Consider the following 72,089-nt stretch of genomic DNA (forward strand, 5'->3'; position numbering starts at 1 on the left):
GTGTTGTATGATGACAGATGGTAGCTACACTTGTGAACACAACATTACATACAAACTTGTCATCTCACTATGTTGCACACCTGAAACTAATGTAACATTGTGTGTCACCTACTTAAAAGAGCACTGTGGAATCAGATCACGTTGGTTTGAATTCACACTACACTTCTTAGATCTGTGATCTTGTGTTCTAACTCGTGTAAACTTCAGTGTCCCCATCTTTAAAATGACGAACATAATGATCTAATGCCAAGACCGTCAGTAGGTTTAAATATGTGCAAAGCTTACATATATATAGTAAATTCTCAACAAATGCTCCGTGTTCTTAGGCCTGCCTCACTTTTCTAATCTCTGTTCTTCATTTGGTTTAAAATGATTGAATTTAGTACAAGAAAATAAGTCCTCCAAATGGTACTGGTAAGCAGTACACAGAAGCTTTCATATTTTGGACTTCTTAGAAAGGGAGGTGTGAGGTGCTAGAGGAAAAGAACACAGTCTCGTCTTCTGGTTTATCTCATGTCTGGCACACACTGTGTACTACATGTGGAATTTTGTCACCAAATAGACAATAAATATGAAAATATCCATCTTTTTATTTTTTTTAACTTCTGGCCTCTTTTTTTCATAAGTGTGCTTTCATTCCATTTTTTTCAGAAAAATCAAACCAGAATGCAAGAGTGCAGTTCCTGATGAAAAATTGAGATTAGTATGAAATTAAAAGTTTGAAGGACTTAAATCTGAAGTACTGAAATAAGCCAGCTACGAGGTGGTTGTTAGGTCTGCACTTTCGACATTGCTTGTCAGCTCTAGTTCTGATCTGTTACATAACCATGGTGCAATTACCCTATCTACCACCTAACCCTCACGGTCTCGCTTGATTATTAGAGAGCTCAGGTGTCATTTTTAAAAAATTGAAAAACAAATTGGTTTTGCATCTCGGCCCTGCCACCACCAAAAGGCAGTCTGCATGCCTTTCGTTAGTAGAACTGTGTGTATAATTTACACATAAAGCTCTCATAGAGTTATCATCCTAGACAGTATGCCTGGGGATAATGTGGAAATTATGTTCTTTTGTGTAACTGGGAAGGTCTCCAAGATGAGTGCCATTTCTTGGAACTGCAGAATTCTTTTCTCACATGAGCTACATGACAGAGGAGTGTTACACAGCTCACCCATGGATGCTGGCAGCCAAGTGACACCCAAACAGAGTTCCGAGTCTGCATTATGTAATTGGAAATCCCTGCAGTGCAATAACTTTTCAATGTGCACAATGATCTAAATTAATGTCTCACTTCTACTCAGGGAGAACTAGGCTGCCAACGATTTCATTTTTTTTTTCTCCCTCTCAGTTGAGAGATACAATTTGTCTTAGAGGCAATTGTAATGGATGCTTCTGTGTGTCTGGTTTGCAAAATGAAGGTATGTTTTGTGCTATCCTTTTTGCTTTTCTGCTTAATCCTTTGATATGTGTGGGCTTCATTTCAGTGCTGTGTGTGTGTACGTGTGTGTATTTCTGCATTCAGTTGGTGTGTGGTACTATAAGGTGTCTTGACTATTGTGTGTCACTTTTATGTATTAGGTATGGTTGATTAGTGGCCAAAATATGGGGGGTACTTTTGCTAAGGCAGCAGCTAGTCTTTGGGGGAGATTCTAAAGATGATGCCATTGGTTATTTTAGAATTACTACTGTTAGTAGAGTCTGTTTCCTCTGACTCTTTTCCTTTCCGGGATGTGTTTGTCTGTCTTTCGGCTTCATTTCAAAGATATTACTGCTCTTTGATCTAACTTTTCCTAAGTGATTGCTAATCAGTGGCATTTTCACACTAAAAAGAGTATTTCAATGGACCTTATTTCTTTTGGTTCATTCTCAGTCCATGTTTTACCGAAATACAGGACAAGACTTTCACCAAAGGGAGGTGGTTCTGATTATTTGGAAATTGGCATTTCTAAATGGCATACCCACCATTAGCCTTTCAAGAGAACGTTTCAAGAGAAAAATGTCTTTACATGAAAGACAGGCCTGTGCAATCAAAGAGAAGAATACATGCATTATGGAAAGCAAAGCTCTTGCTCTATCACTTATAAGCACATCCAACCCAACTGCCCTAATCTAAGCTTTCACATTCTCTTTCTTGAACGCCAGCAGCAGTCACCTAACCGGTTTCTCCACAACCACTCTGACCCCCGCTAAACTGATTATACACATAATTCATATTGGATCCTGTCAACCTCTTCCTCTTCTCAAAACCACTCACGTACCCAGGCTTAACATTCTTCAGTGGTTTTCCTTTGCGGGTAGGATAAGAAAACAGTCTTACCCACGTTTTCAGGGTGTGGCTCAGTCCACCAGCCTCATCGATGCCCTGCCGGCTGCTGCTTCTCTGAGGTCCAGTCTCACTGGCCTTCCCTTAGGCCCGAAAGGGGCCAAGTTCCTTCCTACTGGTACCCAGATCGTAAATCTTGTAACACAGTAGCTTACACTTCTACACTTCTTATCCTTTTAAGTCCACTCTTTCTTCAGATATTAACTCAATTCTCACTTCCTCAGGGAAGCTTTCCCCATTGACATAATTTGTTCATTTCCTTTTAATGACCTACTCCCATTAGGGCTAGATTTTCCTCCCGTATAGTACATTTTACAGTTGTAATTTTATATTCATTTTGTGGAGTGATTGTGATTAATATCCACCTTTTTAAAAAAAAATGTTTATTTTGAGAGCGTGAGAGCACGAGCAAGGGAGGGGCAGAGAGATTAGGAGAGAGAGAGAATCCCAAGGAGAGTCTACACTGGCCAGGGCACAGGGCCTTTTGTGGGGTTCAGACTCATGGAACTGTGAGATCACGACCTGAGCTAAAATCAAAAGTCAGACGCACAACTGACTGAGCCATCCAGGGGCACCATGTCAATCTTAAAATAGGAAAGCAGAGGTATTTTTGCTTGACTTTGTATCCCACCACCAAATGCAATACCTAGAATGTCATAGGGGGCTCCATAAATACCTTTTTTTTTTTTTTTTTAAATAAGTGAAGAGGGGGCACCTGGGTGGCTCAGTCAGTTGAGTGTTTGACTTCGGCTCAGGTCATGATCTCGTGGGTTTGAGCCCTATGTCGGGCTCTGTGCTGACAGCTCAGAGCCTGGAGCCTGCTTCAGATTCTGTGTCTCCCTCTCTCTCTCACCCTCCCCCGCTCATGCTCTGTCTCTCTTGCTCTCAAAAATAAACATTAAAAAAAAAAAAATAGGGGCGCCTGGGTGGCGCAGTCGGTTAAGCGTCCGACTTCAGCCAGGTCACGATCTCGCGGTCCGTGAGTTCGAGCCCCGCGTCAGGCTCTGGGCTGATGGCTCGGAGCCTGGAGCCTGTTTCCGATTCTGTGTCTCCCTCTCTCTCTGCCCCTCCCCCGTTCATGCTCTGTCTCTCTCTGTCCCAAAAATAAATAAAAAACGTTGAAAAAAAAAAATTAAAAAAAAAAATAAAAAATAAATGAAGAAATAAAAACTACAAGGCAAGAATTTGAAAAAAAAAAAAAAACTTTACTAAGTCTATTGTAATCATTTAAGATTAGAAAATACAGGGGCGCCTGGGTGGCTCGGTCAGTTAAGCGTCCGACTTCGGCTCAGGTCATGATCTCACACTCCGTGAGTTCGAGCCCCGCGTCGGGCTCTGTGCTGACAGCTCAGAGCCTGGAGCCTGTTTCAGATTCTGTGTCTCCCTCTCTCTCTGCCCCTCCCCTGTTCATGCTCTGTCTCTCTCTGTCTCAAAAATAAATAAACGTTAAAAAAAAATTAAAGATTAGAAAATACAGTTGTTAAACTATTAGAGTGTGTTAGAACTTTTTTTGGTGAATTGATCTTGGTTATCAAGTTCACTAGCTACACCTGAAAGCAAGATTGCTTAGATTTCATCTGAATGGACTTTATAGGGCAAGTGCCCCAACTCATGAAAGAAAGTGAATCTGGGTTGCATTCCTATCTCCTTGGTGTTTATAAATAGAATTTGGAAAGTGGTCGGCATGTCTGAAATGCCCATATGAGGAAATATATAATCATATTGAAACAGCAGACATGTTTTAGTTCTTACTAGGTGGCAGACAGTGTGCTAAGCTCTAAACCTTTGATCACTCATTTATATCCCTAAGTCTTCTGAGGCCTTGGTAAGACTGTTAACTGCTTTTCATAACTGAAGAAACAGAAACACATTATGTACCCACGCTCACAAAATTAGCGGACTTCGGGAGGTTTGTAGGATTCAAGACCCCAGCTCCCATACTGCCTTATTAAATGTAACATTATTGCGGCATCTGGGTGGCTCAGTCGGTTAAGCCTATGACTGTGGCTCAGGTCATGATCTCATGGTTTGTGAGTTCGAGCCCCACTTTGGGCTCTGTGCTGACACCTGAGAGCCTGTAGCCTGTTTCAGATTCTGTGTCTCCCTCTCTCCCTCCCTCCTTCTCTCTCTCTCCCTCCCTCTCTCTCTGCCCTTCCCCTGCTTGTGCTCTCTCTCTTGCTCTCTCAAAAATAAATAAACATTAAAAAAAATAACGCTATTAACATCTATGTGTTCTGTCTAGCAAGTAGGAGATGAACATTTTGTGTTTTGCCTGAGAAGCAGGAGTAGGAGATGTAAATGAATCTTTAAGAATAGGTACAGATGTTTTGCTGCTTCCCCAGTATAAATAGCATCTGTATTATATTTTTTAAAACATATGAAATAAAAATTAAAATGATAGCCTATTTATTCTTGCTACTCACTTTTACAACGTTTTGTATTGTTTGAATTTGTACGCTACAATCTTAGCATGGTCTTTCGCATTAAAATTCAGGTGTTATTAGTCATAGTGCTATCTTACATTTATGTGGCATTTTACAGTATATTAGGTATTTTCATTTAGATGCTGAATTTAATTTTCCCCAAATACCACCTAAAACAGGAATGGTGATCTCCATTGTAAAGATGTGAAGGTGAGAATTCGGCTCTCAAGCGTAGAGTGGATGGCTAGGTCAGGAGAGGGCAGGGCTGGCCTCCACATCTTCTGACCCCAAGAGCACCCACCGGCAGCGTTATCATAGAGCCTTTCACGTACCTGCCCCCAAATCCCAGGATTATCTGCTCCTGTGATAGGTGTCTTTATCAACAGGACCTGAGTGCTGTTCAACATACACTGAAATTCTTTGCTGCGTTGTGTTCTCTTTTGTTTCATCTATCTGTAAAATTTAAGTGAAATTCATTAGACGTGATTTGTTTTATGGAAAAGAGAAAAACTAAAGTGTTTTATTTTTTATTTAAAAAGTTTACCTGTCAAGTTATACACATACGCATATTTACGTTATATATACTTTATATGTAAGCGTTAGTAATTATTTTATGACTGCAACAGAAGTGTGATGGATAGCGTTTTCCTTAGAGCTCAGTAGTATCATGATTTCTAGTAAAAAAATGGTCTCGGGGTATCTGGGTGGCTCAGTCAGTTGAGCGTCCAACTTCGGCTCAGGTCATGATCTCACAGTTAGTGAGTTTGAGTCCTGTGTTGAGCTCTGTGCTGACAGCTCAGAGCCTCGAGTCTGCTTCGGATTTTGTGTCTCCCTCTCTCTCTGACCCTCTTCCACTGGTGCTTTCTCTCTCTCAAAATTAATAAACATTAAAAAAAATTTTAAAAACGGTCTTAAACTAAGCTTGGCCCTACTGGGAAAAACAACACAAAATGTTTAAATATATGGTAAAACAATTAAAATGGCATTTTTGTGATAGGTCATATTATCAAGGCACAAATGGTGACATTTTTTAATGTCATAATTATTGTCTTTAATTTTCTGGAAGTCTAGTTTTGAAAAGCTTTCTTTTTTATCTTGCTCTGTTTATACCAAAAGATTAAAAATTTCTTCAGTATAACATTAGCACAAGAAATTAGTGACAACAGCGTTGCCTGCCTGAACTCAACACCTCTAAAGGTCTACATTGAAGACCTTAGAGGGTGCAATGAAATTCTACCAGCATATACCAAAGGGCAGTGCAAATAAACTCAGAACAGACTTCTTCAAGGTTGTTTTTTTTCTTATTTGAATAGCCCAAAGTATAATGTGATTTAGATTTCCCATCAAGTTTTGATTCATTTCTGTAGTGTATTATATTGCTATGCTACCACATTGTCTCCCATTGTGGCTAGGAAGATGGGATTTTTACGAGCAGGCAGAAATAGAATAAAGAAACAATTCAATATTTTTTCCATTCATGCATCCCTAGATGTAAACTGACAAGGTCAGCCAGGAGTTGTATCAGTAGTTACAATTGGTTATCTAAAATCAAAATTACAGGACACGATGTTCTTAAGTCCCAGTTGAAAGCTCAAATGTTGCAATCGATGTTTGTTTCATTTTGCAAAATACTGCAGTTCCTTTTTAACAGTTTTGATCTTTATAAAGAAATTTCACTAGAGACCTAGACAACAGCATGTTGTTGGCCTCCTTCCTCAATGGAGCCGTAAACTTTATTATGTATCAAACTGTCCACAACTGTGGAAAGCCTTTGCTCTTTGGGGAAGGAGAAAACCCAGATGCTGAGAAGACACACAGCATATAATGGCAGTGAACATGAGCTCAGAAGACCTGGGATGGGTCCTAGGCCTGCCACTTGCTAGCCTTGAAACAGGCTCTTCCCTCCCCCGCCCTCCCCCCCCCCCCCAAGTACAGTTAATGATGCCAAGCCTACCTAATTCCCAGAGATGATGGGGCCATGAGGTTCTGTAAGCGATAGTTCTGTGAAGCTTTATGCCAATGTCAGATGGTATCTCCATCATTATTATTCTTTACACAGGACTGACAAATTAACAATTCTTTTTTTCTTGTTTCCTAATATCAGAGGGGATGGTTACTCAGTTGTAAAGCGAATGTTTCAGGAAGTGTAGATCTGGAAAAAACAGATAACAGCACATAAGTTTGGTCAGATCAGCGATGTTGTGATGGTATTTATGTACTTCCTCGCTGTCTTTGTTTTTATCTCCAGCCCTTTGTAGTGCTTTAGATAGCAGAGGCTTTGAGAATGGATATCCCGATTACATTACTGAGGGCCAAGGTAAGCTTTATATACGATGGTGGCAATTAGTTGTTGGCCATGGCTGATTTCCTCATCATATCTCTCAGAAACTGTCAAGGGTATTTACGATTTTGCTGATCATCAGATATGGATACCCAAATGCCTTGTGGTGGTCTGATTCTATTGCTATCATTATTAACACAAAATGTTAACATAACTCTTTTTGAGTTAGAAAACATAAAAGCCAACCTCACTGAGGGCTGGTAGTGGTGGTGGAATAAACTAGTAACAAGAGGCATCTAATTTTGCTGTTTTTTGCTCTTAAAACTCACTTGGTATCATAGTTAAGAACACACTTGGTCTATATTTCTTATCTCCACACATGGATCAAGACCTCTTGCATTCTTTTCCTTTTTCTTTTCTTTTTTTTTTTTTAAGATTGACATATTTTTCGAGTACATAATGCATTCAAATGATTCGAAAATCATAAAGTATACAATACACAGGAAAAATCATGCTTGGTTTCCTGCCTACATGCTTAATTCACACACATCCTTCCCCGCCATGGACATGAACAAGGTAACCCAGGTATAAGTTTCTTGTGTACATTCACAGAAATAATTTTTTATGCTTATAACCCCATGCAAATATATAAATATACATTGTTTTTCTTAAACACACAGTGTCTTAATACACAGAGTTTGGCACCCTTATTTTTACTTAATAACACATGCTTACTTTTTGAGGTAGTTCTCACTGCTGTGATTATGTGTATGAAATTATCCCTTTGAAGGGCTATACCTCAGGATATACTTCTATAATTTTTTATAGTTTTCCTCAGTGAATTTGGTAAAAGCAAAGTAACTGGTTCTTCCAGAAGCTGAGCAAAAAACTGAAAAGAGACATTATCTTGATGTTTTAAGGATGGTGTTTATATCCTTTGGTTATGGTATATGGTGTTTGAATCTCTTGGACATCCATTAAGTGTCTTTCCTATTTTCTAAAGAAAATGATATGTATGAATATGTTTATATCTCCTCCAACTCAACACAATGTAGGTGTAGTAATCTGATGTTCAAAAAAAAAAAAAAATCACAAAGATCTAATCAAATTTGCCTATAAGCTATATCTAAGAAAAGTCCGGGGCAAAGTTGATGTTCATCATAGAGCTTGAATACCTAGGCATAGCCTGCTTAGAACAGAACCTTCTCTGTTCTAAGTATGTGTTCTGTGAAGAGAAATCATAAGGTTTCTCTATGCTGGTCCTAATGTACCCAGCACATTAGCACATGTTTTCAGCAGAGTTTCGCATAGTTTCCTTTCACTAAGTACACAGTTTATAAAATTCAGAATTTTTAATCCTAACATTAAAAGTATATTATAATTAAATTATTTAATATTTTTGAAATACTTAATCTGCTAGAAAAATCACATATTGGTCCTGAATACTGTTTCAGATGGTTTTTAGTTATGTAAATTATTTCTCTCCTGACTGTGTAATTACATGATGGACTGGTTTCTAGGGTATCATATACTTAATGTGAGTTTCTAAAAATGCTTTAATCATATAATTGCTAGTTTATCAAGTAGAAAATATAGGTCTGAGAACACTATCATTATGTCATTATTCTCTACAAAAGACTGTGAAACACACTGAAGAGGCCATTATGAGGCAAATAACAGTTTTCTGTCGTGTCTAAATTTGCAAGGATTAAAAAAAAAACCAAAACTGCAAGGAAATGTCTAAAGGTAAAGAGTTTAAAATCTACCAGGCAATTTATCTTGGGTCTCTCTCTGTGGAAAATCAGTGCAGACAAAGGAAGTGAATTGGTAATACTTAGGTCAGGAAAGCTAGTAGATTATCTAATGCCAGGAGTGACGCTAATATTTAATAATTGATTCATTAAATTCCATGTAGAAAGTCTAAAGGAAATTAAACCTGAGATTTAGCGTTTGCGTTAGAATCTAGCTGCACTCTTCTTGTGCTTGTTTTATGAAGTGTACCATGTTCAAGTGGGATTGCAATAGATAATGATTTATATTCATTGGGTTTATACCCAGGAGGAAACCAGACTTGTAATCTGGAATGGCTAAATGGTTAAATTCAAATCTAATTTTATAGAACTCAAAGATTAAAAAAAAAATTCTTTTTTGACTCAGGAGGCGTCATGGGTCAGAAAATGTATTTTCAGCAAAGTCTAGTAAAGTCCAAAGTAAAATACTCCATTGGTGGGTTTAGTATGAGAAGGCAAGACCCTTAAAAATTCTCTCTCTTTCTGTCGATGTATATTTGTTACATACACACGCAAATATACACACAGACACATACATATACACATTTCCTTGCTCTCCCACTTAAAATGGTGACAGCTAGGGTTCTGAACAAGAGGAAAACCAAAGCCAGGATGTTAGCTTTATAAGTAAACGGGGAAGGTTGAAGTGATGCTGTAACCTGAAAATCAGATGGTTATTCTGTTAGTGTCGATTCTGCTGTTGAATCTGCTTCATGATTAATACAACCAGTTGATTTGTATTTTCATGCAATAAAAGCATTTTTTCTCCCACAATCATGTTTGTGTGTGTGTGTGTGTGTGTGTGAGGGGTGGGGCACAAGTGAGCGAGGGGCAGAAAGAGAGAGAGAGAGAGAGAGAGGCGGGGCTCATGTTTTATCCCAAGCGGAGCTCCAGATCAGGAACCATGAGATCATGATCTTGGCCACAGGCGGATGCTTAACTGACTGAGCCATTCAGGTGCCCTACAGTCATGGTTTTAAAAAGATTATTAAATCACGGTTACATTTTGCTGTTTAATCTTTTGCTTTCCCTTCATCTGTTAAACAGCAACAAAAACTAATATTTTTTTAAATGATGAGTTTTAAAAGATCATAGATTGCTGAACTGATTGAAAACTGATTCATAGCTAATCATTCTGGTCTTTCAAGGAAACCTGAAACTTGACTAGGTCTTTTGGTGATTTTATGCTTATGCCACTAGCTAGCATGGAGCAGCCCTGGAGTCAGAATGTGTTGACCCAGAATGAGTCAGAATGTGTGGGTTTGAATCCTGGCCCTGCCACTTACATCTCCGTGACTGACCAACTTTCGTGGCCTCTCTGTACTTCTGTTTCCCTTTTTGTAGAACTGAGATGGTAATAATAAGTACTTCATAGAAGATTAAAGGCCATTCTCTGTGCTGCCCTTTTAACTCAGTGTGGGGCATGTGGTCCACAATGAGTGAATGTTAGCTCTTGGTTTTCCTCCTGATAACCCCTCCTGTTCTCCAGGTTTGTGGCTCTCTCCCCCCTGTACCTTCTTCACATGTCTATGATTACCTTTTTCAACAAAATAGTCAATACTCAAGATAGAATCAGAATTTGTTTAAAAAGTGTCTCTGCCACTTAATAGCTAGCTGGGCAATCTTAAGAAAGTTTCCTTAAGTTTTGAGCCTAATTTTTCTCATTTGTAGGACTCTCTTTTCTTGAGTGGATCAAATGACATTTTAAATGTGAAAATACATTAAAACTTGCAAATTAGTAGAGATTATGGTTAGAAATGTGAGCTATAGAAAGACAGAGATACTGTCTTTGTTTATTTCTTTTTTGGAACAGAAGTAATTTTCCTATTTGAACAGATCTTTATTTTGGAAAACTGGAAAATCCAGAAAATCGAGAAGAAGAAAAAAAGCCTATATTTCGTCCACTTAAAGAGAGATACTATTAACATCTTGATGTAATCATTTAAGTTTTACTGGAAATACATTTTGATATCCATTATGTCTTACTTTAATGTTTGCGTATTGCTAGTGTACCAACAAGCCATGTTTCTTTAAGTCACTGTTGTCAATTTCTTTGTAGAGTAAATAGACTTACTCTATATGTAGAAGGCAAAGTTTTTCCTGGTTTATTTGTATGTTTTGTGTGTCTTGTAGCATAACATATGCACAGTCTTTACTTTGCACTTTGGGAGGTGAAAAGTTTTAGACGCTAAAAACTGTCACAAGAAGTCATTTTTAGCTTTACTTTAATCATAAAATCAAGTACCTTTTTACTCTGCTGCATTATAAACGATCAAAATGTTCTGCCCATAGGTATATTTGTTGGTATGTCCTAATTGCAGCAAAATTTGTTATGAAAATTTGAGGTGGAGGAAAGGAAGTTGACGAAACCCTCAGCTTCAAGAATGCAGAAATTTGAAACACCCATGGACTAGCATAATCTGAAACCAATAATCAGTAAAGCTACTGTATAGACCGATATTAATTTTGAATCTACAGATGGTCAAAATGGGTGCAGATGCACATACTTTGAAATAATTTAATTTGGTTAAATCATAGTTTGTTATCAAAATGTCATAGCATGTACAACTAGTTAAGGATAATTAAAAAAAACACATAAGTTGTAGTATAATTTTTGCCAACCACTTCACTCCATTACCAAGTAACCAAAATACTGTATGAGAACATAGAGAGAAAAAAATAAGAAAAAACCCAGACAATGTTTGATAAGGTACCAAAAAAAAAAAAAAAAAACCTTCAAAGAAGCAGGAATATAGACATGAAAAAAAACAACAACAACAAAAAAAAAAACAACGCAAAAAACCCTATACAGTTAAAAGAGGTCCTCAGTTAAAAAGAAGGCTGGAAGACCAGATTTGAGGCAGCAACGTCCATAGACATGCATATCAGTGAAGTTTGTCAGAACTTAATTTGGGTGGTCACATGAGCTTACTGTGAATACACTTAATGTTTTCATTTGCGAAATATCAGTTGCTATGTGCTGGAACATCCGCTAGGACCTTGAGATGTAAAAACAAAAGACAAAGTTTTTGCCCTCCAGCTAACAGTGTAATGATGAAGACAGGTACATAGATAATTAAAACGTAACGGGGCAAAAGCAGTGATGGTGTTGGGCGCAGGTTATTATGACATCCAAGGGAAAGTCAGTGTAGCCAACCCGAGGTAGGGGAGGGGATGACAGTTTCAGGGAAGGATTCCTGGGGAGGTGACATGGAATTGTGCGACTGTGGGGGCAATAGGCAGAGTGGAGGGTGAGAGAGGTATAAACCAAGCCCTGGAAGTGACAGACTGCAGACTGCTTGCTTGTGTTAGTGCTGTGCTGGGGATGCAAAATCTCTGAGATGGGAAGACAGGACAGGTCGGCCGGGAGTAGACACTGTGCAGGAGCACGGTGGCTATGTGAAGATGCTGGGACTTTTTTCTGGAGGGGGAGGGGAAAGTCATTTTAGAGTTTTAAACCTGCAACTTACATTTTTAAATTTGTATTTATTTATTTATTTATTTTGAGAGAGAATGAGTGAGTGGGAGAGGGGCAGAGAGAGAATCCCAAGCAGGCTCCACACTGTCCACGTAGAGCCTGGGGTGGGGGTGGGGGGGCTTGAACCCACCAACTGTGAAATCATGACCTGAGCTGAAGTCAAGAGTTGGATGTTCAATGGACTGAGCCACCCAGGCGCCCCCAAACCTGCACCTTATGTCTTAGGTTATCCTGCTATCTCTATAGAGGGTGGAATTGAGGGACATGATACATGAAACGGAGAGAATGCTTATTTTCTAGGGCAATCTAGAATCTCCTCATGGAAAATCTTCAGAAAATTAAGAGCAGAGTCTAAAACTAGTCCTTTTTGTATGATAATTTTTTCCTTCCCTGTAGATAGAGAAACTTATGGGGGGCAGGGCAGGGAGAGGGGAAAAGAGTAGTAGGGAAGTAATGAGGCTTTGCTCCCAGCCTTCACCTGCAATCAAGGAAAAATGGACACTGTGCTCCTTGGGGGCCATAGAGGTGAAAACAATTACAGCTGGAGCTTTTTTAGAGGCAAAATTTGGTTTGGGTAACTTATTTAGAGGTCACTAATTTAATTGATATGGTAATCCAGTCTTTACTTTTTATCATTTATGTTTCCAGTATCTATAGTGAAGAGCTAGAAAGGATAAATGTACAGAGTGGTAAGATTAAGGTAGAAGAGTGTAAGATAATGAACACTTTTTTTTTTCACTGCCCAAAAAGAATCGTAAACTATCCAATGCAAAAAAAAAAAAAAAAAAAAAAAAAAAGTTGTTGCATAAGAGCAAGTATGAATCCTGTTCCTAACAGTTCTCTTCATTATAAACAAACCAATTTATGCAGAGCCCTCACTTACATGAGATAAACATATAAAATTCTATATCTTTCTCATTACCCATTTCAATGGTCATGACAAAGTCTCCTCCTCCTCTCTCCTCCCTTCTCCCCATCATTCCTCTGGTTTTGTGCGGGCACAGACAGCCTCCACATACATCAGTGGTTGGGAACTGGCTTTAAAAAAACCAAGAACTGACTAATGATGAACAGTTATTTTACCACATAGATAAAGCACTGCCACTAGTGTCCATTGCAGATTAGTGGCGGTGATGTTGTTTTATTGAGTATTGGAGTAAAGAAGGCAGAGGGAAATGTTCAAGTTTATATATGATACAGTCTCTTCTGGCCAGTAAAATCTGAGAGGAGAAAAAACCGCAGGCTCTGAGAGTGAGCAGAAAATGGCCACTAACTTTGATACAGACAAGGGTAAGTCTGTCTTGACGGAGAATAATTAGAACTTTATTTCAGATCTAATGGACAACTTATAGATGATTTTTTTTTCAAAAAAATTGGCTCAACGTTCTTTCATGACCAAAAAGGAAATCCTGGAAGTTAGTAGAAAACCTCTTTGAGGTCAACCAAAATACTTTTATGAAGTTATTTTAAAAATGGAGTTTCAAAAACTACATGATAAGCTATATTTTGGAGGTTTTGCATCAGGAAAGCCAGTGAATTGCAGAGAATGAGGGGTCACCTCTTACAGCTCCAAGCAAGAAGCTGGAAGACATATAAAGAAATTAGTAAAGATTGGAAAGGTCTAAATATTGGTGTTTCAAATTGAAACTATACATACATTGCTTAAATGTTTAGGTAAATTTATAATGATACATTGTGGTTAGATTATTTAAGGAATCCAGGACAACAAAACCTTCCTGTATAATGGATACAGACTTATAGTTTAGGAGTCAGAATGAATTGTATTAGAGTTTGAGCAAGTGACTTAAACTGAATTAGAATCTTCTTTTTTTTTTTTTTTTTTTGTAAAGTGAAAATAATGAATAGTGCCCTTCTCATAGGGTGAAGATTTAATAAAATATGTAAAGCTGAGGTCAGTGGCTTGTACTTAACATTTAAGTATAAGCTTAGCACATAGTAGGTACTTTATAGAATTGTAGCGGCCGTTGTTACTTCATTATTCTTATGCAATGTACCCCTGTGCAAAGGTGAGACAGGCACCTGAGCTAAATGGGCCACAGGTCAGGTTCAATAAACCATTTCTTAGGTATGCTCTTAAATGAGTCAGGGCAGGCTAACGAATGTAATGAATTACTCCCAAATCTGAGTGGTTTAAGACAGCAAAGGTGGATTACTCAAGTTAGAGCAGAGTGTGGATGGCATGGTCTGGGAGTAGAAGCAGCTCTATTTTATGTAGTTATTTAAGGACATAATTCCTTTTGTCTAATGGCTCTACCATCCCCAAGGGCTTTGGAGTCCCCTTCTGGGACCTTGGCGTTGAAACAGCTGGTAAGGGAAGAAAGAAAAATGGAAAGTGTTGTGGGCCAGCCCCAGAGGCTCTGTACATTACTTCTGCCCATGGTTCATCACCTGGAACTTTAAATACATTGCCTACTGTAACTGAATTGGAGGCTGGGAAAGGTGGTCTGGCTGTGGGCCCAGAAGGGAGAGAAAATATCTGTCACAGGTTTCTTCCTGAGCTTTTGTTTACATGTCAACCAGGATAGAAAGTGGAAAGAAGAAATTGCTACAGTGTATTATGACATGCTCAAAATATGAAGCAAAGGGTTAACTGATTATATTAAGTGATAAAAATCCTAATCACTAACCTTGCATTCAATTAGAATAACATTGAATAAACTTCTCAGTTTATAAAATACAGTCATATCCTTTAGGGGGGTAAGGTGCCATAATGAAAAGAACACGGTCTTTGAGATAACACAGGCTTGGATTTAATTTGTGGCTCCCACACCTACCACCTGTGTGAGCTGAGGCTGATTAGTTACCTCTTTATGCTTTTAGTTCTCATCAGAAAAATGAAACGAATAATCCTTTCCTTGAGAATTATGAGGGTTAAATGAATTATAATTTTAAAGCATCTACCTTAGTACCTACTCTGTTTTTTAAAAAAATAGTGATTATCATTCAACTGACTTACTCAATGCTTTTAAGATTTTAATAGCCCAAGAAACTTAGACTCAGGCAAAATAAATGATTTCTTCGAGTTTAGTCAGAACTAAACTGACTTTTTCTGATTCCAAATCCCATGATCTTTATTTCACAAAGAACACATATCATAAATATTTTAATTAACATGGAATAAAAGAATGTCAAGGCAAACACCTAAAATCTATATGGAAATGTGTCTAACTGTGGCTTACTTTAAAAATTAAGGCAAATCTAAACTGAAGAAAAGAAAGCATTAAAAAATTTCAGGTATTTACCCATCTTTTAAAATTCTATGTCCCACACTCCTTCCAGATGACAAGTTAATTTGTGTCTTCCCACTCAGACACACTTTCCACCTCTTGGGAATGAAATGCATAGTGAGATTCTTTGTGGTTCAACTGTAAGTCAAAGAGAGCCGATTTCTAGGAGTATCAAAACTGCCCAGCTGGAAACTCCAAGCTATCCTTAGTCAGTAACCCAGCGTAGATGTCTTTATAGATGTCTTATAGCCTTTCAAAGACAACTATTAGTATCATTATGGAAATTACATTATTTCTGACCAGGCATTATCTTTAAGGCCCCATGATTCTTAGTCTGGTTGGTGAGAGTTTTTTTTTTGTTTTGTTTTTTGTTTTTTTTTTTTAGGCATCACAGCTGTAAACATGCACTTAATTTATTCTACACCCTGTTTTACACTTTTTTTTTCGTGCAAGCATTTTAAGTTATATTCACACCTATTCGTAAACTAATGCCTGCATAACTTCTCAGGCTTGCCCTTGTAGTTACTTTGTATACATTTTTCTCACCCACTTCTAACATGGCTTCACACTTTTTTTTTTCTTAAATACTAGAGCTCATTAGTTTTAGCTCCTTTATATGCTGCCCATATCACTTCTTTTATGTGCAGTGAAATAGCCTGCTCTACCAAAAAGCAAAGTAGAAAATATTTCTGTTTGAAATCATTGCTGTATATACCATACTATTAAGAAATGGTAAAGATAAGATAAAGAGCTTATTTTTGGCAAGTTAAGATCTCAGCGCAAAAAAAAAAAACCAAAAAAACAAAAAAACAAAAAACAAAAAAAAACAAAAGCAAAAACAAAACCAAGCACCAGCTTATCCAATAAAAGTTTCAAATTGTCAGTTTTACATTTTAAATCTGCTTTGCTGTCACAGAAAATGGAGACATATATGTGGATATCCACGCTGGTGCATGCGTATAAAAAAACCAAATGATCATTTAAAGCTGATCTTGGTCCTTTGAAATTTTGTTCTTGAGTAAAAAATAGCCTTCAGTCTCCTTTATTTGAATATTATGTTTCATTAGACTATGTACTTTTATCTGGCAGAAACAAGTTTATCCAGCCCAAAAATACTGATGTAGATTGAAAATGAGTTAAAGGGACCACAAAGGAAATGTATGCTGTTATTTCTAAACCAAATGCCTAAAATATGAGTGTTAGGGCCATTTATTAAATCTTTATCTTTACCACACAAGCACAGGAAAATTCAAGCTGTGTTTATTATGCATCTAGGGTTACTTTAAAAGTACTTAACCAATATAGCACAGGAAACAACTAATCATGGCAGACACATGTTCATTTGCCATATACTCTTCTGGTGGATACTGTTAGATCTTTGACAACATAAAGAAAAACAGCAACACGTTTGCCAGCAGGTTATTTTCTTTCTACGTCACCAAACCATAGCTTCACATGATCTTCAGTAGAATGACTAGTTTTACAAATAAAGTCTTGTTCATTGTAATGAATACAAGCTGCTTTAACAAAAACTATTGCCACATCCACTCCTGGCTGAAATAGTCATAATTCTTTTAGAGTGGCATATTTTATGGGGCTATTATTAGACTGGCTTGTGTGAAGAGGCAATCATAATTTGAGAGCTATAAAGGTCTGGAACAGGGATGTTTTCAAAGTATGAGATAGGACTAAAATGTACTGACTCCTGTTCAGTTATATCTGCAGAACACCTTGGTTCTCATGACTTTATACTTATAGATTACAAATTTTTTGGAACCCTGATGCTATAATCACATATGTATTGCATATATAATGTATGTATTGAATTACATATATTATTTTTTAAATGATTTTTTAAAGTTTATTTTGAGAGAGAGAGAGAGAGAGAGTGAGTGAGCACGAGTAGGGTGGGGGCAGAGAGAGAGAGAGAATCCCAAACAGGCTCCAAGCATCTGATGCAGGGCTCGAACCCACGAACCGTGAGATCATGACCTGAGCTGAAACAAAGAGTCAGATGCTTAACCAACTGAGCCACCCAGGTGCCCCATGAATTAGATATATATACGTATTTTTTAAATTTTTAAAAAATCTTTATTTATCTTTGAGAGACAGAGCACAAGCAGGGGCAAACAGAGAGAGAGGGAGACATAGAATCTGAAGCAGGCTCCAGGCTCTGAGCTGTCAGCGCAGAGCCTGATGTGGGGCTTGAACTCACGAACAGTGAGATCATGATCTGAGCCGAAGTCAGATGCCCAACCGACTGAGCCACCCAGGCGCCCCGAATTAGGTATATTTTATATGATTTTCTAATACATATTCATATTATTTACACTATAACATACATAATTATACATTATATGTTATTTAAGTATAATATATAAAATAACCATATACTTACAATGTATGATTATAATGTGTAATTATGTAAACATATAGAGTTATGTAGTTTTGTGACATATATACACGTAATTCAAATATATTCTATTAAAAGAGAGATGATAGGAGAACAGTGTAGCATAAGTAATAGAATCTACTCCACTTGATGTTTCAGATCTTAGGTCTGCCCCTTACTCACTAACACAAGTTAAATATGCTTCGTTTTTTTCAACTTCAAATGGGAAAAATAATACCATCTTACAATTGTGAGTATGAGGTCAGGGAATGCATACAAAAACTTATTGGCATAGCTGGTATTGGGTAAGCATAGAATACATTGTCAGTGGAATAGAAAAGGAGAGAGGGGCATTCAGAGCAGCAAGACACAGCTTTACGAGTATTCATATATTCACTTGCGTTGTCACAATTCCAGTAACCATGCTGAATTACTTTATAACGTATAACTTGACTTTCAAACACAGAGCGTGGATTTAAAAATTCTAAAATGAGAAAAAAAATAATTTGGTGTTCTCACACAAGGAGAGAGTGGTTATTTCTTGAATAACTCAGGGCAAGTGAGACTTTGAAGAATGAAAATGACCAATGTGAGGGAAGATTTGCAAACACATCAATTGGAGTGTGTGGTTTGTGATGGCAGAATTCTTACAGAATACTTTGTGTGGTGGGAAAATGCTTATTTAAAATGACTCTTCAGTTTTCAAGAGTTCATATCAGGGTTAAGGCTAGTGAATGTAACATGAGAAGGTTGATGTTTAAAACCAAGCCACAAAGTCAAAGCTCCCTGAACAGTATTTGGCTGAGAACTTTGCAGTTAACGGTAGAATTTTCCACATGGCTTTCTCAATTCCCCCGTCAGAACTCCCACCAGAAAGGCTAATGGAGAGTCTCTGAAACGAGCATCATTGTGAAAAAATTTCTGCTTATTTGGCTTCTCAAACTTGGAAGTCTGTTAACATTTCTTGTTTGACAACCAGATGTTTAAGAAAGGAAAATAGTCTTCAGGAGTCTTAACCAATATTCTAAACATAAACAACACTCAATATTGTGTTTCATGAAAGATTAATATTCGTGCAAAGAGAAAACAAAAATCTCTCTGTATCAGGTTTCTCCAAGAAACATTTTAACTTGGTAGGTTTAAGAAACGGAAAGAAAAAAATGGATACAGCAATGTTTATATTGATGTTTATCATCTAGGACATCTGGAATATTTAGGATCATTTTATCTAAATATGCTCTGTTTACATGATTATTTTGTCAGAGAAATTCAAAACACTTTATATAAATTTAAGGATCTATGTTTACATCTGAGTGCCAAACAGTTTAATTGTTTTAATATTGCTGTAAACAACATTCTGATATCCTTTTGCATAAGGCTCTCAAAGTATTGATGTAATCCCAAACCCTTTCTTGGCCTACTCTTTAAGGGAGGTATTGTCGGCTTTCTTGTTGATGGCTGAGGGTCATGACACGTCTCACATTCATAAAGGCAATGATATAACCATGGAAGACATTGAAAAGATATAAAAAGGTATATCCCCAATCCCATAAAGTTTAAAAACATGTTGATATAATGGGTAAACCAGCAGGTAAACGTTATAATACTGAGTGGAGGGTAGAGGGTGCTTTACGTGAACAGTTATAAATCTCGAGTTTTTGAAGCAAGTTAGGAAACACATTTTCTATAGGAATGAAAGAAGCAGGGATAAAACAGCAAATAATTCTGTACTTACACGGTTTTCATTGGCATGCGTCTCCCTGTATGTATATCTTGACTTCATTCTTGAAAGATATTTTCACTAGATATAGAATTCTAGGTTGACCAGTTATTTTCCCTTTCAACTCATGAGAGGTGTTTGTTGGTGTTTTAGCTCCCAGTGTTTCTGCCGAGATGTAGACATTCATTTTATTGTTGTTACCCGTGAAAAATGAGGGTTTTATCTCCTAATCCATCCCCATTTTCCAGCAGTTGTAATTGTCCTAAACTTTGCCTGTGGTTTAGGTCATAAGACCATGGCTTTCTATCTGAGTTCTAGCCATCCCATATACGTGCCCTTCATAGCACCATCCTACATTTGGGTTTAAAAAACCCACAAACCTGGGTGTGTAAGTGGTTCAGTTGGTTGGGTGTCAGACTGTTGATTTCAGCTTAGGTCATGATCTCATGGTTCATGAGTTCAAGATCCACATCAGCCTCTGCCCTGACAGCTCAGAGCCTACTTGGGATTCCCTCTCTCTGTTTCTCTCTCTCTGACCTTCCCCTGCTCATGTTCTCTCCCTCAAACATAAATAAACATAAAAAAAAACAAACAAACAAACCCACAAACATTAAAAAAAATGGGAAGCACATTATGCCCTTTCCTTAGTTTAAGTGTTGAATCCTCTACAGTATCATCCTATTTTTTTTCAGTCTCCAGTGTCTTCAAGTAGTTTTATTTTACATTTTATGTAGAGTTTTGTAGTTTTACCTACAAAAGGGTTTGCCTGAGAGGAGCTTATTTGGCCATGACAGGAAATATGCATCCTGTATGCATCCTGTATTTCTCAGGCTATACTAGATAAAGGGTTAAAATACAATCATAACAGTTTTAAGAAAAAATTTTCAGCCACGCCATTGCCTACTCAGAGAGAATTTTAGCCCCTGTCAGTTTTCTACTAAATTATTTAGAAGTCCTCAGTGGATGTTTCATTTATTCTCCATAAACAGTGTCTCCCATTTTCTTTTCTCCTTCTCTGGCTTGCTATAACTTTTATCTTTTGTGAGAATTTTGGTCCAATATAAGCTAGGGGAAACAGTTCCCACAAGAGACTACCCTCAACTCCAGGACCAACTGCAAATTTAGGGGTTTCCCTCAGGTTTGATAACTTACTAGAAAGGCACCAAAAACTCACTGAAAACTTATGGTACAGCTTATTATGGGGAATAGATACAGATTAAAATCAGCCAAAGAAGCACATAGGGCAGAATCTAGAAGAAGCACCAAGCACAAAGCTTCCATTGTTCTTTCCCTCTGGAGTCAGGATGCTTTACTTGCTATCAGTGTGTGACCGGATACATAGAATATTGCAAACCAGGGAAGCCCACCTGAGCCATGGTGTTCAGAGTGTCTACTGCGGGCTCCACCATGAAGGCATGCCCATGTGGTTGATCTCAATCTCTAGTCTCTAGCCCATTTGGGTATGTATGACTCAAATCCTCCCCACCCCAGCCATAGGTTGCATTGTTGGTTGTTCAGACACAGTCACGTGGTCAGCCCCCACCCTAAATACCATTGGGTGCGGCCCTTTCCCACCCTAAATCACTTCCTTAGGCTATGCAGCATGACCTGATGTCCCAAGGTAACTAAAGTCATTCCTATCAGGAGAGACCACCTCCCAGAATTTGAGATTACCTACCAAAGGCCAACCCTTGTCTTCAGGCAAGGCCAAATCTTTACATGTTTGTTATTAATGTCAGCTAAAAACTTTAAGATAACTATTTATACCCATTAATCCCTCAAGGATATTCAGGGCACTGTGTTCTTGTCATTGCAGAGACAATTGGTACTGATGGAGTTGACACTCTGTCTTCTTGGTAACCTATGGAGATTTCTGAGAGGTAGTTCTCTTTGTTTTTTACTGATTATATTTTTTCTGATTATTACCTTATTATGTGAATTGATAGCCCCAACACAGAGGGCATTCCCAATAGTAGAAACTATTGTCTTTTCTCTCTGCCACATTTTGCTTCCTCTGCTGGAGATGCTTTTCATACTTATTTTTGCCTGGATAACTCTTGATTCCCTTTCAAGATTCAGATCAGAGGTCACTTCCCATAGGAAAGCATCCTTGACTGCCTCAGTGTGGGGGAGAGCTGTCCCTAGTGCTCTCACAGCACATTCGCCTGGCCTCTAAACCCCACGAAACGTATGATGACATGACACACTGTAACCTGCCCAATATTCTAGACTGTGAAGTACTCAGGGCAGCAACGGGTCCTATTTACCTTTGCACGTCTGGCACCTTTCATGACACATGACGCAAAATAAGGGATCAACAAATGATTATTGAACGAATGCTATTTTAGAAACTTCGGTTCCTCTGAAACTGACCTACCGTTCTTAAACAAAACATGCATAGCTCTACTATCTTTTCTCTTTGATTGTTTAATGAGAAGATTCTTAGTCCCTGAGGCTAGGATGTAGGGTTCTAACAGTTCCCTAATATGTCCACTCAGGCTTGAATCCTGGAGTAAGCAGAGTTGAATCTCAGTCTGCGACATGTTCATTGACAAGAATTTATGCCACCATCGTACATTATAAAATAAACAACTGCATCTGGGTCTTTGAAGAGAAACTTCATTGTCCTCTCAGAAGTAATAGGCCTGCTTCTAGTTCAAAGGTTGCAGAGGAGGGTCTCAAAATTTAGTGCTTTACATCTTATGATGGTATGATGGTCAAAATTATGATGTGAACATCCATGTGTAAATCATGTTTGTTTATTTGTAGGCAAATGAAGAAATATAGAATAATCATATTATACAGTTATCTTGGAATTCTTTATTATTTATTTTGTTTCAAGTTCTGTGCCATTTTTAATTTTTAAAGTTTTTGCTTAAATTCCAGTTAGTTAACACACACTAAAATATGAGTTTCAGGTGTATGGTGTAGTGATTCAACACTTCCATAACCCTGTGCTCATCACAAGTAATCCTTATTATCCATCACCTATTTAACCCATTTCTGCACGTACCTCCCTTCTGGTAACTGTCAGTTTGTTCTCTATAGTTAAGAGTCTTTTCTTGGTTTCTCTCTCTCTCTTTCTCTTTTGTTCCCCTTTGCTCATTTGTTTTGTTTCTTAATCTCCACATATGAGTGAAACCATATGACATTTGTCTTTCTCTGACTGACTTATTTCACTTAGCATAATAATACTCTAGCTCCATCCATGTTGTTGCAAATGGCAAGATTTCATTCTTTTTTTTTAATGTTTATTTATTTTTAAGAGAGAGAGAGACAAAACGTGAGTGGGCGAGGGGCAGAGAGAGAGAGAGGGAGACAGAGAATCTGAAGCAGGCTCCAGGCTCTGAGCCGTCAGCACAGAGCCTGACGCAAGGTCTGAACTCATGAACCATGAGATCATGACCTGAGCAGAAGTCGGACACTGAATCGACTGAGCCACCCAGGCGTCCCAGATTTCATTCTTTTTTTTATGGCTGAATAATATTCTCTTGTATGTATATAACACACCTACTTTATCCTTTCATCAATTGGTGGACACTTGGGCTGTTTCCGTAATTTGGCTGCTGTAGATAATGCTAGGATAAACATCATGGTGCATGTATCCCTTTGAATTAGTGTTTTTGTATTCTTTGGGTAATACGTAGTAGTGAAATTGCTGGATCATAGGGTAGTTCTATTTTTAACTTTTTGATGAACCTCCATACTATATTCCCGGAGTGGCTACCCCAGTTTGCAATTTCACCAACAATGCAAAAGCATTCTCCTTTTTCCACATCCTTGCCACACCTGCTGTTTCTTGTGTTGTTGATTTTCACCATTCTGACAGGTGTGAGGTGATATCTCATTGTAGTATTGATGTGCATTTCCATGAGTGTAAGTGATATTGAGTATCTTTTCATGTGTTTGTTTGCCATTTGTATGTCTTCTTTGGAAAAATGTCTATTTATGACTTCTGCCCATTTTTAAATTGGATTATTTGTTTTTGGGGTGTTGTTTTATAAGCTCTTTATATGTTTTGGATACTAACCCTTTATCAGATCATTTACAAATGTCTTCTCTCATTCCATTGGGTATGTTTTAGTTTTGTTGGTTGTTTCCTTCACTGTGTAAAAGCTTTATTCTTTTGATGTAGTTTCAATAATTAATTTTTGTTTCCCTTGTCTCAGGATACATATCCAGAAAGAAGTTGCTACAGCCAATGTCAAAAAAGTTACTGCCTGGTCTCTCTTCTAGGATTTTCATGGTTTCATGTGTCACATTTAAGTGATTAATCCATTTTGAATTTATTTTTGTGTATGGTGTAGGAAAGTTTCATTATTTCCATTATTTCCATTATTCAGTTTCATTATTTTCCATGTTGCTGTCCAGTTTTCCCAGCACTATTTGTTGAAAAGACTCTCTTTTTCCCATTGGATATTCTTCCCTGCTTTGTCAAAGATTAATTGGCCACATAATTAGAGATTCGTTTGTGGGTTTTCTATACTGTTTTGTCTGTTTTTGTGCCAGTACCATACTTTTTTGATTACTACCACTTTGAAATATAACTTGAAGTCTGTAATTGTGATGCCTCCAACTTTGCTTTTCTTTTCCAAATTGTTGTGGCTATTCAGGGTCTTTTGTGGTTACATATAAATTTTAAAATTGTTTGTTATAGTTCTGTGAAAAATGCTGTGAGTATTTTGATGGGGATTGCATTAAATGTGTAGATTGCTTTGGACAGTATAGACATTTTAATAATGTTTGTTCTTCCAATGAATGATCATGGAATGTCTTTCCATTTTTGTGTCATCTTCAGTTTCTTTCATGAGTGTTTTATAGTTTTCAGAATATAGGTCTTTCTCCTCTTTGGTTAGGTTTGTTCCTAGTATCTTACTGTTTTTGGTGCAATTATATATGGGATTAATTTCTTAATTTCTTTCTCTTCTGCTTCATTATTTGCATATAGAAATGCAATAGATTTCTGTATATTGATTTAGTGTACTGTGACTGTACTGAATTCATTTATTAGTGGTAGCAATGTTTTGGTGGAGTCTTTCGGGGTTTCATATAGAGTATCATGTCCTCTGCAAATAGTGAAAGTTTTACTTCTTCCTTGCTGATTTGGATGCCTTTTTTTTCTTTTTGTTGTCTGATTGCTGTGGGTAGGACTTCTAGTACTACACTGAGTAAAAGTGGTGAGAGTGAACAGCCCTGTCTTGTTCCTGACTGTAGAGGAAAACCTCTCAGTTTTTCCCCACTGAGGAGGCTATTAGCTGTGGGGTTTTCATATATGACCTTTATTATGTTGAGGTATGTTCCCTCTAAATCTACTTTGTTGAGAATTTGTATCATGAATGGATGTACTTTGTCCAATGCTTTTTATGCATCTATTGAAATGATCATATGGTTCTTATCCTTTCTTTTTTGATGTGATATATCATGTTGATTGATTTGTGAGTATTGAACTACCTTCGAAACCCAAGAATAAATCCCCTTGATCTTGGTGAATTATTCTTTAATGCATTGTTGGATTCAGTTTGCTTGTATTTTATGGAGAATTTTTGCATCCATGTTCATTGTGGTTATTGGCCTATAGGTCTCTTTTCTAGTGCTGTCTTTATCTGGTTTTGGTATCAGGGTAATGCTGGCCTCATAGAATGAATTTGGAAGTTTTCCTTCCTTTTGTATATTTTGGAATAGTTTGAGAGTAATAGGTATTAACTCTTCTTTAATGTGTTATAGAATGTGTCTATGAAGCCATGTGGTCCTGGACTTTTGTTTCTTGGGAATTTTTTGATTACTGATCTAATTTCTTTGCTGGTTATTGATCTTTCAAGTTTTTTATTTATTCCTGTTTCATTTTTGACAATTTATAGGTCTCTAGGAATTCATCCATTTCTTCTAGGTTGTCTAATTTGTTGGCATATAGTTTTTCATAACATTCTCCTTTCTAAAATTTTTTTTAATGTTTATTTTTGAGAGAAAGAGAGAATGTGAGTGGGAGAGGGGCAGAGAGAGAGGCAGACGCAGAATCTGAAGCAGGATCCAGGACTGGAGCTGTCAGGACAGAGCCTGATGGCCCATTGTGGGGCTTGAACTCATGAATTGTGAGATCATGACCTGAGCCGAATTTGGACACCTAATCGACTGAGCCACCCAGGCGCCCCCATAAATATTCTCTTATAATTGCTTGTATTTCTGTGGTGTTGGTTGTTATTTCTCTTCTCTCATTTGTGACTTTATTTGGATTGTTTCTCTTTTCTTTTTGATCAATCTGGCTAGAGGTTTATCAATTTTATTAATTTTTTCAAAGAACCAGCTCCTGTTTCATTGATCTGTTCTTCTATTTTCTGTGATTTCCTTCTTGACCCATTTATTTTTTTAGTAGCATGTTATTTAGCCTCCATGTATTTGTGGTCTTTCCAGATTTTTCTTGTGTTTGTCTTCTAATTTCATAGTGTTGTGGTCAAAAGAGATGCATGGTGTGACTTCAGTTTCCTTGAATTTGTTGAGGTCTGTTTTGTGGCCTAATATGTGATCTATTCTAGAGAATGTCCCATGTGCACTTGAAAAGAATGTGTATTCTGCTGTTTTAGGATGGAATGTTCTGAATATATCTGTTAACTCCATATGGTCCATTCAAAGTCATTGTTTCCTTGTTTATTTGCTCTTTAGATTATCTGTCCATTGATGTAAGTGGGATATTAAAGTCCCCTACTATTATTGTGTTATTATCAATTAGATCCTTTATGTTCATTATTAATTGTTTGATGTATTTGGGTCCTCACATATTTGGGTGAATAAATATTTAAAATAGCTATATCTTCTTGTTGGTTGTCCCCTTTATTACTATATAGTGCCCTTCTTTGTCTCTTGTTATAGTCTTTGTTTAAAGTCTAGTTTGTCCAATATAATACTCTAGCTTTCTTCTGCCATCCATTTTCATGATAAATGTTTCTCTATCCCCTCACTTTCAATCTGCAGGTGTGTTTAGGTCTAAAATGAGTCTCTTGTAAGCAGCATATATATGGGTCTTATTTTTTTAATCCATTCTGATACCTTATGTCTTTTGATTAGAGCATTTAGTCCATTTAAATTCAAAGTAATCATTGATAGACATGTATTGATTGCCATGTTATTACTTGTTTTGTGTTTGTTACTGGAGATGTTCTCTGATCCATTCTTGTCTTTCTGTTTTTTAATGTTTTGCTGATTTTCTTTAGTGATATGTTTGGATTTTTCTCTTTCTCTTTTGCATGTTTATTAGCAGTTTTTGATATATGGTTACTATTAGGTTTGTATATAACATCTTCTGCACATAGCAGTCTATATTAAGTTGATGGTTATTCAAGTTTCAACCCATTCTTTTCTCCTCTCATCAACATGTTTTAGGTATTTGTTATTATATTTTATATCTTTTTTATAAAAAAATATTTTTAATGTTTATTTATTTTTTGGAGAGAGACAGATAGAGCAGGAGCAGTGAAGGGGCAGAGAGAGAGGGAGACACAGAATCCAAAGCAAGCTCCAGGCTCCAAGCTGTTAGCACAGAGCCTGATGTGGGGTCTGAATTCACTAGCTGTGAGATCATGACCTGAGCCAAAGTTGAACACTTAACTGACTGAGCCACCCAGGCTCCCTATATTTTACATCCTTTTTTTTGGTGTGTGAGTTAATTGACTTCTCCATAAATGTTCATTTTTACTATTTTTGTGTTTCCTGCCTTTATACTGTCCCTTTTGTCTCTGCTTTCCCCTCAAAGCGTCCTCTTTAATATTTCCTGCAGGGCTACTTTAGTGGTTACAAACTCCTTTATTTTGTTTGTCTGGTAGACTCTTTAATTCTCTTTCTATCCTGAATGATAGCCTTGCTGGATAGAGTATTAGTGGCTGCAGATTTTTCCCATTCAGTGCATTGAATATATCATGCCACTCCCTTCTAACTTGCCAAGTTTCTTTTGAAAGATCACCAGCTAAACTTATGGATTTTTCCTTTGTAAGTTAATAACTTCTTTTGTCTTGCTTTCTTTAAGATTTTTCTTTATTATTATGTTTTGCAAATCTAATTACTATATGTCTTGATGTTGGCCTGCTTTTGTTGATTCCTCTTGTAACAACATAAGAAATTCAGCCCCTCTCATTTTCCAAGCCAATGGTTTTGGGGAAACATTTTCCTTGTGTGTTCACCTGTGTGTTCCTCTCTCTCTTGCCCTTCTCTGTGACTATGTCTCCTTCCCCATCACAGCACCCATGATTGGTTTCTCCCCTAAACCATGTCTCTGATCTTCCTACTTTTCCTGAATGTGGCTTCTTCTCTCCCTTTAGTTGTGGAGTTTATTCTGACAGTCTTCAGGTTGATTTTTGGGATATCTAGCTTTGTGAGCCTAGGCTCCTCCTAGTCCATTGCTATCTTCGTGCTCTCTTCTGGAGTTTTTTATTTTAAAATAAAACAGGATGCATGTTTCTTTATTTTATTTAAGATGAATAATAGTGGACGTGCTTTATTGAACAAAATTTTATGTCCTTTCATATCTAATATGGCATAAATAATAGTAATATAAAATTTAAAGGTCATGATGATCATATAATTCCAGAGCTAAGAGAATATATTTCTTTAAAATATAGCAAATAAGTCTCTCAGGGTAGAGTTTTAGGTGCCAACTTTGCATTTGCACTAGCCAGAGAGAAAGTGTTACTTTATTTTTTTTTTTTTAATTTTTTTAACATTTATTTATTTTTGAGACAGAGAGAGACAGAGCATGAATGGGGGAGGGTCAGAGAGAGGGAGACACAGAATCTGAAACAGGCTCCAGGCTCCGAGCTGTCAGCACAGAGCCCGACGCGGGGCTTGAACTCACCGACGGCGAGATCATGACCTGAGCCGAAGTCGGCCGCTTAACCGACTGAGCCACCCAGGCGCCCCTAGAAAGTGTTACTTTAAATTTTGTTCCCTGTGTACTTTGTCTGCCTGATCCTAGTCTTGGCCCTAAACATGTCCTGGTTCTATCGCTTATGAAGTCTGTGGCCTTGGAGGTGTAAATTACTCTCTCTAAACCTTAGTTTCCTCATGAACAGATGGTGGCATCTTGAGAACTTTAATTTCATGACAGTGTGCAGATGAGGGGAATACAAAAACAGAGAACCCATTAACAAGTTTTGAGGAATCATAAACTTACAGAGTAGTAAGTGGTAAACTAACCTGATAAATTTAATTCTTTCATTTTATTGAGGAGGACTTACTCAAGAAAATGCAAAGACTTATCCAAGATCATTAATTTATTTTGAGCAGAACCAATGCTGGAGATGTTTCCAGGATTCTGTTTAGCATTCTTTCCATTTTACCCCATTTACTAGACAGCATAGTGAGTAGCTTGGAGACTCTTGGAATGTGGATGAAACAAATGGATTCAGAGAAGTTTGTAGAAGAAGAATTGATTGGTGATCAGTCAAGTGATGACTTGGCAGTCATAAAAGATAGATGGCTACAATTTAGACCCCTGATAAGTAAAGAGAATAATTCCATCAACTGAAATAAGCAATGGAAGTTGGTAGGAAAGATGGTGAGTTAGCAAAGGATTGGAGTAGGGGAAAACGTACTTAGGCTAGGATGTGAAAGATTTTGATAATATGTGACTAAGAACTTCTTGTGAAGGAAGACTTCTAGGGGTTTGTAATAGGATATTTATGCAAACTGAGAAAAACTTTCTGTGATAGTCTTTAAAAATAGGGTAGTTTTCTGGGATGGCTTAAGTGTAGCATTCCTTGTAAGCAAGAATTTGTTTTCAGTAATTCCTCAAACTCCATCTGAAGCCTGCGATTCTTTGAAGTTCTTAGATTTAGTGCACTTGGCTTGTAAAATGGATGTTGGTTATGGGACGTAAAAATATGAAGGATTTGAAATGACCTTTTAAATGGGAGAGGAATCAGCTATGCCATATCAGAGGGGTTACTATGGTGTAACCTTTTCAAATCCTGCAGGTGGTAGTGCTTTTAAAGTTCTAAGAATCTGAAATTTCATCCTTGCACTAACTATCTGTAGCTGGCATGTCTCCCAAGGCAGTTACAGAGAAGGAAGACACTTTATCAAGAGGCAGCATCTGCACCAGAGAGCTAGGAAGGTTCTTGAGCCTACTTTTCGTCAGCAAAAAGAGAAGATGAGCCTGACCAAGTGGTTGTCTCAACAGTTTCCTGCTGAAGACAATTTGTATCCTAAAGAAGTTACATATAATATCTTTTTACTTACCTGGCTCAATTAGTAAATGGTTATATTTTCATCACTGTTGGCTTTCTTCAAACATAACCATAGACTCAAAATACTTTTAGACAAAAAAATGATTTTAAGGAAAATACTATATTTTAGTCTTTATTATTGTGAGAGAAAGCAGAGTGACCAGAAATGAGGTTTCAAAATCCTACTTTGAATTATCCTAGGCTGGGACCCAGAAGAGCAATTTTTACTGTGGAAACATGTGAGTCTTAGTGAACCAAACCAAATACATTTGCTATATGTCAGTGGAGTAGTTTATCTGCAGCATCTTGATGAGAGAGAGCTTGGGGGGCAACTAATCCATTAACTACAGTGATGGGTAGCCCTCAGGAAGAATGTGTTCAGATCTATGGTCTTTTCTTGATGGCGTACAGATTTTATTTCAATGACTAATACAGAGTAGTCCAAAGGACAGGGGTCAGAAGTGATTAATAGTATCAATTTAGGCAAAGCAGAGAAACATTGGCGGTAATTATTTCTGTAGATGAGTAGCAGTGTCATCGTAGGAAAGCCTTCATTGAAATTGGTGATTTGTGGGTGGTGACTTCCCTCAGTATCTCTATTTAGATAGGATGGAGAGGGTCTACAGGAATGAAGTTTTGTGTCCTGGATCTTAGGGCGTTTGAAGAGGGTGATGCTGAAATGATGGCAACATTATGGGATGTGTTCACAAGCCTAGTCTATGGGTAATCTTCAGCTTCTCCAGCTTTGAAAGGACTAAAGAATGCAGAACCATTTTGGTACCAGGAAGGTTTTGCATCTTTGTGAGCAATTGCAAGCAGGAATTTTGGTATACAGAAATCTTTCATCCAAATAATGGCATACCGCAAATGAATTAGAACTATTCTTTTTCTGTGACATTAATTATTTCATGTTATTGTCCTATAGTCTCTGCCCATTTCACGGAGAAATGTTGGCTCAGACTCTTGATGAAAAGTTAGGCAAGTTTTGTCACAACCAGGCTATCTATTTATTAAAGTTTATTTTATTTATTTTGAGAGAGAGTGAGGGGGGAGAGATGGGACAGAGAGAAAGAGAGAGAGAGAATGCCATGCAGGCTCTGCACTGTCAGCATGGAGTCTGATACAGGGCTTGAACCTACAAATTGTGAGATCATGACATAAGCTGAAATTAAGAGTTGGTTCGCGTAACTGCCTAGGCCACCCAGGAGCCCCACAACCATGCTTTTAGTAGTGTTTTGGATATGAAATTTATTTATTATTTATTTATTCATCATGTATTTTCAGCTGAACACTAGAGCATATATGAGGGCCGAAGAAATGAAGACAAAATGATAGAACAAATTATGATGGACTCTTATGTGACAAGCCAATGAAAGTAGATTTTATTTCTAAGACATGGGGAGTAATGGAAGGGTCAAGAGAAGCATTGAGAGCAAGCTGAAACAACAGAGGTCTGTTAGCTTTATACAGCTTTCATGTTATGCCTGAATAGTGTTTTAAAACATAACATCCAGCAAGAGTGATGCTGGATTGGATACTATCTGTTTTGTACGTATTGCATCATACCTGGTGTCCTACTCCTATTTATGTTCATTGCACAGCTCTCAAAGACATTACTGTTTGCAATTCCTGATCTAGATGTATGCATCTGATACCATATAAAAACACTGTATCTTTTTACCTTACATAAATATGGCCAAGTCTGACCAACCTACAAGTTCAAATAAAGTCTCATTAACATTATTGCTAAATAATTATGGTTCTTCTATATACCTGACTACACATCTTAGCACCACCTATTTCTTAAAATCTCCATGATGTCTCATATGTGCACATGAAAAAAAAAATCACTCATGTTTCCTACCATGCTGCCACCAAGTCATTTGGAGTAGGTATCGCATTGCAACCCCTGCAGTTGATGCCTTTCTGGGAAAGCAGCTTCCTTGGTCTCTGTTGGCCTCAGGGGTGCTTGGCCACTGCTCTGCAGCCCTCACCAGATGTTTCCAGTCTTATTCAGAACAGTGGTGGGGATGCTTCTTTTTCCATATTCATTTAAAAGTTTTATCTAGGTGCCAGAGCCCATGATCTCAGAGTTTGACTGGAAAATAGAAGCTTTAGCTCTGAATCCAACTTTTCTTCCTTATATGCTGCAAAACCTATCTTTAGAACTGTCTGGCAGAAGGATGCCAGGGCATCACATTATTTATCGTTTTTTTCCCTCTGGTTTTCCCTAGGTCCTTCCAATCTCCAACTCCCACATACTTCCTATTTCCTCCTTTCAGTGAGGAAATACAAAAAGCTTGAATGCATTTCAACTTGTCCAAGCGGACCCTCAATTTTGGAAGAGGACTTTAGTCTCTCAAACAGATAAGGGAAGCTATTTTTGAAGTAGTGAGACATGGGAGTAGATTAATATTACTTAGGTTAAGTAACAGACTTCATTTTCATGCTGTTATAATTTGAACGTGTGCCAATGATCACATCAATATCAATGTACCTGCAAGCACCATCTTTGCATAACCTCCGTTTTAAAGGTTGGGTCTGCTCTTCATCTACGCTAGTAAATTCTACCTAAATACTCTTTCCTTGTTAGCTTTGGTTTACTGATACCACTACAGTTAAGCTAGTCTATATTCAATTCTTTGCAACCCTTCTCCATGGGAGTGAAAGACCCTGTGTTAGTCTTGCCTTCTGATGTCTTTCCCCATCTTTTCCAAACGTGTCAAAACTCAATTCAGCACTTCTGTCTAGGAATCTTCTCTTGCTTAACGATGTCTTGTTTAGTCAGTGCCGTTATCTTAGTTCATCACTGTCTGAAAGGTTTTTTAGGGACCACTGTTTTCTTGAAAGATATCAATAAGTGTTCTTTCGGAGGTGTAGGGAAATAAATTCATGGTAAACTAAATTTGGTTCATTCTGCTCCCTATATCTATCTTTTTTAATGCACTTGAATATATTAAATGTTCTAAGAACTTTTTCAGTAAGGAAACTAACTTTGTATCCAATCTTATTAATATAAGCTCCAATACTTATGTTACATTTGTTATATATTGCAGACGTTAAATTGCAGATTTCTTAAAAGTAAATATCCTTAATTTTTGTCACAGCTCTCCTTAGTACCTGATTCAATACTGTGTATAATTCAGCTAAACTGACATATTACAAGCTAGGCACCATGCTAGGTCCTACAAGTTCAAGGATGAATAATTTTTGTAAAGATTTATGGATAACAGGTAGCTTTCAGTGAACAGTATGTTGCTGGTATTCAGCATTTATTGAATTATGATTGCCTTGGAGTTTGATTTTCAATTCTAACTGTAACACTTTACATGCTATATCTCTGTCCCCATTTAAGAATCTGTTAATCTTTTTTCCCTTGTTGTTATTATGCAATTATGAAAAGATTTTTAAAGATATTTGGAAACCAAGGTAAAATGACCAAAATGTTACACAGGATTTATAATTTTGTTTTCTGTTTCACTTTGATTATGCAAATGTAGAGTATAAATTTATTTATTCTTTGGAATCTAATATTTTGTTAAATTAGAAATAGAGAATTTCTAACAGAAGGGGCACCTGGGTGGCTCAGGCTCAGTCCATTAAGCATCTGACTCTTGATTTCGGCTCAGGTGATCTCAAGGTCGTGAGACAGAGCCCCTGGAAGGGCCGTGGGTGGAGCCTGCTGAGGATTCTCTCACTCCCTCTCCCTCTGCCCCTTCCCTGCTTGGATGCGTGCACATGCTCACTCACTCTCTTTCTCTCAAAAGAAAACGAAAAAAGAAAAGAAAATTTCTCACAGGAGGAATCAAGGGATGGTAAAATAGCCGGACAAGTCTTTAAAATGGCATTCCTAAAACTCTCATGTTCCCAAAGCAGGAAGCGATAAGAGATATACATAATGGCAGGAAGAGGTGAGTGAAATATTTTATTTCACTGCTGGTAAAAATATGAGGGTGCTATTGTGGTTATTGAAGGAGTTTGGGCTCAGTGGATGACGATGTGCTAATTGATAACTACACAGAAGATTGCTAGTTTTTGGACCCAAGAAGGAGACAGAGTTCAAAGGGACCCCCTGTTACTCAAGAATTTGCAGTAGTGTTCTACCGTACGAGTTTATAATCCATTTGCAGTTAAAAGAATTACGGTCAAAACAGAAATAGGTCTTGGTTCATTTTGTAATTCAGTAAACACTGCTAGATCTCTATTTGATGTCATCAGTGTGTGAGGCCCAGTAGTGGTGATGCTGGTTGTGGTGGTGGTTAAATAGAAATTAATACATTCTGAAGAGAATATAGTCCTTTGGAGAGAAGAAAAGCTTGATGACATATGGAAAGCTTGACAACACGACCTGATAGAGTATGTAAAATATGTTGCTACTACGTGATAGAGAAAAACACAACAAAATGTTGAAAAACGTTTTGAGGAGTGGACTGGGTTCACTCTAACTAATTTGGGAGGATGAAGAGCTCCTAGACAAACCATTAAGACCCACGAAAAACCAGACACAAAATAAGTAGTTTGAGGAGGTGTAGGAAAACAAATATTAAGGTTAAAATATTGGCAAGTGAATGCACGTGTTATGTCACAGAGGAAAGGTTGAAGAAGAAACTACTTCCGGAGTCAAATAAGGCTTTTCTCATAAAATATGAACTCTTACCTTTTGCTGAAGCAGAACCACATTCTACAGAATAGTAGTGATCTTTGACGTGGTGTCCATGGCAAATAGCGAGATGTGTCAAGATTCTTACCGCCTACCAACTTCTACATGCTTCTACTAATACACCAAGAAGAAAATGATACCACTGAGAAAAAGAAGTAGAATGTGTTTCTTGTAAATTTTAATTCAAATATAGAAACAGAATGGTTTGAGTATATAGGCAGAAATTAAAAAAAAAAAATTCTTCCTGCTTTTGAAAGTCAAGAGTTTGGAACAGAAAGTTGAACAAGGGAAGTGAAACACTGACTTCACAAATAATGTTGAAGAACATGATTTTTTTGATACCATTGCTTATGATGAAAAACACATGGGTCTGTCAGGAGGAGGAAATGTCTCATTACAGCTTGTGGGTCTGTCAAGATGATCTCAGATTGGAGAAGAGAATTTAAAATTTAAGAGGGTTTTGGCATAAGAAAAGCAAAAGGAGCAAAGATGCCAAGTGTTTCTTAGGAAAAACTATTAGACACTATTCTAAGAGCCTCAAATGTCTAACTCCCAAAATATAATTGTTTACCAAAATAAGACAAATATTTCAGAAGAATGCTACCACCTGGCTGTCCTCGAGGACTATCCCTGATCACAGTGCCTGCTGCTGCCTACTGCTGCCAGACCCAGGTCTGGGTCCCATTGTTCATGGAGGCTAAAATGGGCCTCTCCATGGCCCTTCTGGAGGGTCTTGCTTAGGCTTCTGCCCACGTCCTCTGGAACCATGATGAACTTAGTTTCATTTCTTTGTCCTGGGTCTGCCTAATTCCAGAATCTTCCCTTTCTGAAGCAGCCTAAGTTTTGGCAAGTCCAATGCTGAATTGCTCTTATGTTTATGAATCAAACATACTAAGGAGACGTGTTTTATAATAAAAGCTTCAGAGAGCTTCTTTTTTTAAAATTTTTGTTTATTTTTGAGAGAGAGAGAGAAAGAGAGAGAACAAACAGGGGAGGAGCAAAGAGATAGGGAGACACAGAATTTGAAGCAGGCTCCGGGATGTCAGCACGGAGCCCGCCATGGGGCTTGAACTCACAAGCCGCGAGATCATGATCTGAGCCAAAGTCGGACACTTAACCGACTGAGCCACCCAGGCGCCCCCAGGGAGGTTCATAACTACTAAGATCATACGTGTTATTTTGTGACCTGTGTTAAAATCATGGATATAATTAATTTAAAGCTGAGACCACTAGGTGTTTCTGTCTTCAAGGATAGTCCCTAATAATCTGCCTATGGCAAATTACTGGGAACAGTCTAAAGATGTTTTCTGGCCTTTCCTAAGGGGTGAGGAGAGGAGTCCTTGATCTGTGAAGGGATGAGCATAGGACCTGGCCCTGATGGTGGAGGGGGAAGAGGGGTGGAGAATGTGGAGAGAAGAAAGAAGAGGGACACCCCATCCTAGAGTCAACCAAATACCCAATATTTGGGTCTGTCCTTTTAGCCATTACCCAAGCCAAACTCTTCTCTGGTCTGCACTTAATCTCATTTCCACTCCAAATTAGTTTTCCAAAGGAACTGTTAGTTTACTGAGATCAGACTGTGTGTGTGTGTGTGTGTGTGTGTGTGTGTGTGTGTGTGTGTATGTATGTTTAAATAAAAGTGGTAAAGGGGTGCCTGGGTGGCTTAGTCGGTTAAGTATCTGACTTCAGCTCAGATCATGATCTCACAGTTCATGATCTCTGAGTTTGAGCCCTGCATCAGGCTCTGTGCTGACAGCTCAGAGCCTGGAGCCTGCTTCAGATTCTGTGTCTCCCTCTCTCTCTGCCCCTCCCCCACTTGCACTCTCTCTCTCTCAAAAATAAACAAAACATTAAAAAAATTTAAAATAAATAAAAGTAGTAAATTGGGAGAGATTTGTTAAATACTCTGTGGATTCATAAAGACATTTGTGACAGATGTATTCTAACCCACATACAAGGACAAAGCTAAATTGTATATCTGTATTATAATGTTGCTTAAGTCAAATGTATGTATGAATAGTTAAATAAAAATATTTTATTAACATTTCAAATAATTTTCAAAGCCAGAGTTTTCTAAATGGCCCAATATAATAAAATGGGAAGTACTTTAGCCTTCTCATACTTCTCCAATTAAAAGTAATTTGCAGATATTCAGAAACTAAAACCTTTTAAAGTTTAAATTCTTATCTTCTCTATACAAAATGGCTATGAAAGATGCCATGAAATTGTGTGTGTGTGTGTGTGTGTGTGTGTTCTTAAAATGTCTTGAGTCAGATTATGCTAATGGCAATATTTCCATTTATTCAATCTAATATTTGGTTTTAGTGTTTACTCTTTCTCTTGCTGAGACAGAGCATCATGGATGAATCTTTTGATTGTTAAAGAAATGTAAAATAATTTTCTTTTCTAGCTTATATTTCTGATTTCTAGAAATCAAAGGTCTGAACTGTAAGTATTAACTTTAAAGTGGGGGGCAGGAAAAGGGCTAGGCTTTTAGCTCAAGGTGTATACACAAAATATTACTACATCAAATGTATCTGTGAGCATATATATCATTCAATAAAGGTATGTGAAACCTGATTCTCTAATCAAGAGAGAGACCATGTTATCAGAAATGTGGTAAAATAACTCAACTGATAGTTGTATTGTGGTGTCATAGTCACTGCCTAGAGATAAAGTTTAAGACAATACTTCTCAAACTTGAATGGGCGGCATATCAATCAGCAGGGGATCTTATAGAAATGTAAATTCTGCTTTAGTAGAACTGAGTGGGCCTTCATTACTGCATATCTAACAAGCTTTCAGGGAATGCCTCTGCTCTTGGTCCTTGGACCACACTTCCATTATGTGGAGGAGAGATTGGGGTAAATCTCATGATTCCACTCCATTTTTCTCTCTTTTCTCCCAACAGTGGGCTGACCTTCTAATCTACTCAAGCCAGGGTGAATTGATACCAACAGAGTAAGGTGAGGGAGTAGTTTCTTTAGCACTTTGCTGCAGATAAGTCAACTAAAAAGAAGGTACCTGTTCTATCATATATTAGCATGCTAAGATCACTCCTGGGCTACAACAAATAAAAAGATTGTTGGTAACATATGTATGACATGAGTTTTAATTTTTTTTTTAATTTTTTTTTTAGTTTTATATGGTTTTGTTAATAGTTAAAGGTAAAAAATTTGGAATTTTCTACCAAACTATGTGTTTATCACTAATATGTTGCTTAGTGATTTGAAAACAAGGACATTTTTTGCTTAGATTGAAAAAAACATACATAGAGTATAAATGGTTCAACACCGTCGCAATAATTTCTTTCTGGATTATCAAATTACATGCATACATTTCTTCTGATAATTGGATAGCTTATTATTTCCTACATATAAATGTATGAGTTCCTTGATGGCGAAGACCATGCTTCATACCCTCTCGGCGCATTCCAGAAGGCCCAGGGCAATTCTGTGCACGCAGCAGCCTTCGTCACATGCGGTCACTTCTCCTAACTCTGTGTTCTACTGCTCTACCTTGTGAGCAACATGCTGTAGCATAAAGCCTGTCCTGCACTGAAAGCTGCAGTTAGGGTGCACATGTGGTTCCGGTTTTCACTTCCTGAGGATCGTTTGTTTTGAAGTGACTCTTGTCCTGTTTACTTTTGCAGAGAGCCTTGTCTAGCACTTGAAAAGGAGCTTGACAAGAACTGCTGTTTGATTCTCTGGGAACAAATTATGTCACTTTTGGGATTGTAAACATCTGGTAGATTATTGTTAAAATTTTAGGATGGGTTTATTATACTATTCTGTCTTGTGTACATTTGAAAATCTGCATAAGCAAAACCTGAAAAAAAAACACAGGGACTTGAACAAGGGAAAATACTATTTATAAGGTCAGGGTTGTGTAAAAATAGAGAACTTAAGGGATGCCTGGGTGGCTCAGTTGGTTGAGCATCCAACTTCTGCTCAGGTCATAATCTCATAGTTCGTGAGTTCGAGCCCTGCGTTAGGCTCTGTGCTGACAGCTTGGAGCCTGGAGCCTGCTGCAGATTCTGTGTCTCCCTCTCTCTTTGCCCCTCCCCAGATCATGCTCTCTCTCTTTCTCAAAAATAAATGAACTTTAAAAAAAGAATAGAGAACTTAAAATGGACACAAAGACATGTATATATGTATTCATTAATAAATAAAGACATATGTATGTAATTTGATAGGACTGCAAATTCAAATCTTACAAAAAAAGGTTTATTTGAATAATTATTCCTAGAGATTAAAAAGAGTCAAGGTTTTAGAAGCTTGTTACTCTCTTGAGCTACTCAAATGGGTTAAAGATGATCAAATGTAAGAGGATATTTTTAAAGGCTATAATGCCTAATGCAAGTCCCCTGTTCATGATCAGGATAGAGAACAAGGCTTCAAGTTTAGTTGTTACATGGGTCTGTTGGTTGTCTCAGTAGTTCTCACTTACTGAACTTGAATTGTCATGTCAAATATTGGTTAATGACAAAGACTACATGAGAATCTGGACTGATGAGTGCAAAGCATACTACTGTTAGTGAAACAACTTGAAGTAAATCACATCTGTCATTCATTCACTTGTTTGAGCAGCAAACATTAACTACAAGGCATATTTTATACAAGGCACTGTTCTAATAACTACAGGAGAAACAAGATACATTAGGTTTGTTTTGATGATGAGTTAATAAAAGAGTCTTCATGTTAAAAAAACCAAAAAACCTCTAGGTATGTCAGTGCGAGAAATGTTATTTTCTGACCTGAAAATATCTTAGCCCTTTAGGCTTATTTAGATAGACATTAATAAACATAAGCAGGTCAAAACTGTGATTTAGGGGGCACCTGGGTGGCTTAGTCGGTTGAGCGTCCACCTTCGGCTCAGGTCATAATCTAGCATTTTGTGAGTTCAAGCCCCACATCAGGCTCGCTGCTGTCAGCTTGTTAACGCAGAGCCCACTTAGGATCCTCTGTACCCCCCCAACCCCCCTGCTTGTACTCTCCTCAAAATAAATATTTAAAAAAACCTGTGATTTAACATTTTAGTACCAGCTCACGTTATAACCTGTTGAATAAACAAATAAAGTTATAGACCAGTTTGTAGTATGATTCATATTTTATAAAAATTCATGTGTATATTCATGTACATCGATATGTGTCTATCTAGGTTTGGAAAATTTGGGGCCAGATGTATACCAAACTTGAAGAGTCAAGTCTAGGAGATGGAGTTGGGTGGGTGGAACAGAGAGAAACTTTCACTTCTAAGGTGAACTTTGGAGATTTTTACTTTTTTTTTCTCTTTAGTATTTTTCAAATTAAGAAATTATAATTTCACTTCTAGGGGTGCCTGGGTGGCACCATGTTGGCTCCTTCAGTTAAGTGTCTGACCCTTGATTCTGTCTCAGGTCATGATCTCGTGATGATTGTGAAATCAATCCCCATGTCGGGCTCTGCGCTGACAGAGTGGAGCCTGCTTGAGATTCTCTCTCTCCCTCTATCTCTGCCCCTCCCCTTCTCACTCACACACACGTTCTCTCAATCTCTCTGTCTCTCTAAATAAGTAAACTTAAAAAAAAAGTAGTTATATTTAAAGTATCTTTTAAAAGATCTAGCCCATGTCTCTGTCTTTAGGTAAATAATAAAATCATGTAGGGGCATTTACCTTTGGTTTTAGATTTTCCTTTTATGTAAGCAAAGTACTACAGTATGGCTACTATTGTTGCTTATATAACAGTATTAGGACAAACATACTCCAGAATTAAAACTGGTTGTGTGAGACTGGAAAGGTCATGGGTAACCTATTTGCTTTTCCTTATATTCCAAATTTTCTGTAAAATGACTTTTTGATGTTTTGGTTAATATGAATTAAAGAATAAAACAAAAGTTATCTAAAATACATTGTATTATATAATATATAATGACACACATGTGTATTTCGAGACCATTAAAAGATGAATTTTACAATGCATTTCAAGACTATCACAAGAATAGGATTGCAGTTAGGTATGTCTTCTTTCTAAAGTATAAATCAGTGAGACGGCATCTGTAAATTATACCATATGTGAGTAATTAACAAGTTAATGATGGCCAGCTTCAAAGATACTTTTGTTCTTCTAATAAATGTTGGCATTCACATTAAAACCATAACACACAAAAGGAGAATATTTCACAAACATTTGCTGAAAGTGTCAGGATATTTTGGTTATTTTTTCCCTAAAAGTCAATCGTATAAGTAGGGTTGTAACATTGTCAGATATCAATGTATTTGTTAGGAGGCCTTCGTTATGCATTTTTCCCTCTTAGTTACCCCAGCAGCTCCACATAATGGAAGAGGCCAAGGACCCTGGTTTTAGATCCAGGTCTACTACATACACACCACAAGGAGCATCGGTTTTAGGTGTCACTTAAGCTTTCTCTGCATCACTCTTTTCATTTGTTTAAAAAGAAAAAAGGAGATAAGAGCAAAAAAATGATTCTTTTTTTCCTTTGGGGTTCTCAGAGCGAGGGAAAGTTTGGGGGAGAGACAGGAACAGGTACGTAGGGGTTGTCTTCTCTACATCAGCAGGGCTGGTTTCATGGGCACGTGACCAGTGCAGTTGCAAAGGGCTCCGTGGTCAGCAGGATCTCCCACTTGATTGAAGCTTCTATGGCCACCACCCTAAAATTCTTAGTCATTTTATCTTAATTTTGTGATCTGTAGGTGAAATTGGATATGACAATGGAGAAGAATTGAGGACCTCCCAGTTGATGCCCTGCCACCCTGAGGTGATTCTTAGCTGCTGGCTCCTTTGATGCCTGGACCCTTTCTGGCCTCCCATATATTCCTCCCTCTGCAGGGTCCTGGGCACAGCTGAGGAGAGGGTCTTGCCCATCCCACAGTATCTAAGAGCTGGGCCTTGGTGCATTGCACACATGGGGACCAGCCTTTTGCCCACTCCTGATCCAAGTAACTAGTATAACCTATCTGTCTTGGGCTGGGGTGTTGAGCTTGTGGGAGGGGAGGATAATGAAGACGCCTGGTTCAGTACCCTTGACCCCACCTGGGGTACTGTGTGTGTGTTCAGTGACTGGCAAGAAGGGACATGTGGCAGCTGATGAGTGTCCACATGTTGTAGATGTGCACACACTCCACACGATGGGTGAGGCCACGGCTCTGTGAGCTGCTGTGCTGACTGGCCTCAGCCCAAGGGAACTAACATTGCATAGCAAAACAAAACAAAACAAAAACAAACAAACAAAAGCACCTGAGACAGAGACCACAAATGAAAGGAAGTCCTTCGGTTTTAGTGTCTATAATGACACTCTGTACCTGTTTTATCGAACCAAGGGTCACACATTTTTTATTTTTCACTGGGCCCTGCAATTTACTTAGTCTGTTCTCTGTGTCAAGGTGTGCATTAGGTTGCTGAAAAGATTAGATGTGGTAAGATATGGTAAACATTTCACAAAGGGTCTGATACATAGTAGACTTTCAATAAGTAGCAGGATTAGGAAGCAAATCGGGTGTGCTCAAAATATGAAGAGATGAGAAAGGAAATTCTGGAAGGGACAATCCTACCAGAATCACAAGCGAAGAATCCTTCCATTTTGCTTTCCCTCCTCTTTCCCTGTCTTCAGTATCAGTGACTATTTCTAGGGCATGTCTTGCTCCTTTGGTAATAGAGATTTTGTTCTTGAGGACTCGTTCCCCAAGCTTTTGATAGCATTATCTGGAAAGTGGTTTGCAATTTAAGAGGCCATTTCTAGAGCGGTGTGAGGAAGGATGACTGGCTGAACACCTCATTTGCGGTGCCTGTCTATCCGTTCACCTGAGTGGTATTTTGATACCAGTTAAAAGGTAGCCCAGGGGATGTTAGAGCCGGAAGGCGTTATAAAACCTTTACCTCAGCCCCTCCATTTCCAGGTTGATTTGTTCTTGTCCTCTGTATGTGTATTTGAACTTCAAAATGGAGCATGGTAAGAAAGGCGTGAACCTGTTAAAGGTTGTAGACTCTCAGCAGGAAGAAAAAAAAAATAATTTTAGCCTCTGCAAGAGAGAGGAAAATGCCCTGTTTGTTATTGTATATTAAGAACATTAGTTTATCTGAAAGGAGTTTACACAGCTTGTTAAGAAACATTTTCCAAAGAATTAAGTCTCGGTTTTCTCTTATCTCATTTTTACCTTGCCACTAACCCATGAGCAGTAGAACTGCAGAATCTTCTCAAGTATTATGGCCAATAAAATAATTCATGAATGTAATATGTTTGGTCTGGGGAAATCTATTTTTATCTATTACACTGTATGTGGAGTGCCCTGCACTTTCTTCCAAGTAACTTTTGGAAGATATCTGGCAAAATAATTCAATATGACTAGCAGTGATTTCTTGGAGACTGGTATTGTTTTGACATGGAGAGCATTGAAAACATATGGTCTTTCACGTCTCTTGCCTTGTGCTTTCCTTGAAAATGTTTATATTTGCTTGTGGTAAAATGCATTAAGTTTCATAATCCTGAACAACCTTCTGGTACACAGATTCACTTTCAAGCAGTGCAACTGGGGAAACAGAAGTTTTTACAAAAAGATGAGATTTTCTTATGTAGCTGTGCATTTTAGACAACACAGGTGCCAAATTTTATTTTATTTCATTTTTTTCTAATGTTCAAACTCCAAAGCAACTGCTAGGATAAATTATCTTTAGGTCTCCTTCTCAATATCTCATATTCTTCCAGAATCAATGTAAGTTTGGCCACATTTGTCAGCCTAAAAGTGATGGCAAAGTCTATGCTCATTTAACCTCTGAGTGTGGTTTCTACACTGTTCATTGACCCTTGTGATTATGACGATAAATGTTTCCTGTGCATATGGGGGAATGAGATGGCTTGATTGAAAGGTTTTTCTTGACACAGGATGACTATAAAAAGTATATTTTCTTCATACATGATGATAAATCTGCTAATGCTATTTCATCTATGTCAAGAATCAGTAACCTATCTTTCTCTTTAGCATTTGCCATGTTTAAATCAAGGAAGTAAAAGGTAGTTCTGGCCATACTCATTAACAATGGAAATTGAAGTGAATTTTGAAGACAAGTGAATTTTGAAGACAAGAATATACATATTTAGAAAAGAGATTATTTTCAGGTTTTCTGAAATTAAATCTCAGAGAGCGCATGCTAGCTGGTCAAGCTTTATATTTTGATTTGTTGTATGCATTATAATTGAATGGACTTTACGCCATCTTTTTTTTTTTTTTAAGGCATATGCATACATACATTTGCTTTCCTGACCTTACTTTTCAGCTGATGGCAAGTTCAGCCTAAAATGTTGGTTGGTACTAAATTTAGAGTAGTTTTATGATTCTGGTGATAGACTTTATACAAAACTAGAATTCTGAGGCCCATTAAAATATTGAAAAATACCTTTAGTGTATTTGGTATTGAAAGTCTGCCACTTTTCTTTTCAAAGCCCCATTATAATATTTATGTATTAAAATCTCCCAGTTATGTTTTAATTCTCAATTTATTAGGATTGTATCTCTTTTAGAAAACTTCAGCATACCAAAGAAAAATGTGAAGAGATACTCCCTGCCCCAGAACTTATGGCAACACCAATTAAAATATCAGAGTAATGATAATGCCCAAATGCTCATTTTATAATGAATGTGGTTTTCTGAAGCATACAGTTTTCCGGTACTTTGGGCCAATTTTCAAAGAAAAATTATTTAATCTTTATTTGAGGTATTAGTTAAAGGAAAAACAGCTTGACTCTAAGCACTTTGGAATTCATTCAAGACTCAAATTATTAAAAGTGATTCAATCTGTTCACTGTCTTGGGTTTTTCAGAGATTATCCACCTGTAGTAAATTGAAAAACCAGGAAAGACTGTATTGTTAGAGCATTTTCCAGTTGGCCCATTAAGTGCTTCATGGAGATTTCTTGTCTGAAAAAGATGGGCCTGACATGCACTGTTTGTTCTATTTGTTTTGAGAAGATAATAATGGCAAAAACCTCCAATCATCTTAAAGATGTACAGATACTCCCATATGGGCAGCACATGAATTTTCAAGATTAAGGCACTTTGAAGGGGATTGTAGCTTTATGGAAGTTACATGAGCATTGGGATGGGAGAATCAGGCCAATCCTTATTAGTATGATTAAACCATTCTTACATGGAATCTGCCTAGAATAGAAACAAGTCATCCAGAACCTGATGGAAGTGAGGTAATGAATATAATAAGCTACAGAAGCAAGAGAAGTCAGGGTGCTTCCAAAGGGTTTATAGTTTGATTAGTATTAAAATTAGAAGGCTCTGACCTTCTGACACTGAAGGGACTATTTCGTAGCATCAGTATTTTCAGATGCTACTCTAAAAATAATGACAAGTACCGTGTGACCCAGGTAAAGAGGCTGAGAGTAACTCTGATTATCCAGTTTTGTTGTGATCATTTTATTCAAGGAAGAGCCTCTAGAATTCGTGAAAAGTACACACCATAAAGTTGTCAGATATACTATAACTCGCTCATAAATTCTTGATATTCTGAACATATCTGAACATACTTACTGTGATCTGTTTGGCATGCGTTGTGATCTCTTTAAGGGGTCCTTGCCCACATTGCGCTGATGAAATGTTTTTTGTGTTTTGAATACGTTTCTGTTTTAGCAGTCAGATCCAGCAAGTGGAACAGATTTCGGAGTCTGATACAGAATGGTTTCAGTTTGGAGTTTTGCAGACTGGGACTGTTTTTATAATGAAAGCCACAAAGAGCAGAGCTTTGCCCTGTGAATGCATAGTCTAAAATCAGTCAAACTTTGATTTAGGTCAAATATTTCAAAATAAATTCTTCAACCTTAAAATTGTAAAAGTTATTATAAAAATATTGTTGAGAAATATATATTTTTTCTTACTACAAATCGCTTTTCAGTATATCAAGATGAACAGAATTCAGTCAGAGAAGAACAATCAGTGTATCTTTTGAGGAAAAATCGTTCTGATGATTTTGTTTTGTATATGTCTGTTCCAGCTGAATCCAGATACGTGTGAGGAAGCTAGAGACTGGGCCCCATAACCCGTGCCGCCCTCACTCTAACAAGGTTTGGTCAAGAACCATAACTGAGCCATTAAATATATAATATTAGATTGAGTTGCCTGGGTGGCTCAGTCGGTTAGGCATCTGACTCTGGGTTTCAGCTCGGGTCATGGTCTCACAGTTCATGAGTTTGAGCCCCACATTGGGCTCTGCATGGACAGTGAGGATCCTGCTTGGGATTCTCTCTGTCTCCCTCTCTCTCTGCCCTTCCTGCTCGCTCTCTCTCTCTCTCTCTCTCTCTCTCTCTCTCTCTCACACACACACACACACACACACACACACACACACACACAATAAATAAATAAACTTAAAATATGTAATATTAGATTATATATCCTAATTTGAGGCACTTTTGAGTGCCTTGAAACTTTGCACTACTGCTTCTTGCTTGAATAAGGGAATTTGGCAAGCAGAGCAGAGTCCAGGTAGATATTGGCCTCTGTTGAGGAACTAATAGGAGGCTAAGGGTCTAACTGAACTATGTGCAAAGAGAAGCTTAGAGAGGTCCCTTGTGATTCTCTTGGTTAGAAATTCTTTGAAACATATCTTGTTTTTGGGAAGTGATCTGTGGGCTACCCTATTCCAACTATTCACTTGGAAAATTGCCTTCGTCTAATGGCTCCATTTTATAGTCATTCTGGAACCTAGTACTGAAGGAAATTAACAAAAATCAATGTTTTCTGTGAAGCAGATGAAGCTCTTTTATGCATCCCAAACATACAATTTAGAGATGTGTAAAAAAAAAAAAAGAATGGAAAACTAACACAGTATATACTGGAGAACCTATTTCTATAGAGTATCATGAATTGTCAGAGCTGGAAGGTCTCAAAACTAGAGGTCATTCAGTTTAACCCCTTCACCTTCACCACTATTTGTATACCCTTGACCCAGGACATCTCCTGATTTCCTAAATTAACAAGTGAATATTTGTGCCACTTACCACATTTTAACCACCTTTCCAACTTCTAATGAAATTTTCTCTCTTGCTAAGTAAACAACATTTATTCTGGCTGGAGTGTAGGTGAAGACTGCTCTTCGACTGCTTGAACTTGCTTCTATATGAAATGTTCGTATTAATCCAAGACACTAAGTCACTGCTGAATCGAACATTCCAGTCTTACAGACAACCTTTCATCACAGCCTACTTTCATTGGCTCCTTTCCTTCTATTGCCAGCTCTAGGGTTAAAGATCTTGGGGAAGAGAAGTTGGAAATGGTTTGTTTGTTATTTTACTTATTTATCTGCCAAGAGAGACATGTTGAGATAAAAGGCGACACTTCACTAGGCCTATTCACTAGCCAGTTTTCTCTTTTGTCTGACTATTACTGACTTTTGTGAGAGGTTAAAAAGTGAAAAGTTTAACTTTACTAATTCAGGAGTCTACTGTATCTGTAACTTAGGGTAAGATCTTTTGACAAAATCCTTTTAATTTCTGGCAGTACTATTCAATCCATCATCTCCCCTCTCTGTCACCACTCCTGTCTATCGAGGAGGGATGTGACATGAGGCCAGTAGATACTTCTGGAGATAAGTCTTCAAGTCATACATGTACAAACAGATTAACAATCAAAAAGGAGAGACCACCTGGAAGTTTAAGAGCAGGTATATTGTTTCCCTGAGACTTCTGGTCCCTAACTCTGCACCCAGGGACTGTCAAGCTATGTTGAATCCCAAATCACCGAAAGCTTGGCTTAGTTATCACTGCATTTCTAGTTTTTTTTTTTTTTTTTTTTTTTTTTTTTTTAGTGACATCCATAACACGTGTTCTCTTTCTACAGTCTTTTCTTTAGCTTCTTCCATTCTCATAGCTCCCATTCTCAGCTCAAATACTTAACAATTTTTTAAGTTAATTTACTTATCTTAGAGTGCACATGCAAGCAGGGGAGGGGCAGAGAGAGAGGGAGAGAGAATCCCAAGCAGGCACCATGGTAAGGGTGGAGCCTGATGTGGGGCTAGATCTTATAACTGTGGGATCATGGCTTGAGCCAAAACTAATAGTTGGTCACCCAACAGACTGAGTCACCCAGGTGCCCCAATAACTTTTTTTTTTTAATTAAGCAGCCATTGTACATTACACATTTTCTTGTTAAGCTTCTCATGGAAAGTTGGGTCTTATGTTACCCTCATTTTATAGATGAGGGGTCTGAGCTCTATCTAATTCCAAAGCCCATGCTTTTAACTGCTCTGCTCTATTGACTTTTAGAAAAGGCTCCACCTCTTGATGAATTTTTGTACCAGAATGTTCAGCAGGCAACACAAACTCACCATGCCTCAAAGCAAGTGATAGTTTCCCCTGGCAAAAAATAGCAGCCACTCTAAACTTAACTGTATTTTACTTAATTCACTTCTATTTCTGTTATTGGAACCACCATTCTACTGTGGTCTCAGATCTCACTGTCATTTTCCTTTTCTTTCTTTCTTTCTTTCTTTCTTTCTTTCTTTCTTTCTTTCTTTCTTTCTTTCTTTCTTTCTTTCTTTCTTTTGGAGAGTGTGTGTGCAGGGGAGGGGGAGGGGCAGAGGGAGAGGAAGAAAGAGAATCTTAAGTAGGCTCCATGCTCAGCATGAAGCTCAATGTGGGGCTCCATCCCACAACCCTGGGATCATGACCCGAGCTGAAATCAAGAGCTGGGTGCTCAACCAACTGAACCAACCAGGCGCCCCTAAGTGTCATTTGAATTGCTTGTACCTTCTTCATCTTTTCTTCCAATTCAGTAGTTGCTTGCTCCTATCTTTGCAGTATCTCTGACGTGTGTCTTTTTTCCCCACTCATGCCGCCAAACTCCAACCCTCTTTACTCTTAGTTGACTGAAGAATTGGCCTCTCATTGTTTTTTCCACCTCGATTTTCCCTCTGCCATTAATTCATTTTCCTTTTCTAGATTACGCTTCTTAAGGCACAGGCCATTCAGCCACTTAAATCCTCCAAATATTTCAAAGTTTTACTGGCTACCAAATGAAGAATAAATGCTTCCAGCTGATGTTCAATGTCTCCCTTTATGTTGGAGGTAAAAACAACTCAAATACCCTACAGGCATCAGACATATGGGAAGCAAGGTTTAAGAAAAACTTGTGTCTTTACTACAAACGACAACAAGAATAAGGCAGCCTAGTCATAATAATAAATGGTAACTGACATTTGCAGAGGTGATAGGAAGTGATAGAACTGTGGCCATCAACGGACTTTGGGCCCTGTTCAGAGGTCTGCTTCTCATCTCTACTAATTACTGATATGTGGAAATACAGGCCTAGCATTGCTGCCAGAACTTTAGATTTTTTCAAGAGAAGCCAAACATTTAGAGTTTTATGTGTAACTTCCCATTATTTAAATACTGATAGCTCATTCAAACAAAACTCTCTCTCTTTTCAGTTAAAAAAGAAAACTAAATATTGACCAGGTCAAACAAGTCATTAGATAGCTAAATTCAGCTTATGGTCTGAAAGTGTGTTCCTTCTATATGTAGTATATTTTTCTCTCCTATATAGACTTTAAGTTCTATGTCCTGCCTTTTTTCCCACTGTGACCTCCATGGTCTCACCTCTTAGCCTTTGTTCTTGTAGTTCTTATTCCCAGGAACGTCTTCTTGACATCCAGTCTATTGAAATCTTACCCTATCATGGTAGTCCACCTCAAATTTTATGTCCCCCCAAACTCTTCCTCATCCTCTCGGCCAGCCTCCTTAGTTTCTTTCAAACTTTCAGTCCTTTCTTCTGTGGCCCATTCCTTAACTTTCCCTTGTACATTAGCTGTTTACACTTATATACTCTTACTTGACTAGAAGATGCATGAGGTCAGACCGTCTCTGGAATCGCACAGTCTTTGTCAATAGCACCTAAATATAGCTGAAGCTTGGTCTGATTTGCATTTGCCAAGAGAGGGAAGAAAGAGTGTCTGTGTTTGGGTATTTTCATTTCATTCAGAACTTACAAAAGTTCTTCTTAACAAAAGAAGGTGGGGCCATCCAACCCTCTTCTTTCTCTCACCGCCCAGATACTACATCCACAATGTCTGCAAAAACTCACTTTTGTGGCTCAGATTGTGACCTGGAATCTGCTTATTTCAAGGAGGAAAAGCATCACTGTACAGGAAGATCTGGGAGATGGAAAGTTGATCCTAGCCAGGGTGATGCTCCTGGAAAGTTGATCCTAGCCAAGATGATTCTCCCATTCCTTTCTCAGTAAAAAGGCAAAGGCAACGGATTTGCTCATTCTTGTTCTCACCTAGAACTTTTTATTTCCTCTTTCAGACACCATATAGTAGCACTCACTCTTCAGAATTAGTGTTCTGAACCTGAACTTTCTCTGCTATTCTACCTCGAGTTCTGGACTGCTTCTGATCAGATAACAGGCAATCAGGCAAGCTGCCACATAGCAAATAAACGACCACAGAGTACACTGGGAACTTAGTCATGCATATTTAAAAGCACTCAGCCTGAGCACAATTTTTATTGATGAATGATAAATGCTTTGGCATGCCCTACCACCATATTGCGGTTTAAAAATAAGCCTACCATTTTGAACCCTTACTTCTCAGATGTAGACAAGCCTGTGTAGAAAGCAGTAGTCCTTTACAATGCTGATGCTTAGGACTATCATAATTCTCGTACCACAGACTATAAACAGTTTGGGAGTTTTAGTCTACTTTAAGAAACTTTACTCAAGCCTGGACATGCCCTAAACTATATTCTAGTGAGCAGAGTTGTAGTTGTGTTTATACCTAGCATAATAAGCATCAAGACACTATTAAAAATATGGAGTGTTATAATAATCACTAAAGGATTCAAGGACACCTCAAAGAAAAATGCCCATTTCCCCGCTACCTTACACATAATCACTAATTTGATTTCTTGTTTCCTTCTAGTATTTTTCCAAATCTGCAAACACCTTTTACCTTGTGGTAAGCATACTTGGTAAAAGTTTCGCTGAACTGCTATTATGTTTCATGTTAAATATTTCCTCACCTAACAAAAATGATCCTGGTATATTCCAGTGGATTGTTCCCTCTTTTAATGAAATTAAAAGCTTAAATATCACAAAATCACAAATCAACAATAATTTCGCCAACCACAGACACAGGCTCTCACTTCAATCATTTATTATTTGCTGATGCTGGAAACACAATCCTGATACGAGTTTGCAAAATAGAGATTCACACAGGAACTAAAGTACTGTGAGACGGAAACTGGCCAGTATTCATCTTTACATGGGCTTAACCTGCATTTATGAAAAATTTGCTCTTAAGGAATTGACACTGTTGCCTTATTAACCAGGTCTGAGTCACCTGGGATTCAGGAGGTTTCTGGAGGGCATCCTGGGAGTTCTCTGAAGTGGACAGTCTGATAGAGCCATCCTCCCAGCTTGGTAACTTTCAGAATATTGCACAGTATTGCAGCTTTGTGCATTCAATTAAGGAGGTTTATGGATTGTATTTTAAATTAAAAAAAAAAATCATCCCTGACCAAATGGACAAGTGGCTTAAAAAACAGTTCAGGCAAGAAGCAGAGGGTTGAAGATAATATTGATAATACAGACAAAGCACATTTTAATGTAAAAGTTTCTTTGCCTAATTAATGGAGGATAGGGAGAAACAAGAATCAAGATTTATTTTGATATATTATTAAACAGTGCTTTTCATTCCCAGTAATTCCTTCCTACACTGTTTTTAAAGGCGACCCTGCCCCCTTGAACGTCAGTATAAAGTGGGGTGGAGCAGAATGTCTGGGCCTTGGCCAGGAGCGGTGAGGCTGGGAGCGGCAGACCTAGGGGCCCCAGAGTCCCTGTGGATGGCATGACCCTAGCAGCCGCACTAGGGTCTCAGAAACTGACACTGGAGAAGATGTGTGTTGAGGGGACCCAGTGGAGTCAACATGGGTGGAGGTTAGCTGGAGGTGAGATGGAACCTCATCACTGCCAACTCCTCTCTGCTGCTTTGGTATTTTATCGTTCTCCCCATCCCCAGCCCTAGTGAATTGAGAACAAAGGGAAGATGTAAGAGAAACTTCAGCCACCTTGTGCAATTGGGGCCTTAAAAGAGAAGTTGCAGTCATTTACACAGGGTTTGTAGTTCGTAGTCGGAAAATGATACCGAGTCCATTATGCAGAGCTCATTTCCAGTTGGCTTTTGTTTATCTTCCTGTTTTTAGATTGGCGATTCCCAAACTTGTGGACACATTAGTATCCCTTGGGGGGACTTAAAAATTTGCCAGTGCCTGTGTTCCATCCTCAGAGCTTATCATTTAGGTCAATCTGGAGGGTGACCCTGGCTTTTGCAATTTTAAAAAGGTCCTAGGAGATAGGGCACCTTGGTGTCTCAGTCACTTGAGCCTCGGACTTCAGCTCAGGTCACGATCTTGCGGTTCGTGAGTTCAAGCCCCACATCTGGCTCTGTGCTGACAGCTGCTGTCAGCATGGAGCCTGCTTCAGATCCTCTGTCCTCCTCTCTCTGCCCCACCCCCAGACCCCGCTAGCTCACACAGTCTCTCTCTCCCTCTCTCAAATAAATAAATAGATAAATAAATAAACAATCCTAGGTGGTCCTAATGTGCAGGCATTGGTTTACTCTTACACAAGAACACTTGGATTTGAGACTATGTTTGTGGGTTTCTTTCTTCTTTCTTTCTTTCTTTCTTTCTTTCTTTCTTTCTTTGTCTTTTTTTTTTTTTTTTTTTTTTTTTTTTTTTTTTTTTTGGAGAGAAAGAGAGGGAGATGCCAAGGGGGAGAAAGAGAGAGACACAGAGAGAGAATCAATCCTATGTGGGGCTCCATCTCATGTCCATGAGATCATAACCCGAACCCAAAACCAGAGTCAGACGCTAAACCTACTGAGGCACCCAGGCACCCCTGTGCTTGTGGACTGTTCAAGTTCAGACTGCTGCAAGCATTATAGCCCCCGGTGCTTCTGTCACAGCCCACGTGTCTCCGCAGTCTGCATCTCCATTCTCAGGGCTGCAGCACCCCCACCCCCCCCACCGCCCCTCCCGGATGGTGAGCTGCAGGGTGTGGGGGGAGGGGTGTTGCTGTTTTTGCTCAGCCGGTTTTGCTAGCAACCGGCACAGCATGTGGCACGTGGAAGACACAGAATAAATATTTATTGCACAAATGAAGGAATGCCACACAGGTCTTTCCCTCCTTCTTGCTCATTATATCCCCACTCCCAACTCCTCTTGAACTAGAAAGCTCTCTGGCTAAGCACAGATGACTCGTGAAGCGTGGCCGCGGAAGCGACCATGTGAGGAAACAGATGCACATGTGCTCCTCAGCTGAACTTTTTGACATCACCAATTTGGAGATTTTGATCAAACGCCAAGTCTGTTGTCATAGTCTTAAAGTTCTGAGAAAAGTGCTGCCTTTTCATTTCTGGAATTAGTCAAGATTATTCTATGTAGAGTAAATAATTAGGTGTTTATGAACAGGTTTTGTTAGGTTGGCTCGAATTCAGGGTTTTATGTTCTTATCTTCAGTATATTGATCTGCCTACGATATTTTATTACATTTAGGACACCTCGAAATTATGTATTCTTTGTTCTGTTGCCAGGAGTTCAGTTGATCACAGTAGCGAATTTTAATTTTAAACTTTAAATGACCAAGTACAAAACATAATGTGTCTAAAGCTGTGCTTTTCTGTAACATCTTATTCTGAATGTAGGGAGTAATAATTAGAAGATTAATGAATTTCAAAAGCTCTTTCTCCTTGAGTCTTTTTAAAACCATTTTGTGCCATACATTTTTCTCTCCGATTGTACCTACAGATGGGTATTAAGGAGGGCACTTTTTGTAACGAGCCCTGGTTGTTTTATGTTAAGTGATCACTAAATTTTACACCAGAAACTAATGTTATACTCTATGTTAACTAACTGGAATTTAAACCAAAACGTGGGGGGGGGGGGGGGGGGAGAAAATATAAACCTGTATCTTAAATGGTTATTTATTTATTTTGAGAGAGAGAGAGAGCCGGGGAGGGGCAGAGAGAGAGACTGAGAATCCCCAGCAGGCTGGCTCTACACTGTCACCACAGAACCAATCATGGGGCTCAGTCTCACGAACCGTGAAGTCACAACCTGAGCTGAGATCAAGGGCCGGTTGCTTCACTGACCAAGCCACACAGGTACCCCCCCACGTTCATATTTTCAAATTTGACAATGGACGTTATTCACCTCCACCTGATCTGTGCTTCTCACTGGGAACACGGAACACATGGCAGCCGCAGCACCCAAAGATCTGCCAAATAAATGTGACTGGCAAGAAAAATTAAGAAAAACAAATAGACTTTTCTAGATTATTTTTAGTCTGTTTGCTTGTTCTGTCTTATTTTATGCTACCCAAACAGGTTTGAAGGCATCACCTCTGCTCTCCACACCCTGCCAAGCAGTGATCACCATAGTAGATACTGTAAAATGTCAAAGCACATGTTTTCCTATTCTGTAAAACTCTAACTTTTGACATTGGTTACAAAAAGGCAAAGTAATGACATGTGGAGTGACCCTCGTAAGATACTCAGTATGACACAAAATGCTCAAGCGAAGTCTGTAAAAGCAAATAACCCACTCACCACTAATCCTTTAAAGCCAATTGCTGTCTTTTCTTGACCCCAGATGCTTGGAATTGAGTTAGTCATACTTTTTGCTCCAGGATATACTATCATCATTTGAATAAGCATGACCTTCTTTTGTTTGTTTTATAATATAAAGATGCCCATGAGCCTACAACCTAAGCCCAAAACCGGAATATTATGTTTATCTTAAGTCAATCCGTACACTCTTTTCCGACCCTCGTCGCTTGCCTCAGAGGAAACCGATATCCCATATTTATTTATTATCCCTTTTATTTATTTTTAAAATTTATTTATTTTTGAGAGTGAGAGAGAGCACGCACACATCCACGCATAAGCGGGGTAAGGGAAGAGAGGAGAGAGAGAATCCCAAGTAGGGTTTGCCCTGTCAGCACAGAGCCCAACGTACGGCTTGATCTCAGTAACCATGAGATCATGACCTGAGCCAAAATCAAGAGCCAGACGCTTCACCACCCGGGCACCCCAACTTATCCCCTTTAACAAATAGTTTCATCATAAATACATAAGCATGAAGATCTGCATATATCTATACAACGCATTGTTTGATTCTGTTTACTTTTGCTTCTTTTCAACATGTATGTAACTAGGATTCATCCATGTTGTCGTATTTGTAATTCATTCACTTTTAAATTAGTCTATAACAAACATACACCATATGAACATGCACCACAATGAGCCCATTTTCCTGCAAATGGACATTTGGCATCTTCAAAGCTTTTGCCACCCTGAAGTGCGGTGTAGGAGCTCTCTCGTGTTGGTGCCTGGTCCACACATGCAAACATTTACCCTGCATGTGTGCCTTGGAAGTCACTTGCTGGCCTTGGGGATACAAATGTTCAAATCTACAAGACCTACAACTTTACAAGTTGCTTTCATAAGACTGCTGAGATAGTTTCATTTTCTAACACTTGGTATTGCCAGACTTCTTTTTTTTTTAATGTTTATTTATTTTTGAGAGAGAGGGAGACAGATGAGAGGGAGAGGGGCAGAGAGAGAGGGAGACACAGAATCTGAAGCAGGCTCCAGGCTCTGAGCTGTCAGTACAGAGCTGGATGTGGGACTCGAACTCACGAACCATGAGTTCATGACCTGAGCTGAAGTGGGACACTTAACCGACTGAGCCACCCAGGCGCCCCAAGTATTTTCAGGCTTCTTAATTTTGGCTGCATATTTTGAAAGATGATGTTGCATTGTGGTCTAATATACATTGTCAAGGTGTTTCATGACAGCGACCAACTTCATCTGTTTGTTGGCCAAATGTGTTTCTTGTATATGATATACTTATTCCTGACTTTCCCCTGTTTTTTCTATTTTTTTTCTTGTTGATATGTATGCCTTTTATATATTCTTGATACTGTCACCTTCAGTTATATGTGTTACAAGCACCCATTTTGTGGCTAGTTTTATCACTTTCTTAAAATGTTGTTTAATTTTAATATGGTCAAATGTGTCAGTATCTTTATTAATTAAGCCACTTTACACACACATATCCACACACATATGAAAAGGTGATATTTGCTATATATACACACATATAATATAAATATATACATATATATAAGTGTGTGTATATATTTCCAAATATTATTATCATGTTTCTAAATCTCATGATTATAAAACAAATTTATGGAATAGGGAATACCACACTTTTATATACATTGATTGCAAGCTATTTTCTGAATTGAGAGTTATTGAAAGAAAAATACATCTTCGTATTGGATAGCATACTCTACATTTACTTATATACAAAAACTCCAATTTAAAAGAATCAACCTACACACACACACACACGCACACACACACACTGGAATATTACTCAGCTACAAAGAAGAATAAAATCTTGCCATTTGCAATGATGTAGATGGAGTCAGAGAGTACTATGCTAAGTGAAAAAAGTCAAAGACAAATACCATATGATCTCACTCATAAATGGAATTTAAGAAGCAAAATAAATGAACATAGTGGGGGAAAAAAAGGCAAAGCATAAAACAGACTCTTAACTATAGAGAACACACTGAGTGTTGATGGAGGGAGGTGGGTGGGGGATGGGCTAAATGGGTGATGGGTATTAAGGAGGGCACCTCGTATGACGAGCACTGAGGGTTGTATGTAAGTGATGAATCAGAGAAACTAACATGTTAACCAACTAGAATTTAAATAAAAACTTGAAAAAAAAAGAATCAACTAATATATTTTTTTAATTTACCTCTGGCCAAAAAATTACACATTATAGACCATGGGAATGTGTATTCTTTCTAGAAACCAAATCTGATATTTATTTCACATTTACAGGCAGATAACCCATGATGACTCCAAAATGTAAGAAACCACCACATAATAGTTCTTGATTCATAAAAAAAATGCCACGGCAGAAAATCATAACTATTATTTAGTACTTGCTAAGTACAAGACGCTATTCTGAGCACATCACAGGCATTTATATAGTTCTCATAAGCCTCCTATGAGGGAGGTACCACTGTTACCACTTACACATGATAAAACTGACATCAAGAAACTTGCTCCAGTTTTCCTAGAAAACAGTGGAGCTAGAGTCTAAATTAAAAGCATCAGGACACTTTCAAACTCCCCGGAACAACAGGTGTAAACCGGCAGGGAAAGGGGCCAACAAGATATGTGACCACCTAGCCATGCAGCATAGAGAGGCAAATCTTCCCAGAGTCTTTATCACTTCAGAAATAATGGACATAATCTATTTCTTGTGGGTCTTTACATCCTTTGATGTGAACATTTTCAGCTAGTCCCTTTCTCTTCAGCCTTGAGCACTTATTCACACATTTTCCCCAGAGCCTGGAGCCTCGCCAAAGTGGGCCTCAAAAATTCCTTGCTTGTCTTCTCCATAAAAGTCTGAGTCTCAGCCAGAGAACACTTTGTGCTCAACCTGTGTGTGTCAAAAGAGTTGGTTGTTATGCTGTGCTCCATTTTAGGTAGAAACAAACATTACGTATCCAAGTCTTCATGTAGTGTACGAGGAAGGAAAGAAAAATGGGGTTTGGAAACACAGCTCAAAGGTGAGAGAACAAGTGAGGTTAAGACCATGGGACTTCTGAGTCTTTATTTGGTTTTTCTGCTGATTATTATTTTTAAAAATGTTTATTTATTTTGGGGGGCAGAGAGAGAGGGAGAGAGTCTGCTATCAGCGCAGAGCCCAATGGGTGGCTCCATACCACAACTATGAGATCATGACCTGAGCTGAAATCAAGGGCCTGACACCCAACTGGCACCACCCAGGCGCCCCCTGCTGAATTATGATATAATTGCTGCTTAATTATGAAAAAAATTGCTGCTTAAAAAAGGTGGATGGGGAAGAAATCAATATCAGTCTTATTAAAGCACCCCGAAAAGCCTAATGTATAAATGGCCATCATTTACTGTTTTTGTGTAAAGATAAATTAATGTAAGGGTTTTCTTCCTTATTTGAGCTCATTCTAAGGCAATGTGTTGTGTGTGTGTGTGTGTGTGTGTGTGTGTGTGTGTCTGTCTGTGGATATATATATATATATCTTCTGTATATTATGATGTTTTGACATTTTAACAAAAATCTTTCTGGCTGGGGAGACTCTGTTCCTCTTGGGACTAGAGAATTCTTAAGAGACAGCATAGCAGAGGGCCCAGTCAGAGCATGCCTTTATATACAAACCATCCAACCCAGAGCCACATCTCTATCTGGCTCCTACACCCCGGGAATAACAGTTCTTTGCCTTACTCATCCCAGGGCCGGGTCCTGAACAGCTGGAGAAGCATCTCCATAGTCCACAGACTGCTGAAATTATTCAAACAAGCCAATCCCAAACCGTTTATCTGCCCTGGCTTGCTTTTTCTGCAGAAACCCCAGTAAATTCTGAGGCCCAAGCTCTGCCCTCATTCCTGTCTTCTGCCTTTTGGCCACCTGGTGAGCTTCCCTGTGGCTCTGCACACCGTGCCCTGCCCTGCCGTGCCTCCTGTCTCTACCACCTGTGAGTACAGTGAATGTTGTTTTCCTGAGTCCCTCCTCTGTCTCCTCCTGTGGCCATCCCTGACCACGTCATAAAATAATACAAAACAGAAATTTGAGAACGGAAAAACTTAAAAATCAAGAGGGGAATCAAGGGAATGTCCTGGAGTTGGGAGTCACTTTCCACCAAGTTTCCCCTGAATATGCTTCTTAGACATTTGCTCGTTGGATTCTCAGCAGCTAAACCTGCTTGAGGCTGCAGCTTCTCATCTACGTGAATGCCACATGTGGTGGTCTGTGGATGAAGTGACAGCTGTGCGTAGGAAAGAGAAAAAATGGTATTGCATCAAAGTAATGCTTTCTGTTAGCCTTGGTCCTAATTCAGGTGCTATTCGTCTATAGAGAAGCCTTATAATGGAAAAGGAAACCTTAAAAACTTTCTTTTTCTTTTAGTTAATAGGTTTCTTGGTGGTGCTTTTTGATTAAGTGCTTTATTGATTCAACCATATTAACCTTGTTGAGTAAAGCATCTATACATATGAGAAAAATCTGATCATTATCTTACAATGAGCCATGAGTGGTTCTCTGGCTTTACTTATTGGCAGAGGCCAATATGTTTAGCCTAATTCTTGACTTCATTTCTCTTAGCCATGTCCAGAAACAGAAGCTCTTAAATTGAGTCAGAGTTATTAATTATGGGGATCTTGGGATCCTACACATAACAGGTGCTTACTAAGTGTTTGTTGAAAGAACGGTAGAGAGAGTCACAGAATGTTTTTGGACTATGATATGTGAGACTTATTTTACCATTATTTTCTAAACTCTGGCATACTTGAAATTCAAATGGGCAAAGAACCTGGCTTCTCCACTGTAGAATGACAGTTACAGGCTGGGTTTATCCTAAAACTACTCTTTACTTAGTGATTGATTTTACTAATAAGTAATATATCCTTAACCTGTTATCGGTAACATTATAGAAATAATTTTCAGAGAAGTGCACCTACTCCTATATCTTCCCTTTAAATGGAGCCTTGGCTACTCAGAATAATATTTCAAAACTTTCATGTTGGTTGTAGACCAAAAAATTTATTTGGTTATTTACTTGAGATATTCAAGAAATTATTTAGAGGCTCTTTGTGTTTATTTTTTTAGCTCTTTTTTTTTTTACGTGTAGTTTAAGTAAAATTTTATGTATTTAATAAAGGCATGTTTTGAAATTTTAAGAGCTCTGCAAGTCAGGTAAAAAAGCTACATTTATTAGCCCTAGGAGATCACTATAAAACTCCGACATAAAATTAATTTCTCAAAACACACAACAGATAGAACTCCCTATAGCTTATGTCAGGTGTCAAAAAACTGTGATATATGGTTCCTCTCTATGAAGTTGCTTTGCCACCAGCAGGTTTTAGTTAACATTATTATGATAGCGAATGACCCTAAAGAGGGCTCCCTCGTTCATTTAAGGCTCCTTCCTAATAACCTACAGCTGTGTGAACACCATCAGCTGTGGGAGTTTCTGATGGGCACATTAAAAGTGTTGGTATGTCACTCCATATGGTTCTTATGGGCTTCCTTTGACGACTCATAATATTCCATCAGTCCAGCTGTCAATGGCCAATTCCTCAGCTGGGCTGATGATTTGAACAGTGACTCACCAGTCTTTAATTGTTTCTCATTGTTGCTACCAAAAAGCTGGGAGCTCTTTGTTTGCAGTGAGTAAAAAATGGAGACGCACTCATTTCAGATTAAATCAGCCAAGTCTCTGAATAGGACAGTCTCGGACAGTCTTCTCAAACCTCAGTAAACTTTTGTTTTATACACTAAAGCCCACTTGGTTGGGGGATACAAAGTAATTTGGAGGAGAAATTGTTATTGCTTCAATTGCATAAAAATGTAATCACACATTTGTGAAAGAGGCCCCAAATGCAGCATTGGGCAGTAGTTTAAAAAAAAAAAAAACTGATCATATTCTGTTGGCTTGTGATGGAGGTATTTAACTTTCAAACTTGTTTTCTGAAGAAAAGCAACGAACAACATAAAGAGGTAACGAGTTTTACTGTAAAGCTTTATTTATTTTTATTATTATTTTTAATGTTTATTTTTGAGAGAGAGAGACAGAGCATGAGTGGGGGTGGGGCAGAGAGAGAGGGAGACACAGAATCAGAAGCAGGCTCCAGGCCCTGAACTGTCAGCACAGGGCCCGACGCGGGGCTTGAACTCACAGACTGCAAGATCATGATCTGAGCCAAAGTTGGATGCTCACTGAGCCACCTAGGCGTCTCTGTAAAACTTTAATTTAGAGCGAATTCATGAGATCATTACATCTCTTATTTGGGAAGACAAAGGCATTATTGAAAAATAGCAGAGAACCTACAAATTACATATAAAGTTAAACAGAATTTAAAGAGGAAAAAAGGATAAATATATAAAGCCTAACTCTGTAATGAGGTTAAAGTTTTATTTTTTAACTTTTTCTTTGGTATTAAATCTTAATTTATCACCAGTCTTATAGAGCCTTGGCAATTAATGTTTAAATTGTTAGAGGAAAATTATGTGTTGATGCTTATATGTGGCCCTCGTTGGATTTCAGACATTTCCTCCTTTTTAACTGGAAAATCCTTTCATTTTCAGAAGTTTGGTAGAAAGGAAATAGTTTGTAGGGAAGATAGTTTAGAATGATTGCCTGTGTATCTTCAAGCTTCTCTTATCTTTTTAAAAAAATTCATTTAATTCCTCTCTGTTTCTGTTTACCTGCTTTCATAGAAGGCAGGAGAACACCAAATTTACTCCAGGATATGAGAAGTGTCTTTATAAATATTTATAACAACTTATTCAATAAGTTGTTATAAGGCCTGTGAAAGTAAAGGCTGAAACACAAATGAATAATAAGTGTTAGTGTCTGTGAAATATTCCTAACTCTTCAAAATCAATTAAGGCATATTTTTATAGAAGCTCAAAGCTGAAGACTCTAAGGAACTTGAGCGGAACTTCATTTACCCAAAATTAGTGGGCTCGGACACAAGTGGAACCCCAGGAAAACGCTTCCCGCTGTCTGATCGTCAACTCCTTATTTACACAGATACTTTGTTGTAACGCTCCCTCACATTTCCCAGCGTTCACTTCCTATGTGGTGGGCACTTCTTACTCTCGCTCACTACTTTATTTTTCCTCATATATTTTATGATGTCATCAGGGATAGGAATGACATATAATTTCTTAAGAAACTTTTCTACTATACCTTGCAAACGAATCACAATAGTTGGCACCTCAAATCTTTTCTCGAATTGTGTAAGAAATGTAATAATTGTTCTTTACAGTGGCTCTCTTGAAGTTGGAAAGCAAGTGGGAAGAAGGTGCTTTATCACTTACTAAAAGATTTCCTACAGTGTGTTGACTTATTTCAAATATATCTTAGGGGGCGCCTGGGTGGCTCAGTTGTTGAGCATGTGATTCTTGATTTCGGCTCAGGTCGTGATCCCAGGGTTGTGGGATCAAGCCCCATAACAAGCTCTGTGCTGAACATGGAGCCTGGGTAAGATTCTCTTTCTCTTTCCCTCTGCCCCTCTCCCCCACTTGCCATCTCTCTCTCTCTCTCTCTCTCTCTTTCTCAAATAAAATAATATAAAAAATATATCTTAGAAAACATGATGCTAAGAAATGCCAGAATCCTGATACAAAAGTAAACATTTGAAAGTTGATAATTAAGAGGGTTTATTAAATATTGGCAAACAGATACATAAAGTATAAAATATAGACCATATATGTAAATGAAACACAGCAAATAATCTCATTTCTCAAATTCTTTTTTTTAAATTTATTTATTTATTTATTTATTTATTTAGAGAGAGAGAGAGAGAGAGAGAGAGAAAGAGTGGGGGAGGGGCAGAGAAACAGAGAGAGAGAGAGAGAGTGTGAGGGAGAGTGGGACAATCCCAAGCAGGCCGCACACCATCAGTGTGGAGCTCAGTTTGAGGCTCAAATTCATGAACCCATGAGATCATGACCTGATCTGAAATCAAGAGTCAGAGGCTCAACTGACTGAGCCACTCAGGTGCCCCATCATTTCTTAAATTCTTTAATCAGGATTTAATTATCAAGGCTCTTTGTGGTTTTATTTCACAAAACATTGAAAAAGAGGAGAAAGAAGGATAAGAATGAAAAAGCACAAGGTGAAAATTGGAAATATGCCAGCACAATAATTTCTTATTTTTTTATATGATATCATTGGATCTGTTTTATCTGTAGTTGGAACAAAATTATGGCAAAGTCAGTGAGCACATCCCTCCTACCCACATGTTCCCTAACATGCTAATGGAGGACATGTCGTAAGGGAGTGTGCTTCTTTGCTTCTTTGGATCAGTGTGTTTGGTTATAAAAATGAAACCCTCTGGAAGAACTGAGGAGATGAAAAATAGGAAAACTATTTTACAATAAAAAAAAAACAGGAATTTGGGAAGCACAGGGAATCTGGAAGTGCAGTCACTGAAAAAATGACTGAGGGTGCTGGACATCCAAATGCAGAAAAATGAATCTAGACACAGACCTTACATCCTTCACAAAAGTTAACTCAAAATTAATCCTAGACCTAAATGTAAAATGTAAAACTATAAAACTCCTAGAAGATGACAAAGGAGAAAATCTATACAACTTCGAGTGTGGTGACGACTTTTTAGATACAACTCCAAAGGCAGGATCCATAAAAGAAATAATTGATAAACTGGACTTCATTAAAATGAAAAATTATCCTGAAAAGACAATGTCAAGAGAACAAGAAGACAGACCAGGAGAAAATATTTGCAAAAGACACATCTCATAAAAGACTGGTATCCAAAACATACAAAGAACTCTGAAAACAATAAAGCAATAGAACAAACAACCCGATTAAAAAATGAGCAAGAGGCCTGAACAGACACCTCACCAAATAAGATATACGGATAGCAAATAAGCATACAAAAAGATGTTCAACATCATATGTCATTAGGTAATTAGAAATGAAAACAACAGTGAGATACCACTGCATACCTATTAGAATGGATCAAATTCAAAACACCAGCAACACCAAACACTGGACAAAATATGGAACAAACAGGAACTTTCATTCATTGGTGGGAATGCAAAATGGTCTTCCACTTTGGAAGACAGTTTGGTGGTTTCTTACAAAACTAAATATATTCTTACCATATGATCTAGCACATGTGTTCCTTGGTAGTTACTTAGATGAACTGAAGACTTTTGTCCACACAAAAAGCCTGTACAGTGATGTTTATAGCAGCTTTATTCATAATGTTCATCATGAACCAAACGTGGAAGCAGCCAAGTTGCCCTTTGGGAGGTAAATGGATAAATAAACTGTGGTACACCCAGAGAGTAGAATCATCTTCAATGCTAAGAAGAAATGAGCCATCAAGCCATGAAAATACCTTAAATTTATATTACTAGGTGAAAATAAAACCAAACTGAAAAGGCTACATACTGTATGATTTTAACTATATGACATTCTGGAAAAGACAAAACTATGGAGATGGTAAAACAATCAGTGGTTTCCAGGGGTAGGCAGAGGGAGGGACGAATAGGCAGAGTACAGGGGATTTTTAGGGCAGTGAAACTATTCTGTGTGATATTACAATGGTGGATACATGTCCTTATGCATTTGTCAAAGTCCATTGAATGCATAACACCAAGAGTGAAGTGTAATGTAAATCATATATTTGGAGTAATGTGTCATTGTAGGTCCATTGATTTTTAACAAACATACCACTGTGGTGCTGGTGTTGATAGTGGAACAAGCGTGTGTGGGAGTGGGGGTATAGGAGGACTCTCCCTATTTTCTGCTCAGTTTTGCTGTGAAAGTAAAACTGCACTACAAAATTAAGCACATCGAAATGGCTGGGGACATTGAAATGCCACAGACCTTCTAGGAAGGCTGCTCTCTGTATCCTCTGATTAGTGGTAAATCGGGGGAGGAAAGAGCTTGGGGTTGTGCCAGCAGTGAAGCATGAAAGGCCTCACAAGAAGAATCAGGGCATGGCGAGAGTACCTGTCAGGGAAGCAGTTGCCAGGTGGTTGGTTCAGGAGTCAACCAGCTCACCTCTCCTCCAGAAAGATACTAAGGAAGGTAACTGTTGGTTGGAGATTGCATCTGGGGGGCTGGGATGATAGTTGGTAGAAAAGCTGACCTCTGCTTCCTTATTTGTTCAAGGAAAACATTTTGCTTTTTGTAATGCTTCTTTTGGGGTAGCTTGGGGATAACATACTGACGAAACAAGTGTTAGGCACTTAATAGATACTGTATACAGTTGTACAGGAACAGAGAGAAAATGTATGAGGCAAACTTGATACAATGTGCATAAGGATAAAAGCATTAAATATAAACATCACATGAAAATCTTTTATTAATTTCCCACTTTTTTGGAAAGCACCGTAGCAGTTTTATGAGGGGGACATAAAAATGAGCAGATGTTAAGCTAATGCTTATGGATATAATGAAGAAATAAAGAATATTGGAGGAAATAGAAAGTTTTTTTAAAATTCTAAATGGTGACATAAGGAAATCTCATAGTTCAGTCAACTAGAAGGGAGATAAAATAGTGTCCAGGCATTTCTTAATTGGAAATTTCTTTTTGTCAGCCCAAAAAGAAATTTTCCATCTGTTCTAGCATCTGCTTACTGTGGTTCAAGAATTTCTCCAATTTAACAAGTAGGTGTGACAATTGTGACATCTGGGAATTTTTTCATAAGGACACACAGAAAGGGTTGAGGTGACTGGTAACTAGTTTCATAAGCTTTTTATAGATTATATATACACAGAATTAAAATGGCTGATCACATTGTACTTTTATAGCTCTTTTTTTTTTAAAGAAGCTTTGAGTTGATGTACTATTGGAATTATACTTGTTTTCGTTGTTGTTGTTTATTTGTTTTTCACTTATTTAGTACAAGAGAAACAGAAGTTTGCCCAACTACAGGCCAGTAAGATTTGGGAGATGTGACTTCTTGGTTTCTTTGTGGGGCTAACCCCCCTTGTGGCTTTTGGAAAGCCATGATTCTCTTTGACTCAGTTTGTCCAGTGGTAAAAAATGCAAATTTCAACATCCGCCTTTTCTGAAAATACTAGAATGTTGAAGAAAAATATAATAGGAATATAGTTACTATAGTCTAAATGTTTGTATCTCCACCATATCTCTGTGTTGAAATCCTAAAGCCCACCGTGATGATGATGTTCGAAGGTGGTACCTTTGAAAGGTTCTCAAGCCAGAAAGGTGGAACCCTCATGCATGGGATTCATGCCTTATAAAAGTGGCTCCAGGGAGATCTCTAGTCCTTCTTCCATGTGAGAACAGCATGAGACAGCACAGGCTATGAACTAGGAAGCAGGTCTTCACTAGAATGCAGCCATGCTGGCAACTTGATCTTAGATTTCCCAGCCTTTAGAACTGTAAGAAATAAACCTATGGATTGTAAGTTACTCAGTCTCTTGTATTTTGTTATAGCAGCTAGAGTGGATTAAGACAACAGTCTGTGAATGCAAATGAAGACCACTACAGCTTTACAATACACTTCTTCCATCTCTTAGGCTTATTTTGGAAACTGGATCCTGAAGCTTTGTAATTTCTTGCTCTCATTGGAGGAAAAAACAAACCACGATCTTGAAAAGTTTATAGATTTTTGAATATGGTTTGAATATGTATGTATTTCTTTCCACCTCTTAAAAATTTATGTTAATTTGTTAAATTATTTTTGGTTTGTCTTTATCGCTATACAGTGTCTCCAATATTTCATTGTGCTTTTCAGTAAGTGTCAGACTCTCTGGGAAGCAAAAGCTTTTGCGCAATCATTATCTTTCTTTCACATTTGGAAATTGAAAACATGGGAGTGTGACTATAATTGATATTCTGTCATGTGGTTAAAGCAAATGTTCCTTGGCCCTCTGACTGTAATGTATATTCCAATTCTACTTTTACTTGAAGCAATTTTCTGTAGTCTCACAGTGTGATTGTCCCAATGTGGCCATCAGGGTTGGCTCCAGGGGGACCTGAGAATTTTGTATTCCTGGCCAATCTTCAGACCATGACCAGAACTCATGAACCTCTCAGCCACTCAGAGTCATTCTGTGTAAAAGGGCCTTTTCTGTCCACACTTTCTTCTTTTGACTTGATTGGAATTCTATGAGCCATAGGAATGAGGTTATGTTTGGGAAAGGCTGAGAAATTGAGGTCTTCTTATGCGAAGCTGTCTAATGTAATATAAGGCGAATAATAGTTGGAGTTAATATTTCTTTACTAGACTGAAGTACAAGTTTTCTTTCACATATCCATCCCACCACACACAAAGCAGAGAATATGAGAGACTTTTAGCTCTTAAGTGATCCTTCATATTTTGTTGACTTGTTAGAACCTTTTTTTAAATAAATGTATATTTATTTATTTTGAGGTAGCACGAGTTGGGGGAGGACAGAGAAAGAGGGAGAGAAAGAATTCCAAGCAGGCTTTGCATTGTCAGTGCAGAACCCAATGTGGGGCTCAATACCATGAACCATGAGATCATGACCTGAGTCGAAATCGGGAGTTGGATGCTCAACCAACTGAGCCACCTAGGCAACCCTAGAATCTTTATTTGCTATTCTATTTTCAATATCTATATCTGTACCTGATAATGTTAAGGATATTAACAGAGCCAATAACAGGAGGGAAGAAAATACATATATTACCACAAAATATAAGAAGAGATGCTCAGCCTAGGGTTAATTAGGAAAACAAGACCACAGTGAGATACCATTTTACATACAATAGACTGGAAAAAATTAAGCGGTCATAATACTAAGTGTTAGTGAGTATGTGGATCACTGGGGTTTCTCATTCATTTCTGTTTGGGATATAAATAGAAAATAATTATTTGTAATAATAATGATTATTTCTGGCATTATCTTATAAGTGAAAGCATTGCATACCATTTGGCTCAGCAATTCTACAAATATATATATATATATATATATATATACACACACACACACACACACACACATACATACACAGTCATGTGTACTAGGAAACATAATATGTTTATAATAGCCCTACACTGGAAACAACCCAATTGTGGCTCCCAAATGAATCAATGATAGTGTCATTAACCAAGGATAATGATTCTGCACAATTGATTGCATCAATGTAAAAGACTAAAACCAGAAGGACCATGAATGTCTAACACAGCAGCTAAAACATTGAATGTATATAATCACTTATTGAATAGATTAATGATAAAAATCATTGATTTGGGGATACAATGTTACTCTAGGTATCGATGAATGTTTAACAAGACTGCTAACTTATTTCCCTCCAAGAGAAAACAAATATTTATTAAGAGCTTTTTTACCAAATATTTTCTCATCATATAATGATCCTGGATTGTATTAGTTTGTATTTTGCTGTGTAAATGGTGCTAAAAAATTGTCACCCTGTCCGTTTTGTAACTAGAACCATATCATGAACTTCTAAAGGGCAAGGACCACATTTTTCCTTTTCCTTTCTCTTTTCTTACAGAACTACATGGAGTACACCATCAGTAGCTGCTTAGAACTTACTCTTGAAACAAAAATCCACTCTAATTTTCTTCTTTTATAAAATATATATGTCATATATATATATATAATATATCTGTTTTGAAAAAGGACAAATCATGGTCAAAAGTAGAAGCTTTCAAGTGGATACTTTTAAAGAAAAGCTTAACATATATGGTGAAGGTGTGGCGATTATCTCTGTGTGTAGGAATATTCTTGTGACAAATACAAAGAAAATCTTATGTGGTAATTCTGAGATGTAATGAAATTCTTAGCACACAAGGCATCGGTGATAGAAGAACATGTATATCTAATATACATCCAATTAAAAATATTCTAAACAGTGTACTATGCTCATTATCTTGCTAAGGAAAATGGAATCCAGAAAGCTGTTGATATGTCAGTTCTAAGAGGCGATTTTTGTTGTTGGTGTTTAATCAAGTACTAATCAGGAGAGATGCACTTTATAACAAGAGAGCCAATTTATCTGACTTCAAAACTACCCAGGCAGTTAGCCTTACATGATTATTCTTAGAAGTATGTTAGCCCATTTCCAATTAAACTGTACTTCCTGTTGTTATAGTGGTTACAAGAGGCACAGATTTAAAGAGAAAAAGAAATGTGCTTCCCCACCCTTTTCCTTTTACCCAGTTCATCATCAAACCTTCTGATATGCTAATTTGTTCATAGATATCATATGAAAATCTTTGGAGAGAAACAACAAAAACCCCAAACCAAAATAAGTCAACCAAAAAGGAAGTTTATTGTTTCATTAACTGAACACTCTGTATCTGCCATGACCAGGATTTATTGCTAGTTATGCTTCCTCTGGGTTGGCTCCATTTTAAAATAGGCTTTTTAGTGGTGGTTCCATATCTAACAGGAAAGAGAACTTCTCTCCTTCAAGAGTAGAGCAAAAACTTTGTTCTTATAGACTGATATTGAGCCATGGACCCATCCCTTATCACTGTGTCCAGGGAAAGAGACTTAGTTTAGACTCATGATATGTGCTTCCTTTCATAGACATGCTAGTGGGGAATCAGTTGACTGCAAACACATAGGCTGCATCTAGAATGGCTTGATATTTGGACAAAATTTAGAGTACTGTTACCAAAGGTAACTCTGCCAAATGTTGCAAGTATCTATTATACCCTTTATGTCAATCCCACATTTTCTTATATCTTTAATAATTATGGGCTATATCTTTTCCTTGAAATAGAGGTATGAGTGATACCCAGCAAGAGAGAACAGTTTTTTGTTTTTTGTTTTTTGTTTTTCTTGCATGGTGAAGAAGCTGCAAGCTACTTTTCTGCTAGGTGACAGTTTGGAGCCAAAGGGTCCAAATTGGAGCCATTTTTCTTAATTCTGAGGAGTTTCTTGAAGCTCTCTTCTTATTCAAATGGAAGAAATGAGAAACTATTGACTTAGGAGAAGCATATATCAGAATATTTTGTGGCTTGATAAGGTTTCCCCCAAAGAACCTTTGCTATGCAAGCTTTGGGAAAGTGAAGTAAATCTGCATTGTCAAAGACTTCTAAGGGGGAAACAATCTCCCCATTTCAATGGAGACCATCTATCAGAAGAGCATCATATGACTGAGATGATTTCAAATAAGTTCCCTATGTCTCTGAAGGAGCATTCGCCCTGAGGGAAGACAGATGTTTGACTAGCGAATTTAGAACATTATAAAGGAAGATTCATCCCTTAATGGTCTATGGTTGGAAGACCTCTCTGTCACAACAGGCACATTGTGAGAACAATGTCCTTAAAGGGTAAAAGGAGACCTGTAACTTTGGAAGCCTATATGTGGTATACCTTTGTGGTGTGTTGTGTCACTGGGGAGGGTAGAAGGCTCAAATGGTTGCACTGGACTAGATCTGTTAAGTGCAGTGAGTTGGTATAGCAGTGACAACAGAAATGACAGTTGAATGTTGGGGCTGGTACTGGTCAGACAGCTGGAGTGCCTGACTTCTCTCCTTCCTTAGTATTTCTCTTTCTCTCCCTCCCTTCCTCCTTGCCTCCTTTGTTAATTCTCCTGCTAACAATGAGTAGCTGAGAAACAGAGATGACCCCATTGGGTTACATAAGAAAGGGAAAGATTTCAAGAGGTAGCCATTGGACTTTGTTTTAAATTGGTCCTGTGGGGGATTGAATGATTAATTTGAATATTAAAAAGATTTATGATCTTAATTATACCTCAAGCTGGTAATGAAGGCCACATTGATTTTACCATATTAATTTTTAAAAACCCACAAAAACAGAAACCAAAGCTTAAAGAGTTATTCCTAAGATTTCTGCAACTCCTTCTTCTGCTTTCTAGCTTCTGAACCTGATCAGCATAAAATTAAAATAAATTATTCCCACAACATCAAATTTAGGTGTGGGTGTTAGGAACGTATCTCAAGAAAGAGTAAAACAAGTGGAAGAGGGGAGGGGTCGTGGGTCAGCAGAGAAAAATGAGGGCCAGAGAGTCAAGTATTGGCACTTTCCATCCCTGCAGAGGGACTGCACTGGCAGTCCTGGCTCATGGACCCGTCAGACATCTTGGCAGGAGTATCTCCCTTCTCAGTCATGTTTCCTTAGCCAGATGCCATTGAACAATGAATTCAAATAATTAACCCCTTCCTTTTTAAATTCCATGTTCGTAAAGAAAACTTACATGTTAGCCTCTCCATAGGGAAAGAATGAAGTATGTATTTTACTAAATAAAATACGTATTCAACTGGACTCCTTGGTGGCAGAGGATGGCAACATTAAACTGAGCTTTGATAACACTAATTTCAAAATTAATGAAACAAATGCATTGGAAAATGTAAAAATAAACAAAGGTGGTATCATTCTCAGTTCAAACTAAAATGCATGATTGAAGGATGTCCGCTTTCTCACAAAAATCATAAAAAGAGTAAAAAGTTTGTATTAGACTTTTATTTTTCAATTTTTTTTTTTGAGAGGCTTGCCACGTGAGATGTGAGGTATATAGTGTAGAACACGATAGTCATGTTTTCTGCTTTGTTCTAGTCTGAGGGCTCGGGGTGGGGGTGAGGGGGGAAATAGTATGTGACCTGGGATATGAAGTCTGAGGGAGGAAGAAGATTAATGGGTGGGGAAGATTTCTACATTAGATCAGTCCGGGTTCTTGGTCACAAACAATGGAAGCCAACTGACACCAGATTAAAAAACAAACTACTGAAAAAATATTGGGCCGGTCACAGAATTGTTTAGAAGACGGGGAAATAGGATTAGAGAATGAGAATCTAAAAAAGTTAGACAAAAAAAAAAAAATAAAATAAAAAATAAAAAAATTAAAAAGTTGGACAATCAAAAATACAGTGCAGGACACACCAGGATAATTTTTTGGCTATAACCAGTGCTGTCCCCACTTGATATGAGTAATCTTTACCGCCACTGTATCTTTGTTTCGTTTCCACAGATTTTGAAGTCCTGGCAGGAGCATCTGGCTGGCCAAGTATGGTAGCCATTCTCTAAGATGGGTTCCTACCGATGATTGCTACTTGGTATTCATGCTTTTGTGCAGACCTCCCACCTCCTCCCCAATATTGCATTAGGGTTGATCTGTGTGACCAATAGAATATGGTAGAAGTAATGGTTTGTAACTTCTCAGACCAAAACATAAAAGACATTGTTATTTCTGCCTTGCTTTCTCAAGGATCATTTGCATTAGAGGAAGCCAGCTGCCATCTTGTGAGGGCACTTAACACAGCCTTTTGGAGAAGTAGACATGGTAAGGAACTGAGGCCTCCTGCCAAAAACAGCACCAACTTGTCAGCCACGTGTGGGAACCCATCTTGGAAGTGGCTCCTCCAGTCACAGTTAAGCATTCAGCTGATGCCTTGATTGCAGCTTCATTAGAGATTAAGCCCGAATGGCCTGGCTAAGCTGCCCCTGAATTCTTGTCCCGCAGAAATTGTGCGAGATAATAAAAGTTTATTTTTGTTTTAAGTTGCTAAATTTCAGGTCAATTTGTTATGTAGAAATAGGTCACTAACATACATGCCTGATTCTTCTTACCTGTCAGGAAGAGAGAAAGGCCTCTCTCGTTTTAGAGATGAGGATATTAACTCAGGTTTAAAAAAGTCTACATTTTTTCAAAATCACTTAATAAACAATTTTCATGGCCCTTCTCCATACCAGCCACTGTTCTAAATACTTTACAGATATTAACTTATGTGATTACCCTAGCAGCACTGTGAAGTAGGCACTCTTCATACCTATTAGAGACTGCATTGGTCTCCCCAAAACCAGTATGTTGCAGCCCTAACCCCCAATGAGACTATATTTGGAGATGCGGCTTCTACAGAAGTACTTGAGGTTAGATGAGGTCATAAATGTGGGGGCTCTAATCCACTATGGTTGATGTCCTTACAAGAAGAGGAAGAGAGGGGTGCCTTGGTGGCTCAGTCAGTTAAGTGTCTGACT

General features: G+C 38.0%; 1 long non-coding RNA gene across 1 annotated transcript; it reads right to left on the reverse strand.

Annotated features, from left to right (window-relative positions):
- Positions 1-4,504: 4,504 nt before the first annotated feature.
- On the reverse strand, positions 4,505-34,978 carry LOC122240968. The gene is made up of 3 exons (XR_006220831.1): positions 34,522-34,978; positions 6,699-6,896; positions 4,505-5,197 (listed from the first exon to the last, which is right to left on the reverse strand). It is a non-coding gene; the product is annotated as an uncharacterized LOC122240968 (long non-coding RNA).
- Positions 34,979-72,089: the final 37,111 nt, after the last annotated feature.

This window comes from Panthera tigris, chromosome C1, assembly GCF_018350195.1.
Source record: "Panthera tigris isolate Pti1 chromosome C1, P.tigris_Pti1_mat1.1, whole genome shotgun sequence".
Lineage (NCBI taxonomy): Eukaryota > Metazoa > Chordata > Mammalia > Carnivora > Felidae > Panthera > Panthera tigris.